At 35.7% G+C, this 72,089-nt stretch overlaps 1 protein-coding gene across 1 annotated transcript; it reads left to right on the forward strand.

The window, feature by feature from the left end:
• Positions 1-26,838: 26,838 nt before the first annotated feature.
• On the forward strand, positions 26,839-32,684 carry LOC131065040 (nascent polypeptide-associated complex subunit beta). The gene is made up of 6 exons (XM_057999408.2): positions 26,839-27,120; positions 31,277-31,344; positions 31,504-31,652; positions 31,795-31,851; positions 32,044-32,082; positions 32,215-32,684. The coding sequence occupies exons 2-6, from the start codon at positions 31,277-31,279 to the stop codon at positions 32,364-32,366; spliced, it is 465 nt and encodes a 154-aa protein (XP_057855391.1). The 5' UTR covers positions 26,839-27,120; the 3' UTR covers positions 32,367-32,684.
• Positions 32,685-72,089: the final 39,405 nt, after the last annotated feature.

A 72,089-nucleotide genomic window follows, 5' to 3' on the forward strand; every position in this document is an offset into this window, starting at 1 on the left:
TTAACCAAAAGGTTAGCTAAATGGGTGATGATCCTAAGCGAGTTTGACATTGAGTATGTTGATAGAAAGACAATCAAAGGGCAAATAATTGTAGATCAATTAGCAGAGGCTCCAATGCAAAACCATCATCCAATGCTAATAGACTTCCCAGATGAATTTGTCTTCACAATCACAACATCAAGCAATTGGAAACTATACTTTGATGGATCACATACTTTGATGGATCACATACCAGCCATGGAGCAAGAGCGGGAATCCTATTTATCACCCCTCAAGGTGATTATATTCCCAGATCATTTAAAATAAGCTTCCCATGCACTAATAACATAGCTGAATATGAAGCACTAGTAATAGGACTTCAAACTATCGTGCAATGGAAGATCAAAGAATTACAAGTCCATTGGGATTCTCAGCTTATCATCAACCAAGTGAATGATGATTATGACACCAAGGATAATAAACTTGCACCCTACAAACAGTTGGTAGAAGAACTCAAACAACATTTCTCCAACATCTCTTTTGAGAAAATCCCCAGAGTACATAACACAACCGCAAATGTAATGACAATTGTGGGATCTCTCCTTGATATGTCAAATAATGGAACTCAGTTTGAGTTCATGGTAGAGTAGTTGATGGTACCTTCATATGAAATACCTACTTCAAAATATGTTTGTGTCATAGAAAGACCTAAATCCCCCTGGTTTCAAGAAGTCTACTCATATCTACATGATCAGTATATGCCTCCAGATCTTTCATCTAATCAAAGAAAGACCCTCATACAACAGGCATCTAGATACACACTTATTGTAGACACATTGTACAAAAGAATCCTGGATACCACCTTGCTTAGATGTCTCAATTCTGAAGAAGCACAACAAGCCCTAAAGGAAGTTCAAGATGGAATATTTGGCGCCCATGTCAGTGGCCCAACTTTAGCCAAGAAACTATTGACAACAGGTTACTCCTGGCCAACAATGGAGAAGGATGGCTACAAATATGTACATAAATGCAAACAATGCCAGATTCATGGAGATCTGATTCACACTCCTGCATAAGACCTTCAACCCATCACATCACCATGGTCGTTCTCACAGTGGGGATTTGATTTAGTAGGGAAAATCAACCCTACCTCATCTAATGGACATAAGTTCATTATTATTGCCATGAAATATTTCACAAAGTGGGTCAAGGCAATCCCTATGACTTACACTATGGGAAAACAAATAGCAAAGTTCATTCTGAATTACATTATCTGTAGATATGGAGTCCCAATGTGCATTGTGACAAATAATGGAAGACCATTCAAGAACTAAGAATTAAGTGAACTTTGTGAGCAGTTTCACATCCAACGATGATTTGCAACACCATATAATCCACAAAGTAATGGACAAGCAGAGGCAACAAACAAAACAATCTTGAAAATTCTGAAGAAAGTTGTCACTGAAACAGGACGTGATTGGCACATTCATCTCAATCCTGCTCTTTGGGCCTACAGAACTAGTGTACGAACTACAACAAGAGCTACACCATACTCATTGGTATATGGTGCAAAATCTATTTTACCTATTGAGGTAGAGTTGACATCACTAAGAGTATCTCTAAAAAACATCATATCCGAGGAAGATTATAGAGTGTCAAGATTGCAAGAGTTGGAATTATTGGATGAAAAGAGATAAACTTCTCTAAATCACCTACATGGTTACCTAAATCAAATGAGAAGAAGCTACAACAAAAGAGTGAGACCACACTATTTTGAAGTGGGAGATCTTGTCCTTAAAGAAAAATCAAAGAAACTTAGCAGAGTGAGAACGACCAGGTAAGTTCAAACCTAACTAGTTGGGACCGTTCATCATCACAAGAGTTGTTGGAAATGGCGCCTATGATTTATCCACCATGGAAGGAGATCCACTCCCTAATCCTATGAATGGTATGCACCTAACAAGGTATTGCATCTAAGGGATGGGTTCATTTTTAATTCAACATTGCATTTTGCATGTTTCTTTACTACATTGCATCGCATATCAATTATTGCACAACATGTAGCTACATATTATTACTGCTTTTTCATGTATTTGCATATCATTGCTACTTGTTCATGTAGTTGCATTAATAAAAAAAGGCAACTGTCCAAATTTATCACCCGTTTGCATTCAAGAGAAACAAAGGTTGTCTCCTTTCTTAGATATTCAGACATGAAGTTTTTGAGATCCTGAAATCATTCATTTTTAACATCACCCTATGGCGATGCTTTACCTTTGGTTGGGTAGAGATTTCACTATTTGTGCCTTGTTAACCCAAAATCTATCAATTGTTATATATCACACATTAACAAAATCTATAATTCATTCTAGACACCTAGTTGATCATATGACTAGTGAAAAATCTAATATTCCGCTTCAATGTCATTGTAATAGTCATACCCAAGTAGGTTTCATTACTTACAAGTCAAGGCAAGAGAATAAAAAGAAAAAATTACTATGCCAATATCCATCTCAAGGCAAAAGAGAAATTATATATAACTGAAATATCATGCATACAAGTGTGACAAAAAAACTTGACTATGGGAACATGCGAATAACTCCATCAGGGCTATGGACGCCTACTGGCAATGGAGCAATATTCGAGAGATTACAGTGTATAACCTCGTCGGAGCCCTTAAAGCTTGCTAGAGGCAAGGCTCTATCCATGATTCTTTTGAAGTTAGAATAATCCATGTAGCTAGTCATATAGGATGTCAAGGATCTTTAGTGAACACAAGAGCTGGAATTAACTCACTTGCACACACATGGGCAAAAGAAGATCAAAGTTTCAAGAATCAATGGGGAATTTTTCCGCGTCTCCATTTGCAAATCCTTGTCACTAAGTGTTTTAATTTGTATGTTCCAAGGGATCTTGAGGATCGATTGACCACTTATCTATGAAATGTTTTGCACCTCCAATTCAATTGGTGTATTACAAAATGCTAAACAAACACAGTCATCCCTGTTCAAATAGGAACTGCATCTTCATCTTGCATATTACATTAGCATAATTTCATTCTTAAATATCATTGTCTCCATGTACATGTTGCAGATCATCGTGTCATATAGGTCTGCATACTGGGGGCATAACTGAAAAAATCCTAAAAATTAAGATAAAGTCTTGAGAAAAATCATAAAAATCGTAAAAAGTCCTGAAAAAATCCTAAAAATCAAATAAAGTCATTAAAAAACCATAAAAAGCAAAATCACAACAAAAACATTTGAAAAAAAATCTTGAAAAAAGCACAAAAACATCAGAAATTGAAAATCAACCAAAAACATTCGAAAATGATCCACAAAATCCAAAAACATCAAAAAATCAATCAATCAGAAAAATTGCAATAAAATGTCCCGCGAGAAACAAATACCCTAGCAGATATCCATCAAACAATTCGCACAAAGTTCAACAAAGGATATAACTATCTTATAAAAAATCTGCAACCAAACTGATCAAATTGTCTTATCAATCGTATTAATATCTATATCAACGTGATCATTATCTTGTCTTAAACAGAAGAGGATAAACTCAAAATCAGACAAATTAGTCTTAAATAGGGTTCACAACCTTATGAGATCAGACATTATCAACCATCACATCAAACAAATCAAAGCAAAGGCACAGTCAGTATAGCAGCTGAGTTTTGTGTAATTTGGTTTTTATCTTTTATCAATTAGCGAAGATCATGTTTCTATGCTAATCAAGGATGTCCAAAAGTGACTAGAGGAGCTATGATGAGCATGATTTTTTTCTTTGTTTGTTGTTTGTGGTCTGAACCAATGAAGTTCTAGGGAAATGGTGTTATGGGTGTCTGTGATAAGAGCGTTCAATATTTGAACGCCACACATACCTTGACTCCTAGCATCATTCCCAGAATGGAGGGTTCACTCCTTGTTTGCTACGTGTTTGTTTCTTGCAATGAGATATCTTTACATCTCAGTTCTTTATATCCTGATGTACGCAGCTTCATTGTTACATAATAAGGCTTAGTGATGAATATGTTTTGCACTATGAATAAAGACACAAAGGATCATTAATCATCAATCACATCATTTCATTTTTCTAATCTCATAATGTTGATTGTATCAATCAAGATCATTCCTTTTCAGGGATTGACCTAATTTTTATTTCTCATCATTTCATCATTTTAGCATCATCTCTCTCTCATCAATTTTTCATCCTACTAACATTTCTTCTAATTTAATCAAGTCAAAAGGATAAAATAATATTCTGGCACATTTGAAACAAAAAGAATTGGTTGCATTCATTTAATACCACTCATTTAAGTTCATTCATTAGTTGCATTACATTAGTTGCATCATCATCTAGATTCATTTTAGTTGCATTACCACTTAAAATCATTTAGTTGCATTATCCTTGCATAACAATATCAATTCATTTTAAGTGCGTTATCATTTAAATCATCTTCATATAGCAGCATTCATTCATTAAAGTCAGTCACATAAACTTTAATTGCATTGAATTTAATCACATAACATTGCATTCATTTTAAATCATACATCATATAAACATCATATAAGATCATCAAATAAGAATTGCATCACATAGAATCATGGACCACATAGAATCATAAGTAAAATCATATAGGTTGCATAATAGAAAAATGCATCATCAATAAAACACAAGCATATAAACCGCCGCCAAAACTGCATATCATATATAACTCAAAAAGGATAATGTGTCAGAGTATACAACACGTGCCAAATGACTCAAATGATATCAAATGTGTGTCTCAACCGACACTGCCCATATCACTAGGGAGGATCCTACCCTAGTATGTCTTGATGGTGCCTGAGGTGGACCCATGACACCCGCAATGCTAGTATCTCAACTAGTGGATCTGCCCGATATCCTCCCTGCAATGTATGTCCTGTAACTCGATATGTGATGTCCCTCAGGAACAACTTGCTCATACTCACAACGCCAATACCCACACTCTTGAACCAAATGAATAAGACAATCATCTCTAGATCCTGTGGCTGGATCAAGATACTGCTCCTATGTGTCCTGAATCAATCTCACTCTATGCACAACCTCATCATGCTCTCTCTGGAGATGATCCCTCTCCTGTATCCATGCCTGCTACTCTTTCACAACTGCAACTCGATCATCTTGTCTCCCCAGCCTCTCTCTCACCAAGGAATCCTCAAGGCTAGAGATCTATGCTCTCAAGACCTGCAGATCATCATCATCATCATCCCCTCCCTATGCACTTACCTCTGCAACAAGAACATCCTTCAGCTCTGACATATCACTGTCATGTGAGCTCTCCCCCTCATCTCCCTCACTATCAAATGATCTAGAAGATAAACCATCATCCTCGCTGCCAAACATGGTATCTCCACCAATGTCTACATCCTCCTCCTCTATCTCCTCCTCTTATATCTCCTCCTCCTCACTCGTTGCAATAATGGCTACAACCCATCCACCTCCTCCATCCCATCCTCCTCTCCTCCTCCCTCCCCATGACCTTTAGTGTTGAATCTGTTGTGGCAAGATAGGAATGGTAGGATCTGTCAAAGGAACAGGTTTGCACGACAACCACCAACCAACATACTGAGGCATAGTCCCTGGATCCATTGGCCTAGCTCCCCAGCCCCACTGCATAGGAAGAAGAGAATCAACCTCAATAATCACAACATGTGGCTTAACACACGCCCCCCAATCCCCAACCTTTTGACATACCCGAGCAAAATAGGTTATCACATCAGGTATGCCCTGTATCTCTCCAAACTGACGAAGTACATGGCCTGAAAGATGAATATCAATGATCATAAACCAACCCACATCGTGACCAATCAAATACCTCTATTATCTGCAATAAGGCAAGTGTTGCACATTACCAGCCCAACCGGGACAACCAAGGTAAGGCTTCCATGTAAAATAATGCAACATATCAAACTGATGCCTCCAATATAGGGTGTTCCCTACACCCCTATGCCTAATCCCTATTGTATATTTGTACGCATGTGGATGCTCATCCCGAAGATCTACATGAACAACCAGTCGAGCAATGGCTATATGCTCCCATACCCAAACTCGGAGTAGTGTAACCCCTCATCCGATAGATCCCTGTCTGAGATACATATTGTCGTGTACCTGATGGTACAAAGTGGCAAGAAGATAAGGACCCCATGCGAACACCTATCTATGCACAATCATGTCATGTATAACTCTGCCCCAACCAACTAGGAACCCATGTGCCCTCCTATCAGGGATCAATAGACCTACTACTATACTACATAATACGATGGTGAGGTCATCATAATCCATCGCCTCCCAAGGTATCTCATATCAGCCTCTGATATGGAGCTCCTCCTTTGTACACTCACGCAACTCACACATACCGTCTATCCCAACCCTACGATCATATACCACCTTGACACCATGAATGGGAATGTGCAAGATGCACCATACATCCTCTAAAATGATCGATGCCTCTCCAATAGGTATATGGAATGAACATGTATTTGAATGCCAACGCTCAACTAACGCTATGATCATGGTCTTGTTGGTCGTAACCTCGGGTAAGTACAATACATGATATAAACCAACATGTTGAACCAAAGCAACATCCTCGACACTCAACTCAGATCAAAGATCGAGACCATCAGGCCTTGTCTATCTACATACCAGTACACTCAGATTCTCTTGCAAGTGAAAAAATGAAAAAGTCAGACAGAGTATTCACATGACAAATTTCTATCATACATGTTGAAAAATCAACAATATCAACAAATGCTAATCATTTAAGTCAAATGCGTATCATTTGGAGAAAATGCTCAACAATAATAACAAATGTGAATTATTTAGCACAAATGCGAATTAATAAATACATATGTGCATTACAACAACAATTGCGAATCATTTGAAACAATTGCAAACTCTTAAGGAAAAATGTGAATAGATTGATATACAATTGCACATCAGATAAAATTTGGAGCTTTGAACAAAATTTAGAAAATTTAGCACAAACAGGCAAAAACAAGTAAGTTTTTCGAAATACATACCATGCCTCCAGTCTTGGGTGGTCTCTGGTATGATTGAACTCGTTCGGATAAGTGCAATCGTGCTCAGAAGCTGGCCATGATGCTCGCAAAGTCACAGGAAAGCTCAAAAATCAGAAGATACTCCAAGAACTCAAATGAATGCAAATGAGAAAATGAAAGGGCAAAATCACTATTTATAGCTCAAAATTAGGGTTTTTACCACTCCGACGATCGTGGTCCCCCTGAACTTCAACACACTTGTAGGCAAATCAAACGAAATCGAAATCGCATGAAACTTGAAACAATTGCTCACTAGCACTGTATCGAAAAAATGGTCTCAATTTCATAATTTTTTGACCACTTTTCCCGAGGGGGCATATTTACACCTAAAGCATCATCGGGGCATACTGGGGCATAATTTTTTCATTTTCTTTGAAACAACATCGTTTCAACATTGTATCAAAGAGGGGCAAATGTAGACACCTAAAAATGTCTCGTCAATCATGTACTAATTTATCGTCTTATTAGTTAAATAATTCTTTAATTATTTAATTAAGCTTGTTCTTCTAAACTAATTCAATCATACGTTTCAATCATTACTAATCATTCAATTTCTATCCTTTAATCAATTCATCATTTATCCCCTTCTCAAATATTAATTATTTAATTAATTATAATTTATTCTTTAATTAAATAATCTTTATTATTTAATTAATCCTATTTCTAATGATTAAATAATTTCATATTAATTATTTAATTATTTAGCTTATTCCTCCAAATCCCCATATTCAAATTTCAACTCATTCCATCTAATTTCATTTTCCCAAATTCACATTTCACCAAATCTGAATTTCAATAAATTTCAGTTAATCTCATGTACATTTCAACATTTAAAAATCCAAATTCAAATTCAAATCAAAATGAAAATGAATTTCAATTCAATCTCCTACAACACATGTTGAAAATCAAAACTGATTGATCAAATCAGTTAACTTAGTTAACTCTCCAATTTCACTCCAAATCACCTTTTTTGACTAATCAATCAATTCAGTCTTCTCTTCAATCAATCTAGTCAACTGGCTAATCAATTCAATCATCTCCCTAATCAATTCAGTCTACTAATCAACCAAATGAGTTAACAAATCAATCTATCATGTTAACATATCAATCAATCCACTTAACTGATCAATCAAAATCAATTATTTGTCAATCAACACTTCAGTTCAATTTCTCCCCCCATCTCACCTAAAAATATATAAAAGCAAGACTTATTTCTCAATTTCAATCTAAAATCACTATCTTTAAAATAATGTTTATCTTATGTAGGAAATCCTAGTGCAACAACTGAGAGCCACCTACATACACAATTTAAAGAAGAGCAATGGAAGCTTTAATGAATCAATTATGGGAGTTTAATTAGAGTTTTGTTATTTAATTGATTTAAGCATTATTTCATTATCATTTAGGAGTATTTCTAATTAGATTAGAGTTGTGATTCACTCTTATAATCTAATTGATTTTATAATTGAATTTACCCCTAGAAACATATTGCATGCTACAACAAACATATTTTTTTAGCATTTTGGTTGTCTTCTTCCAATGCAATTATATTTCCAACCATCCAAAACATATTTCTTCAAAAAGCTTAAAACATATTAATGATTTACCTACAAGAGTACTTCATTATACCATACTACAAAACCACATTTAACAATTTTGTATAAGACAAAACTACAATTTCACTGTGTAAATAATTTTTTTTTTGCTTCCTTGCTCTTCAATGCCTCTACCCCACTTTCTCAAGATCTGTCTTTATTTTTATAGACTTCAATGGTGGTTTGGGGGAGTGATGAAAGATGGCGATGGGATAAATATAGATGAAATCAAATTTACTCTTAATTTGGCTTGGTAATAATAAGCCATGTACAAAATTCTATCCAATTGCTTTGAAAAGGTGTGACCACGTACAAATGTTTTAACTATTCAAAAAAAATTCAACAAGCTTCTCAACATGAGAATGTTGGATTTTGGTGGGTGATGCCCACCATACATTGTCTATTGGCTAAATAGATGTCAATGCTCAAAGCTTCTCATCAAAAATATATAGAGTTGGAAGGGTCTCCAAATCTTGATCTCGCATTTGTTGCTCACCTTTTCATGAAAGGAATAGATCATCTATGGATTCAAACAAAGTACCCTTTGCAAATGATGAATGACTATGTGCATTTTTTTAGAGAAGAGAGAGATTTCCCTTTATGAATTTATCTATTATGTCATATGTTGTTCATATATAGAGATGACATGGAATATCATTGTGAGAATGAAAGTATATCATTATAGGTCCATAGAAAGAAATAATGTTGGCAAATGAAAACATAGTGCATGTACTTAAGGTCAAATTGTTGATGAACACACAACTCATGAGTTGTGAGACAACATAGCGCTTGTTACAATTAAATCAATAACTTAGCCTTTTCTTTTCAGTTTATGGGTTTTGTAGACACTTAAAAATAATTATTTTAATTATTTTTAATTCCTCGCATTATTAATTAATTAATTATGCTAATTCAAATTCCTCTCAATATTAATTAAATATAATTAATATTGTCACTATAGCATGTGATTGATTTATATAAATCAATCCCTTTCTTTATTCTTCTAAAAAATCAAATCCTCACAAATCTTCCTCTTAGCTAACTAATTTCAATTAATTAGTTAACCTACATGATTCCTACAAATCATCTTCTTAATTCATCATTAACCTAATAAATTCTTCTAGAAACTCCCTAAACTCACTTAACATTATTCTTCTAATTTTTTATTCCCTCCACTCATTCTCTCTCCTAGTCAAATTCTCCTACAAATATTAATCCCACCTAACATTTCCTCTAATCCCTCTCCTAATGAGTCATTAATGGTTAATCATCATGATTAGCCACAAAGTCAACTCTTTGTCTTTTTCATCCAGCCACGAGCTTTTAAATACTCTTTTCCTAGGTGAATGTAAGATTTTCGAAATCTCACATTCCTCCAGGCATTCCCTCTCCCAAGGAATTTTTAATTCTTTTTTTTAATTCCTCCAATCCCCATAATATCCTTTTTTGGAGAATTTTTAATTCCTCCAATGCACCTTGTGGAGTGTGGAGATACAAAATGTCTTTAAGGCATATTTCTTGGTCTCCACACCCTCTCTTGGAGCTTGTGTGAGCTCACAAGTAAATCTTAGCCCTTCATCTCGAATTCATCCTAGCCATCCGTTTTCCTCTCCTCTTCCTATAAAATAGGGCTCCATCCCTTCATTCTAAACATCTTGAAATCCAGTAAGTTTATGCTGCCCTTTTGAGCCCAAGAAATCATCTTGGCAACTTGATCATCTCTTCCTTATCATTTTTCAAATCCATTCCATTTGTACACAACATTGGAGAGCCACCCACATCCAGCAATCAAAGGAGCACATCAAGTGGAGCATTATCAAGGGGCGCCTTCACTTCATCAAGCTCAATCCGAAGGAGAAGGTAAAATAGCAAGGTGAAATGGTCTTTTAATGGTATTTTAGCATTCTGCATGTTTATTTCGTTATGTTTTGATCATTTGACCTTCGAATCTATTTTCCCCTCTTCATTTTGGCACGCTTGGTGGGATCCACGTCCCTAAGAACTAATGTTTTTTTTGTTTTTTTAAGGTTTTTGTGAGTTGTGAGACGCAAGTTCCAGAATAGCGCGACTACAAAAAAAAAAAAAAATCTTTTTTTTGCAGGTTCCAAAATAGCAACTTCGTATTTCTGTGCAACAGCTTCTTTTCTGTTTCTGTTGCATTTTTGTTTCTGTTCTTTTTCTGTTTCAGTTTCAGTTTCAGCACGATAGCTCTACGATTAGCGTGAGCATTTTTGTGGGAATTTAAATTCCTGTTATTTGATCTGTTATTTGCTCTGTTATTTGTTCTGTTTAATTATAATCTGTGTGAAAGTAGGAGAGTATGCTCTTGTCTATATAGACAATTAGAAATTCAAACCTTTCACTTTTCTATTCTGCTTAGCGCGACTGTATGCTCTGACCGCAGGAAAGTGTGAAAATAGGAGAGTATGCTCTTGTCTATCTAGACAATCAGAAATCTAGACCTTTGACACTTTTCTATCGGTTTAGTGCTACTGTCTGCTCTTTTAATTTGTCTCAAATTTTTAGGCGCTAACTGTAGTCTGCATTTTTTTTTTTTCATTTCCTGTTATCTGCTCTGTTTAAAGATAATCTGTCTGACCGCAGGAAAGTGTGAAAATAGGAGAGTATGCTCTTGTCTATCTAGACAATTAGAAATCCAGACCTTTGACACTTTTCTATCTGTTTAGTGTTACCGTCTGCTCTGTTAATCTGTCTGAAATTTTTAGGCGCTAACTGTAGTCTGCATTTTTTTTTTTTTCATTTCCTGTTATTTGCTCTGTTTAAATATAAACTGTCTGACCATAGGAAAGTGTGAAAGTAGAAGATTATGCTCTTGTCTATCTAGACAATCAGAAATCTAGACCTTTGACTTCTTTTTTTATTCTGTTAAATTTAGGGTTTCTGCTCTGCTAAATCTAGAGTTTTTGTCTATTCTGTTAAATCTAAGGTTTAAAAAAAAGGTAAAATTTTTTCTATTTTTTCACCATATCTTCTTTATCTCGACTCCATTTTCCTCCAAACTTCACCAGATTCTCCGCATTTCCATTTTCCACATTTTCTTCCTTGGGTGCCTTATCCCAAAAATCCACTTTTTGAAGCCTAAATCCCATATTTCTCTATTTTTAGGGTTTGTCATAACTCCTTCCCCTTTTATCCAATCACCTCCAAATTTTTCTCAAATTATCAATCTCCAACTTTTGCTTCTTTGTCCCTCTTTGACAAATTTTCCCATTCCTTCATCTCTCCTCCAAAATCCCCATTTTTCGCTTGCCTATCCCTTAGAAAGTGGCAAAAACCTAGTCAAACCCCATTTACCCATCAAAGCTTTCTTCAAATCCACATTTGTCATTAGTAAAAAAAAATTTATTCATGTTTTTCTATTCATTTCCAAAAAATCAAAAAAATAAATATTTTTGTCATTTTGTTGTTTTTTGCAGGACGCTTGTTGAAGACTCTATTTTTCCAAACTAATCAAATTGTTTTGCAAGATGCTTGTTGAAGACTATTTTTTTCAAACTACTAATCAAGTTGTTTTGCAGGACACTTGTTGAAGTCTCCATTTTTCAAAACTACTAATCAAGTGGTTTTGCAGGTTGCCTAGCTGATTCAACCAAATATTGTGCATTTATTTAAACTAGGCACCTAGATATTAATTCAAATGGAATGAACCATTGTCTTATGTGTCTTTAAGAAAAGCGTAAAGGTAGGAAAGTATGCTCTCGTCTTACTAGACGATCAAAAATCCATACCCTCCAACCTTTTCTTGTTTGATTGTGTGTTTACCTCTAGCAGGCTTGCCCTCTCAACTTGCTCTTTGAGAAGGTAAGAGGGGAACGACCCAAGTGAGTACACCCGGACCTTGGGTTCCCAACTCACTACAATAAATAGGCCATTGACTACGAAAGGGTTAATGGTTGGGGCTATATGAGAGTTCACTCTCACATTGGGTGCTTAGTAGGATCCTAGAGATCTCAATCACGATTGCGTGACTACTAAGTTCTTGGTGCTTCGTTGGACTATAGGCCTCAATTGTGCTTGTGCAACTTCGAAGGGTAGCTCATAACGGGAAGACTTACTAAACACCCTGTTCATAGTGGCTAAAAACCTTCTAGTCATTGGTGCAAGAGGTCGGACCTCTGAAGCGGCCCATATTCTTATGGCCCTTAGTAGAGACACAAAGTTCGCCATGAGAAGTTTTCATGGGAATTGATGCTTGGTTGCCCAAGAAGTGAGTGTCGTGGAGGGGAGCCAGTGGGGTCAAGCATCTAAGTGTCTTCTCTGGGTAAGCATAGATGGGAAACCAATTGGGATTCAATGACTATTGTCCTTGCCAGCCTTAAGAATGTTGTATATGAGCATGAGTGTCTTTGATATAATATGCATTTGATCACTATGTTTTCTTTGTTTGATACATACTTGCCAAGAGTAGACTAAAAACACATCACTATCCCCAAACACTTTGCAAAAACATTTATCAAGACACAAACAATTGTCCAAGTCATTACCCACACAAAGTCCAAAATTGCGTCAAAACTCCGTTCGTTCCATTTTTCATAAGCCCAAGAGAGAAGCTAAGAGTTTATCCTCTACGTCAACATTCAACTTTGTCCTTTGAAACACCTATTATCGTCCAAATCAGGGTGGTCATATCCCTTCATACAACTTGCCATTCAAATCGATCCTCCATTAAGTCATATTCATGTCAAAGACAACCTAGTTATCAAGTTTCTTCTAAACCATCACTACCATACCTTCTTCATCAATCATCCTCAAATTTCTTAAATCCTTTCATTCTCAATTTTCTTAAATCCGTTCATCACAAATTTCTCAAGTTGTTTCATCCTAAAATTTCTCAAATCCTTTCATCACAAATTTCTCAAGTCTTTTCATCCTCAAATTTCTTAAATCCTTTCATCACAAATTTCTCAAATCTTTTCATCCTCAAATTTCTTAAATCCTTTCATCACAATTTTCTTAAATCCTTTCATCACAAATTTCTCAAGTACTTTCATCACAAATTTTTTAAATCCTTTCATCACAAATTTCTCAAATCTTTTCATCCTAAAATTTCTCAAATCCTTTCATCACAAATTTCTCAAGTCTTTTCATCCTCAAAATTTCTTAAATCCTTTCATCACAAATTTCTCAAATCTTTTCATCCTCAAATTTCTTAAATCCTTTCATCACAAATTTCTTAAATCCTTTCATCACAAATTTCTTAAGTCCTTTCATCACATTTTTTCTAAGTCTTGTCATCACAAATATCGTGTATGGTCGCAACTCAATCCCAAAAGAAAAAGATGGTTGAACAACAATATGACATGCCGGACATTGATGTCCTATATGAAGATCTCATGCAAGATCATACACAAAGTGGACAACCTAACAATCAAGATCAAAGTCAAAATCTTGACATGGTTAACCAAGATGAACTTTGTCCGGAAGTGCAAACTTTCCTAGCGGATTCTTATAACCAAGAGATGATATAAAAGTTTATTAAACACAATCCTACTGCACTTTTGAAAACTCTCCTTGAACATGGAGCTCAACTTCCGCCTGAATTTAATAGATCCGCTCTCACCCAACAACCACAAGGAGACCTCGCTTCTACACAAAGTGCTGCACCTACTATTCAAACTCAATCAATTGCAGCCCCATCAATCATCCAGGCTCAATCAATGCCACCCGCGGTACCTCCCACCGTGGTCTCCATCCCACCTTCTTCCTCCTTACCATCCATACCACTATCAAATCCAATCTCATCCATTCTCCAACAAACTTCTATACCACCTCCTTATATTCAACCACAAATTTCTATTCCACAAACTTCCCTTCCTCCCAACAATGTTGCAAATTTTATCTGGGTTGTATTCAATCCCGTCACAACAGTTGGCAGACCACAATCAACTGTCCCTCAAACCCTAGCGACACCATTCATCACATCCCACGTCCCCACCTCCTCATCCTATCAATATATTGGTGGTGGTGCACCTTCTTTGGCTCATCCAATTCTTGGGGCAAATACACTTCATCATTATCAAAGCCCACAACAAGACCTCATCAAGGAAATTCAAGACATGAAGAATATCATCAAGGACATGAAACAAAGGACTAATAAAAGGAAAACTTACTCATTTGAAGAGTTTTACCCTTGTCCTTACGATCCGTCTATATCAGTTGCACCATATCCCCCGGGATTTGAGATTCCTAAATTCACCAAGTATGAAGGCAAAGGAGACCCCTGCGATCATGTTCGAGAATTCCACATCTTATGCCAAGAAGTCTCCTATAGTGACCTTTATCTTCGCAGACTCTTTCCCAAGAGTCTCACGGGAGACGCCCTGGCATGGTTCTCATCTTTACCACGAGGTTCCATTGTCTCTTTTCCAGACTTGGCAGAAAAAATTATGGCCCACTATGCATACAACATGGGTAATGATGTTTCTATGATGGATTTATGTAATACAAAAAAAGGCCCAGAGAAACTTTCGCCAATTTCCTACAAAGATGGCGACATCTTATCAAGAAATTTCAGTGGTACATGCTAGAACAACATCAAATTGAGCTATTCCAAAAGAACTTGGTACCTGAACTTTCAAGACCTTTAATATCCCAATGCATCAAATCCTTCCAAAAATTGACTGATAAGGGCCTTGCCCTTGAACGTGTCTTGTTGGAAGAAGGAACCTTGAAACATTACCAGAAATCAACACAAAGTTCTTCCTCTTATTATAACGACAAGCCAAAATTCTGGTCCAAAAACAAAAATGTGGTCAATGATGGTATAACTGATGCAAAGCGGGTCCAAACTGTGGCTGCTCACCCAAAATCCACCGCCAACAATCATCAATTCAACAACCAAAATCAATCCCAAAAACCTCACAACAATGTCTCAATCCAGGGACGACCACCCCGATCGAATAACAGGACTCCAAGAGATTTCACTCCTCTGGCTGAGCCTATTGAAGTGGTGTTTCAAAAACTTGTCCAAGCAGGTATAGTGGTTTTTCCAATCACTCGCCCATTTGACCCCAATCAACCTAAACCAAGATGGTATAATGAAAATGAGTATTGTGAATACCATCATATCAAGGGACATGATACACAAAAGTGTATGAAACTGAAGATCTACATACAAGATCTCATTGATAGAGGTGAGATTGAAGTAGCAAATGCAAAACCTGGTAATAATAATGACAAACTCAAAATGTACCAAGAACCCTTCCCGAAGCATGATAAAGGAAAAGGCTCATCATCTAACGCAATGGGTTATGACTACACTAATCACATAACCGGTTTTGATTTTTTAGTAGGTCGCATTGAACCTACAGACAATCATGTCAATGTCATAACCATCCAAGGAGTCAATTCTCCTTCTTCCCAAAGTAGACCAAATCCTGCTAGGATAGTCATTCAAGGCGCCACGCCTTCCACCTCCCATTTCCAGAATGACTGCAATGCAACTACACATCGAGGAAGAGTCACCATCCAAGGAGTTCCTCCCCCACCAAACCCCCCACCCATGTCTTCCACCCGCCGATATGACCTCCTTGATCAACTTGGGAAGACACCCGCGCATATCTCCATTTTGGAACTTCTCAAGACCTCCCCGGTCCATAAAGAAATTTTGGAACAAGCCCTTCTCCAATCACGCGTTCCAGATAACATCAACGCCACCCAATTCCAAGCCCTCATTGGAAACCTTGCTGCCCAGCAACACATTGTATTTAACTCCAAAGATGCTCCCGCAGATGAAGACCATAACAAACCTTTGCACATTGAAGCTCTCATCCACAAGCACAAGGTCAAATGTATCCCAATAGATGGTGGATCCGGGCTTAATCTGTGTACATACAAATTAATAAAACAATTGGGACTTTCTGAGGATTTGATAGACACATCAAGAAGGATCACAATAAAGGCATATGATGATGCAGAAAGAATTTCAAAGGGCGTGGTCACCTTACCTCTTCAAGTGGGCCCCATTACAATTGAAACCCCTTGCCAAGTACTAGATCTTGACCTCCCCTACAACATTCTCCTCGGGAGGCCATGGATTCATTCCTTGCAGGTCGTACCCTCCACCTATCACCAATGCATCAAATTCCCCTATAACGGAAGAGAGGTCACTATCAAAGGTGATCCCCAACCTTTTCAATATTGCAAACTATTAGAGAGGAAGCATCCGTATCATTGCCCACTAAATAGACCCTCACCAACGCCTCCATCTAACACATCAAACGTTGCCTCCACATCATCCCAACCAGATAATCAAATCAAGATCTTGGACAATGGCTGTGGAGAATACAAATTGGAGGATATATTATTAATAGGCAACCTCCCTCTCTCTCCTAAGTCATTTGGCAAACCAAAAGAGATAAAAAAGGACCCAAAACCAGTCATGCAATGCCAAAACACCACCTTCCAGCAATGGGGCCCACTTGATAACGAGAGCATCAAAGCAGATATCTCTTCATGGCTGTACCGGGAAGAAGATGAAGATCCAACAAGAATATCCAAAGAAATGTACCCAAAAGCATCTGCCATAGTTGAAAAAATGGGTTACAAAGGACACGCCCTGGGACTAGAGGAGAAAGGAAGAAAAACACCCATAAATCCTATCTCCTATAGATACAACAAAGGCTTGGGGTACACCTCGGTGCCTAACATTATTGTCGCTGGTGCCCCTTCTAGTCATTCTTTGGATATCGAAAGCGCTGAGGAAGAGGAATTCCACGAAATGCCTTATGAATATGAGAAAGATATCTTCTTGGACGCTTACATCAATACCATCACCCCCGTAACCCCTCCCACTTCACATGAGCTACATCTTGTCCATCCTGAACTCATTGACTGGGGCCAGCAAGACAAACCCACCAGCAAGACAAACCCACTTTAGATATATGCGCCGACGATATGCTCTCATTGCTCTCCTAACAGTGCAAAATATGGAAGATTGTAGCAGAATCGAGGGTATTCAACTACACGAAAAGGGATACTTTGGTAGTCAAGTCAATGCCCATAGCCACAAAAAAGATAATAAAAGAAAAAGATATAATTCCCTAGGTGAAAACCTCCCTGAGGCGCCTTTGGATGAACAAGAAATAAAAACAAAGGGCGTATCTAAAAGTGAAAACCTGGAAAAGGCACTTGACGATGAGGGATTTGACCTCCCTACCATTGGTTACCTTCCACAGGACAAATCAAATTTGTTGATAGAAGAAACAGACAACATCAACATGGGCACCAAGGTCATTCCGAAAAATGTGCTCATTGCTAAATCCCTCACAGAAATCGAGAAACAAGACTTCATCAACTTCCTTACAGAGGTAAAAAACAATTTTGCATGGTCCTATTCCGATATGCCAAGGTTGGACCCTGCCTTGGTGGTTCACAATCTCGTCGTCCGCCCAAATGCAAAACCTGTAAAACAGAAATTGCGCAAAATGCACCCACATATTGCACTCCTGGTCAAGGCGGAACTCCAAAAGTTGTTAGACGCAGAATTTATCAAACCAATAGATTATGCTGAATGGGTCTCCAACATTGTACCTGTCAGCAAACCTGCTGGGGGCATCCGCATCTGCACAGATTTCCAAGATCTAAATATAGCTTGTCTTAAAGATGATTTCCCGCTCCCCAATATAGACATGATTGTGGAACTTATAGCAGGACATGAAATGTTATCGCTAATGGATGGGTTTTCTGGATACAACCAAATCAGGATAGCATATGAGGATCAGCATAAAACTTCATTCACAACACCATGGGGTACCTTCTATTACCGGGTCATGCCTTTTGGCCTTAAAAATGCTGGAGCTACGTATCAACGGGCAATGACAACAATTTTTCATGACCTCTTGCACAAAATTATGGAGGACTACGTGGATGATCTGCTAGGAAAATCCAAGACAAGACAAGAACACATCCCCATTCTAAAACAGATCTTCAAAAGATTGGAAAAATACAAGCTGCGCCTAAATCCCAAAAAGTGTGTGTTTGGCGTCACATCGGGAAAACTACTGGGATTCATTGTTTCCTGCAGAGGCATCGAAGTTGATCCCGCAAAGGTAAAAGCTATTATGGAAATGCCTCCGCCAAAAACTCTCAGACAACTGCGCAGTCTCCAAGGAAAACTCCAGTCTGTCAGGCATTTCATTTCACAGCTAGCAGACAAGTGTCATCCATTTGCACACCTGTTGCGTAAAGACACAAAATTTAAATGGGATTTCCTATGTCAAAAGGTCTTTGAGAAATTAAAAGAATATCTAGCATCACCTCCCGTATTGATGCCTCCTGCTTCTGGAAAACCCCTTATTTTGTATATATGTGCTACTGCAGTGGCATTGGGGGCATTATTGGCGCAAACAAATGATCAAGGGAAGGAACACGCCATTTACTACATCAGTCGAACGTTGGTAGGATATGAGCTCAATTACACCCCCATTAAAAGAGCATGTTTGGCATTAGTGTTCAGCACATAGAAACTACGACACTATATGCTAAATAATAAGACAAAATTAATTGCTAAAATTGATCCACTTAAATATCTCTTGTCCAAAGCTGCTCTCACTGGCAGAACCGCCAAATGGGTCATGCTCTCTTAAGTGAGTTTGACATTGAATATGTGGACAGAAAGGCAATCAAGGGACAAGTCATTGCAGATCAGTTGGTTGAAGCTCCACTTCCAGGCGACCATCCTCTTCTCACATAATTACCAGATGAGTTCATTATGACTGTTACCACATCCTCCACATGGAAATTGTATTGTGATGGCTCCTACACTCAAAATGGATCGGGGGCAGGAATATTATTGGTCACACCTCAAGGAGATGGCATCCCCAAATCATACAAGATAGCCTTTGCATGTACCAATAACATAGCAGAATACGAAGCCCTCATCATAGGTTTACGCTTGGCTATCCACTGGAAAATAAAGGAATTACAAGTCTATGGCGATTCCCAACTCATCATAAAACAAGTCAATGATGAATACCGGACAAAAGATGATAAACTCCTTCCCTACCATACCATGGTTGAAGATCTTAAGCAACATTTCACGACAATCAAGTTTGACCAAATCCCATGAACAAACAACAAGGTTGCAGATGCAATGGCCACCATTGGCTCCCTCCTTCAAATGCCAACACACAATCAGAAGTGTCAGTTCTTGGTTGAGTAATTGTTTATACTGGCATATGACCTACCAGAGTCTGAAATGGTGTGTGTTCTTGTTGGTCCCGAGTCCCCTTGGTACCAAGAAACCTTCGCTTTCCTCAAAGATAACACCATTCCCCCACACCTCTCCAAAACTCAACAACAAACCTTCATCCGCCAATGTGCCCGTTACACCATCCTTGCAGACACCTTGTTTAGAAGGCATTTTGATGGTTCCCTCCTAAGGTGTTTAGATAAACAAGAAGAAGAATGGGCATTACGCAAAGTACACGAGGGTATTTGTGGGGCACACTCAAGTGGACTCACATTGGCTAAAAAACTTTTGAGAACATGATACTTTTGGCCTAAAATGGAAGAAGATGCATACAATTATGTGAAAAAATGCATCCCTTGCTAGCAGCATGGCAACGAGATTCATGCACCGTCATAAGAATTGCAGCCATTCATTACACCATGGCCCTTCTCGCAGTGGGGGCTCGATCTCATTGGGAAAATCCACCCTTCATCTTCCAACGGACATAAATTCATTATCATCGCCACCGAATACTTCACCAAGTGGGTAGAGGCTATCCCTCTTACTTTCACCACCGGCAAGCAAATATCCAAATTCATCCCGAACTACCTAATCTGCCGATATGGCATCCCAAAAGTTATCATCATAGATAATGGTAAACAATTTAAGAACCAGGATGTCAAAGAACTCTGCCAAAAATTCAACATCCCACACCGCTTCTCCACTCCATATTACCCCCAAGGCAATGGCCAAGCTGAGGCTTCTAATAAAACCCTAATAAAAATCCTCAAAAAGACAGTCAATGATGCAGGTTGTGATTGGCACCTCCAAATCCATCCTGCATTGTGGGCCTACCGCACCTCCATCCGCACCCCCATAGGTGCCACTCCTTATTCCCTAGTATTTGGTTCCGAAGCCATCCTTCCCCTTGAGATCAAGATCCCCTCTCTAAGGGTATCGCTGCAAAACATCCTACCAGAGGAAGAATATAGAATTGCCCGCTTACAAGAGCTAGAATTGTTAGATGAAAGGCGCCTCAAGGCCTTGAATCGTCTCTGGGTATATCAAAACCGCCTACGCATGAGTTATCATAAAAAAGTCAGAACCCAAGAATTCCAAGTTGGTGATCTTGTCCTCATGGAAAATCAGAAAAATCTACAAGAAAGAGAAAAGAAAGGCAAGTTTGAGCCTAATTGGCTTGGACCATATGTAATCACAATGAAATATGGATCAAGGGCTTATCAATTGGCTACTCCTGAAAGTGATCCTTTGGATGATCCAATGAATATCATGCACCTCAAAAGATTTTATGCTTAGTCCTCAGAAAGTCTTAAATTGTCAAAAAAAAAAAATCAAGAAAAATTAAAAAAAAAATGAGAAAAAGATCCTGAAAAAATCGTCACTTTGGTGAAAACCTCTGTGCAGACGCCAAGGTAAATAACCGGATCCACTGTCTATCATGTTGATACTACAAATCATCTGCCATCCAGCCCACCCATGCGCAACATTCCTTCTTTTCCACCTCCCAATAAAACATGCGTATGATGATGAAGTCTTCGCCTGAGTCATGAACAAGGAATGTCCCATTGAAACTGAGATTTTATGCCTCTGTGTGTAAGCTTCAAGAAGTCTTGAGAAACAATCCCAAGTCCATCCTAGTTCTACTCTTGGCAAGAGGTATCACGTGGTCGCAAGGAAGAGACTTGTTAGATTTTGTTAGATCTTTTTATATAGGCTTGCATCTTTTGCCCTACAACTGCCACTATTTACGACTGCCTGGGTTCTTCCATATCCAGGTACGTTATGATAGGTGCATACTAGGGCATATTTCATAGTATGACATGTTTTGGATCCTTCTTGTATAAATCGGTGACCTGGTACTAGTGTTTATCAACACTTACCTTCTCGTGTACAAGAGGTATCGGTGTGTTTGAGGGTTTCCTTGCATGAACCCACAACTCTACATTAGTGTTTCTTAATACTTGCATTGTTGTGTGCAAGAAATTCCCGTTTCTCTACAGAGTCAATCCACGCCCTACGTTTCTCATGGCATCCTGATTTCTATAATCAATTGTGCAAGTCACTCAGGGCAACATCAAACTAGGTTGGCTCTCCACATTTGTTGTGCACAAAATCTCACCATCATTCCATCAAATCCTAAACTCAATAATCCCATGGAGTTCTCAATTGCCCCCATTTTCCTCCATGGTCTCGCATCTCGTATTCTTCTTTCCAAATACCTCACGACTACTTCATATTTGTTCCTCATCTATCCCTTCCACCTTAATTTTTCTTCCTCGTTTTTTTCTTTTCTTTTCCTCACATAATCAATTATGATCCTGATTCATGTCGTATACAGATGTATCCTTCCTGAAACTAGACGCTTTGATCATGTCTTATACAGGATGAATCCTTCTTGAAACCAGACGTTGTGATCTGATCATGTCTTATACAGGATGAATCCTTCCTGAAACCAGACGTTGTGATCAGTCATGTCTTATACAGGATGTATCCTTCCTGAAACCAGACACTCCGATCATGTCTTATACAGGATGAATCCTTCCTGAAACCAGATGTTGTGATCAATCATGTCTTATATAGGATGAATCCTTCCTGAAACCAGACATTGTGATCTGATCATGTCTTATACAGGATGAATCCTTCTTGCAACTAGACGTTGTGATCAGTCATGTCTTATACAGGATGTATCCTTCCTGAAACCAGACACTTCGATCATGTCTTATACAGGATGAATCCTTCCTGAAACCAGACGTTGTGATCAGTCATGTCTTATACAGGATATATCCTTCCTAAAACCAAACACTCCGATCATGTCTTATACATGATGAATCCTTCTTGAAACCAGACATTGTGATCAGTCATGTCTTATACAGGATGTATCCTTCCTAAAACCAGACACTCCGATCATGTCTTATATAGGATGAATCCTTCCTGAAACTAGACGTTGTGATCAGTCATGTCTTATACAGGATGTATCCTTCCTGAAACAAGACACTCCGATCATGTCTTATATAGGATGAATCCTTCCTAAAACCAGATATTGTGATCAATCATGTCTTATACAGGATGAATCCTTCCTGAAACCAGACACTTTGATCATCTTTGTCTTATACAGGATGAATTCTTCTTGAAACCAGACTGAATCTAGATCTTATCAATCGAATCAAATCAAATCTATCGGGATATCAATTTTGCAAAAACTCCAAAGATCAAATACCTCAATTGATCTCCTGAGGGGGCATCACCATACCATAATCTATCAATCAAGAGCCGGGGCATCCTATCAAACCAATATCAACATCAAAACAAGATTATTCTTTGAATCAATGTGTCATCACACCTCGCTTCAAAGAGAGGCAAAATGTAGACACTTAAAAATAATTAGTTTAATTATTTTTAATTCCTCGCATTATTAATTAATTAATTATGCTAATTCAAATTCCTCTCAATATTAATTAAATATAATTAATATTGTCACTATAGCATGTGATTGATTTATATAAATCAATCTCTTTCTTTCTTCTTCTAAAAAATCAAATCCTCACAAATCTTCCTCTTAGCTAACTAATTTCAATTAATTAGTTAACCTACATGATTCCTACAAATCATCTTCTTAATTTATCATTAACCTAATAAATTCTTCTAGAAACTCCCTAAACTCACTTAACATTATTCTTCTAATTTTTTATTCCCTCCACTCATTCTCTCTCCTAGTCAAATTCTCCTACAACTATTAATCCCACCTAACATTTCCTCTAATCCCTCTCCTAATGAGTCGTTAATGGTTAATCATCATGATTAGCCACAAAGTCAACTCTTTGTCTTTTTCATCCAGCCACTAGCTTTTAAATACTCTTTTCCTAGGTGAATATAAGATTTTCGAAATCTCACATTCCTCCAGGCATTCTCTCTCCCAAGGAATTTTTAATTCTTTTTTTTATTCCTCCAATCCCCATAATATCCTTTTTTGGAGAATTTTTAATTCCTCCAATGCACCTTGTGGAGTGTGGAGATACAAAATGTCTTTAAGGCATATTTCTTGGTCTCCACACCCTCTCTTGGAGCTTGTGTGAGCTCACAAGTAAATCTTAGCCCTTCATCTCGAATTCATCCTAGCCATCCGTTTTCCTCTCCTCTTCCTATAAAATATGGCTCCATCCCTTCATTCTAAACATCTTGAAATCCAATAAGTTTATGCTGCCCTTTTGAGCCTAGGAAATCATCTTGGCAACTTGATCATCTCTTCCTTATCATTTTTCAAATCCATTCCATTTGTACACAACATTGGAGAGCCACCCACATCCAACAATCAAAGGAGCACATCAAGTGGAGCATTATCAAGGGGCGCCTTCACTTCATCAAGCTCAATCCAAAGGAGAAGGTAAAATAGCAAGGTGAAATGGTCTTTTAATGGTATTTTAGCATTCTGCATGTTTATTTCGTTATGTTTTGATCATTTGACCTTCAAATCTGTAGAAGTGAATTATGTCACTTAATGTAAGTTGTAGTTAGAAAATGAGTCTTATTTTGAGAAAAAAGTGATGTAAAATTTAACTAGATAAGGTTTGTTATTTTTAAAACCATTATGTTTTAAAATGTAGTTATAGAGTGGTTATGATTTGGCTATCAAAGGAATCCTATAAATACAAGGTTGTTGACTATTGTAGGGAAGACATTTAAAGAGGGGAGGTTTTTGAGAAGAACATTTTGAAGAGACCTTTTTAAAAAATTTCGCATGACACTTTGTATAGAAGGGTTTTTGACTTGACTTTCTTTATAAATATAATAAATATTAATTTTGTTTCATATATTCTAAATGTATTTGTATTTTTTTTTGAGTGATCATTACTGATTTTTTATATTTTAAATTGGAAATCCCTCCGTGTAATTATGAAAACCATTGGTCATCTGTTGAACCACTTATAAATCAATGCAATTAATGTAGTGAAACGTGATCATATCTTGGTTCGAATGTGTTGAAGTGACTTGTATCTTCATATGTTGAGATTTATTATCCTTCTTTCATATATATCAAAATATATTTTATGGTGAAACCCAATTATAATTTATAATAGGTTATGAAATCCTAGTTGGTATTGATGTGCCTACCATTGGGTTTTTTGTGATTCATTTTATTTTAGTTTTTCATTATTGGGTTTAAAAGTACACAAAACTATAAAAATGAGCCCATCATATGAGGGAGTTGCACCTGTCAAATGTAGAAGAAAGTTGTTATTTCAGTATCAACTTATCCAACTATTGGAACAATTGTCACTACTCATTGGATGAGTCACAATAAAATCAACATTGACAAATCTATTTACCAACAATACAATGAATAGTAACAACATAAAAGAGGAGTTCGTGAACAAGGAGATAATAAATTATATATTTAAGGAAGAATAATTCAAAATTATTTTGGAAGGAACTTCAATAAAGAAAAAAGAAAACCAAGAATGGTATTATAGAAACCCAATGGACAAAATATACAAAGTAAATGTACAAACATGAGTTAGATGAAGAGGCTCCTCCCATAGTTAACTCGACAACAAAATTGTTCACCTTACATGAGGATAATGAATGCATTAGGAAGATGGGTACAGGTAAAGCTTTCAATATGGATGAACTTCAAGTAAAATACTTAAATAGGGATTGGAAAAGTTCACCCTTGATAGTAAGAAAAAATCAACACCATTCCACATGGGTTTTTGAGAGTTTGGATAACTAGTCTAACAACACTTCTCTCCAAAGATGGAGATGTAAACAATCCTCCTAACTACTAGACCATAATGTTCAATCCTTCATTCCCAAAACTATTTGGAAGCATAGTCAAGCATAGAACCAACAAGTTGATATCTAAGACAAAAATAAGAAGGCAAAAGGGAAACCAAGTTTCAGACCTTGGAACACTCAATAACAGATCACATTACATTACTTTTAGACATATCATTGGCAAAGTATGGATTAGAAAAGAAGCCTTATGTTGTTTTGTGAACTTCAAGAAAACCTTTGGCATGGTTCTTATATGTTATGGAGTGAAATGAAGGATACACACATCCCCTTGGAGTAGTATAGAGTGACATTCCATGTAGTTTATGCAAAGGTTGGAGTAAAATTATAACTCAAGAATGTCTCCTAGAAACCTTTTGAAATGATATTGGAGTTAAGCATGGATGCCCACTACCCCTACCCTATTTGGCTCATATATTGACAAACTAGAAGAATGGATAAATTTGCAAGGAGGTGATAATATTCTTTAAAAAAAAAAAGTTTCATGATGCTTCTTTTGTATGTTTTTGACCTCATTTTAATTGCAAGCTCCACTTAAGGGCTATAGGAACATTATTGTATGGAGGTGAGCATACAAGTTAACACTAGCAATACCAAAATCATGGTCTTTTTTGATCGAAGGAAAAAAATAGCTTAACATTTTATTCAAAGAGGGTATCTCATATGAAGCAATAAAGTACAAAAATGTCAGGAAAGATTTCAACAACAAGCTTAGTTGGGAAAATCGTAGAAGGTAGAGAACTTTGAGATGTAGGAAGACACTTTTTGGATTACAAAACATAAGCAAAGAGGCTAAGCTATGAAATGACAAAACTATCTAGATTCTTATTGGGCTACTGATAATTTTGGTGATGCTTTATGAGTGTGAATTATGAGCTAAAATGATAGAAAATCAAAAAATAGAAAGCTAAAATGACTCAATCAACTATTTCTTGAACTATCTTAACCTCATAAATATATTTTTTTTTACAAAAAGAAACAACAAATTAGCCTAAGATCAGAGCTTAGCTCTTGAGAGGACAAACCTCCCTATAACATCTTGAAGCTGCACACATAACCTCAGTTTTGTTAAGAGCCTTCTATTCTATTTTAATAAATATACTATTTTTAACCATACAAATGTAAAGAAAGTTTTAAGTATCCTTCTTAGAACCATAGCCTTAGTGGGGGGCACTATCATGGTTGCTACGTCAAACCCTTTTAAGCAAGACTAAAATCTAAACGTTAAGAATATTTTAGGACACAAAAACAAATTTATTTGGTGAAGTGTATGGCAAACCTAGGGTTATACTAGTGAACGAGGGTAAGGTTTACGTAGGGTTTTAAAGAACAGAATCGGAATGAAAAGATTGCTAAGAGCTTGAGCTCGATTTCTTTCCAACTGGCTCGTCTTTGTAGCACAAGCTGAACAAGTAGCAGATCATCACATTACAAAGTAAGTTTAAGATATTTTCTCTGCTTGGTGTTTTTATTTTCCATGTCTGAAAAAATCTTTTTCAGAGTCTAGGGTAAATGCTGTTGTTTTTTAAGAACCTTTTTCTTTTCACGGATCTACGAAATCGATGTGGCTAAAGGCAATTCTTTTACTGCATATACATGAAAATCTCGATTTTATTTAAATTTGTATTCGTGGGTATGAATAATTATATCCAGAAGAAACTGTATCTCAAATACTTCCATAGAAGGAAAATGAAACCCAATTGAATGTACATGGAAGATGCTATGCAGGTTGCTATTGCGTTTGACGTTGTAATACGTTTTGTGGGTTTGACGCTCTTAAATTTATTATGGAAGATTGGCGTTTGGCTGCCTGCCCCTGTCAATAAAACTAGGATTTTTTTTCTGGGTTTCTTTCGTCGTGGGCAAAGTTTTTGTTGATGGGTTGTGTAGCCATGATTTGGGGTTTCCTATACAGTTATTATTGGCATTTTCTCTGTCCTGCTTGCTGCATGCTGTTGTTGTTTTAGGGTTTGGATGCCATCAATTGGGCGTCATGATTATAAGTCTCTCGGAATAATTTCAATTGTATTCATTGCAATATGAATACGCCCATAATGTAATATTAGATATACACAGCACCAGTGCAGCATTATTGTACCAATGTCGAAATTTTTTGCTTTGTTTTACATTTATGGGAAAGTGGTTAGGCGTCACTGCATAGCAAATCTGCATTCAGTCAAAACACACAATAGCTAGCTTGTATGAATACTAGTACTTTTATCATCCATCTGTTTACATATGGGAGAAATTCTATGCAAGTTATGAGGTATAATGGCCTAGTTTTACTCTAAATATTTTTCTTTAGAAGCTTCAATAAATTGCTTGCATAAGATTTCTGTATCAGATATTCTCCAGTAAGGAAAAATGAAACTAACAATTGTGTGGTTGTTGCAACTTTGTGATGATGGCGTTTTGTAAAATGCAATTTTTCTTCATGTTGGGGTTTTTCATGACTGCAAAGATGTAGTAAGAATTTTGTATATTTGCACTTGTAGTAATCTGTTAAATTTTATATCAAACAAACACTCGGAAGTTTTTTTTGTCTTGAATTGTTGTCCAGGTTTCTTTTTAGTTGATTTTCTTTTTTTGTGAAGGTTTACATGCGTACTTATTTTTTCTCTCAGATTGATGTGCGGTTACACATTCTATTTTTCTATAATCAAATTTAAAATGTTTTTTTTTAAGCTTTGTATGCTGTGCAATATTGTGAATGTATAAATTATGTGAGAAATTATCTACTTCTTTCACAAGTATGGTCTCTATTTATGTAAAAGGTATAAGTATGTTTAAATATTCAATGTCACAAAGAGTTCAGCCTTTTGAAATTAAACGTTAACAGGGGTGTGTTCCACCTCAAATTTGAAATAACATTGCTGTATGCAGTAAACAAGTCCACTATATTTTCTTTCAGTCTTAAAACATCTAATACAGGAGTCCCTAACTTGCCTTTACAATGAGATTGCTGGCATTGAAAATTTTAACGCTGTATCAGGAAAGTAAGGTATTCTAAACTCGTGTCATCACCATGTTATACAATGCTATCGATCACATAACAAAGAACAACTACTTTAATGACTGGATGTATGTAGGTTTTACTCTAAGTTGAACTGAATAGGGTTATCTGCAGCAATGTAAATGGTTTACCTTTTTGCGCATCTGAGTGGAAAAATTTACTTATAAGTTACATAGAATCTTGTAGTAAAGTTCAAACGGTTTGGCTTGCAATTTTTGCCAAGAATAAACCAATTGGTATTTTGCTTTGAAGAAATATCGAATTTCATTATTTTTATATGCACCAGTGTTCTGTCACAAAATGTAATTGTTATCTACTTGATGAGAAAGATATGTTTATATGTGAATAAAAAAAAGGAAGGAAAAGGAAGACAAACTACAAAGAGGTCACGACCTTCAAAATTATTACTCTATCTAGTTTTCATGGAAAGCATTTCTTTGGTTTGATGATGTTTATTTCCAACTTTTCTAGTCTTAATAACAGTCAATCCCTGTGGAATCCACAAGCTTATGAAGATCTTGGTGATTCCATTTACAATAGGATTAATTTAAAAAATTATAGATTCAAATCATAAGAAATTTTTTGGTGGGTCAGATGGTCATTTTTGATCTTTGGAGAATGATAAAAGTAAAAGGTCACTGTCATCTTGACCACAATAAAAAATTCCTTACTTCAAGGTTTGTTCTTGATAATTGGAATCTATATGATAGGAGTTCAGTGTTTAAAATAATTAAATAATATATTTTGAGAAGCAATGCATATAGATTAGTATGAGAAATTAAAAACAGGACATGACAAAAAAAATTGAAAATATGCATCAGCACAGGAGCTTGTATTTTGTAACATTAGGAATACATATGATATACAGACGTCTCTTGATTGTCTCTTACCTACGATCTTTTGATCTTTGAACTTTAGACTAAGTTGCTTGACCTTTCATATATATATATGAAAAACACATTTGAGTAATAATGAATCCACCATCCATCTGGATGATGGATTAGTATACCGTTCCTAATTAACAACTCCATAGAAGTATTGATCCTTACTCTATTCTTATTGTCACCACCACTAAAGTCACATTGACAGCTAGAAAAACATATCTGCAGCTTGTACTTTCTCATATTCACAAAACTGTCTATACCTGGATTGCACTCCTTGTGGAGCTACGCTTGCTACATTTCAATTCCTGTTACATTACATTCGGCCAATATATCTATATTTCAATGAGCCACCAAATTTCACCTTTGGTTAAAACAATTCCTTCTTAAATGTCTAGGGTTCCACAATCTAACCTGTTCTTGTTTATAATTATCTTCTAATGTTCTGCTTACCTTTCCCTACCATTTTGTTGACACATGAGACTAGAAATTGTTTCTTTGTATCCTTTGCCTTTTACATAAAGTCTGCTCTTATTTTGGGGACAATTATACAGGTGTTACAATTTTCATGCTTTTTACCTTTGCAGTTGTAAGGTTATGAATGCTCTGAAGGATTATGTGAACACCATATCTCAATCCTTGATCTTTAAGCCCCTTACTTTCAACTGATGTTATCTTTCAGCTTTATGATGTGTGTGGAAACTCTCTTTTCATCTTCAGATTCAATTGGTAATTCTTCAGGCACTCTTGCTGTGTTGACTGTTTTTTAAGATGTTGTCAATATTGTCTGCCCTTCTCTAGCATCATTTTTATTCTGTGCTTGCACAACAATGATGTGGCATACTGTTAAGCTGATAATGATTATAAATGTTTCCAAATTACTCTTTATATTTTCTACCAGTTGTGTTTTCTTTGTTTTTTGTTCCTGTTTTATCTTTTGGTGGTCATGGCTGGAAGTTTTTACTAATGCACACAAAACTTTTAAAAATATGGAGAAGACTAACAAATAATTATGGCACTCCTCTTCGATACACGATAGGAACATGAATACTCAAATTATATCTGAGATACATTGCCTGTTAAATAAAATGATCATCTAACATGATTTTGCCTCTGATTCAAGCAAGCCTATTTCTTCAAAAGCTTAGATGGAAAATATCCTCATTATTGCTGAGGAATTTTATAATCCTAAATCTCCTTTCACCTGTTATAATCCTAAATATCCATATGTCTCCAATGTTTCACAAAGCTTCAAATAATACTTTTAGCATGGCAAGAAGATGAAGAATCTCATAATCTCATCTTTACACTATCCAGATTCCATATGACTGAACTTGACACATGGAGAGGTAGACTAGAGGCTGAACATAAATGGTAATTAAATCCATAAATTATTTAATATTTGCAATTGTAGGTTACACACAGTTGCAGGGTCAGTGAGTCAAATGAGCAGTAGCCAAACTACCTATATTTGAATTTGGGCCATAAAGGTGGTTAACAGCCCAGAATTCAGAATGTATGACTGATTATTTACTTGTTAGTTTCTCATGCTAATTTGGAATGGTATTCTACAGTCATGGGTTTTGTTTGGTTTATATTATACTCAACACAAGAAATTTACGGTTTTTCTTATTTCTTATAAATCTGTAAAACTATGGGCACACCTAATCAGAACATATTGACCTATAATATCTTAGATGGATCGAGAAAAGCTTATGAAGATGGCTGGTGCGGTTCGAACTGGTGGAAAGGGTACAGTGCGAAGGTGCCTAATCTAAATAATTTCCTTTTCTAGTCCTTTATCATGTAGCTACAATAGCTAAAGTAAATTTGAAATTTGAACCTCTCACCTTAGATGTCATTTGGAAGAGTCACTTGAAGCAATGCTTATTCTTCTAAGATATCTGCTTTTTGTAATATACAGAAAGAAGAAGGCAGTTCACAAGACCACTACAACTGATGACAAAAGACTTCAAAGTACCTTGAAGAGGTTAGGAGTGAGTTCAATTCCTGCCATTGAAGAAGTAAACATCTTCAAAGATGAGATGGTTATTCATTTTGTAAACCCTAAAGGTAAAAACTTCCAGTCTGGTCTTGCTAGTTCTTAAGCTTGCATGCTATTGGATCCGGTGTTCAGTATGTTGTGAGCGACACACAAAAGTAGAAAAAAATGTTTCTTTCATTAATGTGACTATTGTTTTGACTTTTTTTCCAGTTCAAGCTTCTATTGGTGCTAATACATGGGTTGTCAGTGGATCTCCCCAGACAAAAAGTGAGTCATTGAGCATTATTGTTTTTTATGTGCTGTTATTATCATTGATACAAGAATACATCTGATGTCTTCATTTAGTAGGAAAGGAATTAGAAGAGTACATACCAGAGACGTGCCATCCAGACTTAGTAGTTACTTTTATTTTGTCATTTTGGAAAGTAACTAAATTTGACTCTTGTTGACTATGTCCAGAACTTCAAGATCTCCTTCCTGGTATCATCAATCAGCTTGGTATGCAGTAACTTTCTATTATTTTTGGTCAAGACACTATTGTCTGTAGCACTATGGTTTAGTGTTTAAAATTTAGGACCACTATGGTGTATGTATGCTGATTATCTCTTTCCTTGTTGTTTATGATTGAAGGACCTGATAATTTGATCAATTTGAAGAAGATTGCTCAACAGTTCCAAAAGCAAGAATCTGGTGCTGCTGAGGAAGAAGATGATGATGATGTCCCAGACCTTGTTGAAGGAGAAACTTTTGAAGAAGCAGCCAAAGATGAGATTTCTAAATAGAATGTCGTAGCCTTAATTGGAGCTGGGGAAAGGAAACCCATTCTTGGCCTGAGCTCTTAGTTCAATATTTAATTCATCAGTAAGATAAATGCTTTGTAAGAAAGAATATACAAAATGATGCTTTTCAGTTGGCTTAATAATTGCTTTTTTTGATATTTATTTTGATGAGGTCAACTAGTTCCACCATCTGGTAGGAGTGTTTTGAGGATTTTTTTTTGGTAGGCATATAATTTTCCATATGAATTGTGCTAAGTACATTTGCAAGCCCCTCATTATCAAGGGAGTAAGAAGCAGAGGAATGTGTTTTTTATAACGTAATTCTATGTCTGAATGGAGTAATTTGTTGTTTTTGGTGGCTGTTATTTATCCTGTTCATCTGAACATTTATTAGTGGTAACTTGATTAATTTGGTATGTGTCAATCTTGTTATTATGCTAATTCTCTTATATATCTAGTTTCCTTTAAAAAAATGAGAGCCAGGATAGGGCACTGGTGTATTTATTCATTCATCTGTTTATAATTTGTAACTGAAGTAAATTAGCATGTCAAGTGCATAAGTTTCATTGGCATGTTTTCGTGAGATAGTACTTGGCATGCAAAGTTCTTTTATAATTTGTTGGGAAAGCTCTTAAAGGAATATCTATTGTAAAGATAATTTTATATCAGACAAGAAGTGTTCTTGCATATGCATGAGATTGTTGTTGTGTTTATTAAACTACACAGTTCATTTATCTGAAGTAATTGACCTGTTTAGATTATGGTTCATCCATTATTTACAATAAAAAACTATCATATCAGATAATGATTTTCTTGCATACGCCTATGAATGTTTTATGCCCCTTCATTTATCTGAGCGTATTGGGCTTGACAGATCATGGTTTGTTTTAGGTAGAGGTGCCCAATTATACATTGGATTCCAAGAGCTCATGACTCCTTTATCAGTTATGTAATGTGATCGTCCATGAACACAGGATTTCAAATTAGCTATGGTATGTGATCGTCCAAAGGCACAGCATTTTTTCAGTTATGCAACATGGTTGCCTATAGATATAATTTGAAAAAAAAAATAGTTAATGCAATGTGATTGTCCTTATTTTGCAACCTCCCCCGTTTCTTCCAACAGAAACGTCTTTTTGCCCTATAGTAGTCGTGATGTAAATGTGTTGTATGATCTGTTGTGTTAATTTTATGCAAAGTTGCTTTAGGAATTGGAAAGAAGCTTGTACAGCAGTGGAGTAAAACTTGTCATAGGTTTATTGTTGAGTTCATTGGATTATGTTGGTGGATTGCATCAAGGTTGTTGTCAGGTGCCTAATCTAAATCTACTCGTTGACTTTTTGAAAGTGAAACAATAGAAAACTACAGTTTTGGTGATACCCATAAGTGTGTAACTTGCACTAGTTATATTTGGCTATATATAATCACTTCGATCTTTCTAGGTTTTACGGTTGACATTAGAAAATTTATCAGGCTTTGATTAGATATTAATTGCATGTCAATTTGTATTTACGATTATGTTTGGGGTAAATTTCAAAAGTCCAGATCTCTATATGGTCGCAAATCTATACTTCCACACATTAATCACATTAACCTGTTTCTATATGCTGGTTTATCGTAATTTTCCTTTTCGCCCTACTAAGATGCTATATGGCTGGCATGGCATTTATAGGATTTTTTCCAATTTACAGGATGTTGAGGGCAGGCAATATATAATTTGTTTGGTTTGGGGATTATGCTTTCAGTTATGTTTTTGATTAGGATAAATTGGTTCTCAAGGGATGAAAAACTTTGTACATCAGATAAGATCAGCTTGAAGCCAAGATCTCAAATGGGACAAACACTCTGCAATTGCAGTCAAGCTGCTGGGGAAGATATAACACAACTGCAACCAAGATGTCAATCACTAAAGAGAACCCCAAGGATCAACCTACACAATGCCAGACCCTTCCCTATTTAACTTCACAGTCTTGACTCTGGTGTGCAATTGAGACAGATTTGGTAAGACCTTTCTTTCAGTTATGTTATATTCATATCAAACAAACTTTCCCTAAATTTTCCATTTAAAATTTCTGTTACTGTTCGGTCTAGAAAAAATGTGAATGTTCAGAAACATACAAGGGTAGGTCTAAAATATGAAAAACTTATGTTGTTGTATGCTATTGGCCCATTTATCTTTTTGAAGTTTTACTCTCAATTTTTTCGATTCTCTGGTCTTTGTAATGCATCTGTGCGTCGGTCTTTTTTTTCTCGTTCACCTAAGTTGTGCATTCGAGGTGTCATTTTTGCCAAAAGCCAAGCAAAGTTGTATTTGCTCTTAGGTTTGTAACTTGTCATTGTACTTTTTGGACAAATGAATTGAAAAAAATGAAGACCTTTTGCCTGTCTTGAAAATGTATACAAGGTATAAGGGCACTTATTGTGCTAATTTTCGATATTTATTTGCATTTATAGAAAAGTTTTGCTACAAATGCTCAAAGAAAGAGGTGCAGCGTGGCGAGGCAATTATAGTGAGAACTTAGAATGTCAATCTGTTGAAAGTTTCTTTTCCCTTTTCCTTAAAACTGGATTAAAGCATTGAGGAAATGGAAAAACAATAAAATGGGACAACTCGTAATTTTGGGGTTCACTGGATCCAGAAAGATTATATTTATATTTTATTATAAAACCTCTTCTTGATAGAATTGAATTACATCGTCTTTTTTATATATGATTCCACTGTCCATTTCTAGATAGATTTGAACCCGATCATTCATTCAAAACCAGCTGCAAGCCTAATAATATTTTTTCCCCTACGATAATAAACGAAACTATTATTTGAATTTTTGATAGTTGACCAAAAAACACAGCATTATAATAGTCCATTTAGTTTATGCGAACAACCATGAGTCCTTAAAGAAAGGCTATGTCCTTGTTACACTCTTCATAGCATGTCTACCATATTGTTCGTACTAATATTTAGTCTACAAGAGTGTTAAGACAAATTACATATCCCTTCCTCTACACCATTGTATACTTAATTTCTTACAACTACGTTTCATTGCAACAACAAATTGGGACATTAAACTTAGCTTCAATAGAAATTCTAACGTCACGCCTTTTGCCATTCAGTAGTCACCTTGTGTAGAACTGATGGAAATGGTCAAGATGTTAGTTGAAGAAAGCTTCAACTTGGATTTCAGTATCCTTGATGTCATTATGAAGCACGGGCCTATGGCCAAAGGTATTTGGGTGGTGCAATGTAGGGATTGAGTTGAACCAAACAATGTAGGGATTGAGTTGCATCAAACATGTTCACTACCTAATGATTGATTAGAATCCAAGATAAATCATACCATTGCAGCCCTAATACCAACACTAGGAGTACCATCTATCTTTTGCAAGTCCAATTCTCATAATAAATTTGGGTTAGCAATCCTCCTTTTTAGGTTTTCTACAAAACCTTCCGATGTCTCTTCTACAATCACCCTTGGCATTTGCTTCCCATCATTTGGGTCAGCCCATCCAACTTTATTGACGTTCCTCTCTTATCTTTCTTGATTTGAAGTAGAGTTTGAAGTAGAGGCCATTCTCGTATATCAAATTAACACAAAAATTATCATCAAAATCACTTTGAATCAAAACAAAATGTATAATACCATCTCCCTTATTGTATCATTAAAGACCAAACTTCTAATGTCTATATGACATTCACTAACATATTTAGAGCATATCATTTTGTAATTACAACTTGTAGCTTTTGGGATCTACTCTATCCTTTTCACACTTTAACACTCCTTTAACTTTCATTGCCTTGAACCCCTTGGTAGGCTTCATTGTCCTTTGATATCTTGTATTAACCTAACTCTTGCTTCTCTAGGAAAATCACTCTCACATCCTCTACTCTCTTCTCCTTGATTGACTCCTAGGTTTGTAGCCTAATCTGTGACTTAATCCTTCAGACGTAACATGCATATAGGAAATTCAATCTAATCCTTTAGGCAATTATCATTCCTTCCAAAATAATGGTATCTAATAATCTTCCTTTGCACTTTCCCTAAGCTTTCAATTATGATTTCAGAGTACCCTTCAAACTCTAAACTTTTTCGATCATTGGACTTTGCAATACCCAAACCTTCAACCAAAGCTCTAGCTTCTACCTCAGTCCTTGTGTCTTTGCCAAATCTCATGTTGTAATTAGTAAAGGTTGGCCTTTATCATCTTTAAAGCCAACCCAATCCTAGCAAACCCAAAGTTTCCTTTAGCAACCTTGTGAAAAAAATCATCTTAACTCCTTTGGAGGGGTGTTTCAAAGAACTACCTTCTCCTTCTTGTAATTATAGTCTTAATCCTTACCATTTAATCCTAGGCTAAGCCTTCACCCACGCCAACTCTTCCTCAATATGCTCCTTTACAATACACTCTTCTCCCAACTCCCTAAACCTACTTTCCTTACCCTAGAAAATACTTTTGTTCCTTTCTAACCATAAATTCCAAGTGGTTATAGTAGGGAAAAACTCCCACGTTAGTTTTACTTTATTTGATTTGATTGAGTGTCTACCCTTTGGTAGGGGTCTCCACACTCATAGGAAGAGGGCATCTCCCACCCAAAACAACTAATTCCAATTTTGCTCATGAATTTCTTCATCTTCTTTGTATAGATTGTATCTTGAAGGATCCTATTTTCCCATCTTAAGCCCATCCCATGTAAGAGCTCTTTCTTTTACTCCCAACCATAGGAATGTGTAGACACCTATTTTAGTCCACCTAATTAAATGAATTTCATATTTGTTTAATCCTCAATCATTCAACTATTAATTAAATTAACACTTAATTAATTCATTCTAACTATGTTCTTCTATTAATTAAATTTAATTAATTCATCCTAACTATGTTCTTCTATTAATTAAATAAATTATTCAATTTATTTGATTTAATTCACTAAACCATATTTTGACAATTAATTAAATTAATAAAGCATATTTGTTTAATTAACCCCCCTCTCACATTTAAATAAATTAGCATTTATTTAAATCCCATCTTTCACATTTAAATAAATAAATATTTATTTAAATTTTTAAATCTCTCACCCATTTGCACTTTCTAGAAAATGCAAGTTGCAAGTTAATCTCCTTCTAATATGACAATTAATTAAATAAATAAAACATATTTGTTTAATTAACCCCCCTTTCACATTTAAATTTGTTTAAATCCCCTTTCACATTTAAATAAATAAATATTTATTTAAATTCTTAAATCCCTCACTCACTTGCACTTTTCTCAGAAAATGCAAGTTGCAAGTTAATCTCTTTCTAATCATGTCTAAACCTCTATTATTAGCCTAATCACCCTTCAATGGTTTCCTTCTAGAGTCTTCAAGCCTTTAATGACTTCCTTTAAAGTCCTTAAGCCTTTAATGGTTTCCTTCTAAAGCCTTCTTAGGAAAGTCTTCTTAAGCATTTAATGACTCCATTTAAAGTATTCAAACCTTTAATGATTTCCTTCAAATTCTTTAAGCCTTTAAATGGTTTCTTTCTAAAGTCTTCTTAAGCCTTTAATGGCTTCCTTTAAACTCTTTAAGCCTTTAATGGTTTCCTTCTAGAGTCCTCTCAAGCCTTTAATGGCTTCCTTCAAGTCTTCAAGCATTTAATGCTTTGACCCCCTCTCCTCTCAAGCCTTCCCTTGTTGACACTTGTCAACATGTGATTGACTTGAAGGAGAGCACATGGATTGAAGATCAACACTTCCTCAAGCAATCTTAACCTTTCCTCAAACAATTCAATCTCAAGCCTTTTGCCCATTTTCCCTATAAATAGAGCTCATTCCTTCATTGTTAAGGGTCACACACACAATAGTTATCCATGCATTGTTACTTTGCTTAGAATTTGAATGTTTTGTAGGAAGTCCTTGTATTATGCTTTAGCTCTTCCACTAGTTGGAATTGCTATTTAACATTAATACTCCATTCACATCTTCAAGCATTCAACACTTCACATAATCAACTATCTCTCATCCTCCATTTGTGCTAGTGCTCAAGCTGAGGGCATACTTCACATAGCAGCAAGATCTTGGAGAGGAGGACGACAAGGAAGAGCCATGACATAGGGAGCATCATGGGGAAGTGATTTTGTTTTATTTGTTTCCTAACTAACCCCTTGTGTTAATCTTCTTTGATAGTGCTTTTGATGGTTTTGTCTTCATGTTTTGCTTATGGTTGAAAGCTCTTATTAACATGATTTCATATTGATTATACTAACCTCCATTTTCTACACCGTTGCAGAATGTATTCACCTTTGATAACCCTATTTTCTTCCAAGTCTTATAATCAACAAAGTTCATACCCTTGTTTCTATTTTAGCCTTTTTAAGCACGAGCCTCTTTCATTTGCCTCCCTTGAGCCTCATTTATCCCATATGAATAGGTTTTCCTTAATCCTAGAGGGGAGTGGCCTTTTCTTGACCATTCTTCTCTATCTTCCTACTCTATTCCCTTAGTTACAATAAAGGGGGCCACTACTCTTCTCCAAGAATTGTTTTCTTCATTATTTATCAAATAATCCTCACTCTTGATTCCATAGGCTTCCTCGTATTGAGAAACCAAGGGTTTAAACTATAAGTCCACACCAAGGCATGCTTGTCCACTTGCACATTTCTCAAGAATCCAACCATGTCACCATTATTAACTCTCCACCAAAGGTTCTTAGTGATCTAACTTTTATAATTCCTTAAAAAATCTAGACTTTTAAGCCCCTTGGAACAAATCGTGAAGAAAAAAATTCTTCCACTGGATCTTCTCTCAATAATTTACTTTGCAACACCACACTCCATAATATATTTTTTCCACATACATTATTCGAATCAACTTCATCCAAGTGATTTATTAATTAATCTCCCATCCCTAAATCCTAATTTGCCTTCCTCTTTGTGGACCCATGGCTTTGTCCAACTTACAAGACTGTATTTCCTGCATTCCCTCATCCACTCAACAAAAAGGTGTGGTGTAGTTCTTGTTAGACAATTCAGATAACCGAAAGACAATTGAGAGGGGGGGGGGGGGGGGGGGGGGTGAATTAGTTGTCATAGATTACCAGAAGCTTTAGCAATTTAAACTTTAATACTGAAACCCAAAACAATAATACTAGAATAGTAGTTAATCCAATTAAGCATAAACAATAATCACAAAATAAAAGCCATCCACACAACACCAAGATTTGTACGTGGAGAACCCCGTAAAGGGAAAAACCACAAAGGAAAGCCTACCCACAGTTAGATAATACCTTTGCAGTAAGTATGTGAATTACAATGAAGGGGCCTGGACTTGCAGGAAGGCCAACAACCTAGATCACACTGCTCATCACAAAAGGAGCCTCACTGACTACATATAAATCCAGACTACAATTCGGAGAAGTGTTGAACTGCAAAAGATAGCATCTCCTATGCCCGAGTACAGTTTCGGTTAAGTTCAATACTGGAGGACTAAATCCTCTTATACAAACCCAATTCGACCTCCAATGATTGACCAACTCCTCTGCCTGGATGATATTACATTAATCGCACTTTACATTCCTTGACCATGACCTCTTACATTAACCATGATGATCTACAATGAGATCTTACATCTATTTATACAAACCCTCGACCATAAACAATCAGGTCGGCCACTAGACAATTAAACCGATTACATAATTACAAACCATGTCGGCCTTAAACCAAACAAATAATAGCAACACATAAGACATCCCAAAAGTACAACAATAGGTCCTATCCACACGTTACATTAATGCCGGTCCATAACCTAGATCAACCGGGACCGAGTATAGGTCCATATGCTTCAACAATTATCTCCATCCGCTAAGTCTTGAAAATAATTACCAACAACATCCTGAAACTCCACCAGAAGCTGAACCAACACCACTTATGCAATTCATCAAAGATCTCCACCAAAAGCTTTTCTGGTGAAACCCTCGCCAGAACCAAAAACCAATCTTCTAAGCAGGCAGGATAGCATCCAATCACTAGACCAAAACCAACTAATCAAGTATGAGTATAAGCATTATGAACAAACCAATTCCATCACCAGATTATACCGGAGCCTGCCGGATCCAAATCAACTAGAAACCACTCAACCTACCGGGACTAGAAGGGTGCCGGTAAAGCATCCAAACAGATAGTGTTGACATCAATGACAAAACATCAATGAAACACATAATCAATTCCATCAAATGGCCAACAGTTCTAAGGTTGCCTTCACAACTTTCCTAGGAATATGGGAAATCAACATAACATAAATTAGAATAGCAAATAATGTAGCCTTAATAAGTGTTATCATCCCTATGAAGGATAACCATCTTCCCTTCAATTGAGATAATTTACTTTGAACCTTGTCTACTATGACCTTCCATTCTTCAAATGAAATCTTTTTGTTAGCTAATGCCATCATAAGAGAAGAGCTTGGAGTAATTCTCTTTCAAAACCTAGTAAATCCTAAATGTCCAAGGACTTTTTACAATGATCTTTTAGGAAGATTTTGGATTTGCTAGCATTACTTTTTTGTTTGACCACCCTTTCTACATGTTGAATATTCTCTTGAAGGTTTTGGCTTTCCTTTCCATCACTACCTTGAACAATAATGTTTATCTACAAATTGAAAACAAGCTAGGTTCTGCACTCTTGAGGAGACCTATAACCCTTTAAGGTCCTACATCTTGCTTTCTCTAAATTTCTCTCAAATAATTCACAATAAAAACAAGATTAAAAGAATGAACAAATAACATTCTAGATATGAAATAATTTTTTTTGTTTGTTTTAAAGTAAATGAAATAGAAATGATTAATTTTTCTACAAGATAGCAGTATTAACAGTATGATTCAAGGGTGAGTAAAAGAGCATATATCATAAAATATCTATTCTAACTTATGAGTTCATAATGTAAAAGATCAATGAGTTTAGATTTTATTGCAATTGGTAGTCCATCAGGTTTCTTTCTTCTTGTGAACTGTCTAACAAGAGGGAAACTATCATTAGAGCGATTTACCACCCAACCATAGACTAGGCGATCACTTGCACAACTTTCAATTGAAAGTGACCCTGCTCTTCACAAGGGTTTAAGCAGGTTAATTGGTCTAATGCCATCTCACACTGATGTTTTGACCCTACACAACTCTAGTGGATCACACACCATAGGATCCTCCTTACTAGCATGATCTCTGACTAGGTGGTGTATTTAGACCATGTGAACTGATTGATGTTTGCTTAGTGCAACATCACCTTGGCCAAAGGTTTTGTTTTACAAACACAAATGAACGTGTAGTCTATGTTCACCACACTACTCGGTTAGAACCAACATAGGGGTTTAGTCTTATTGACCAATAAGGAAGTCTCTTATGCTAGCTACATATTGACGTGATCTAGAGGCACTTTGACACTAAGTTTGATTACCATTCTATGTGTACACCAAGATTTACAGACTTCTACCTTATATTTTTAGGCCACATTAATTACATTCCTTTTTTGTTACTTATACATTATTGGTTCCATACTTGTAATCATGAGTAACATGCTACTTGCCTCCTCATGAATACGAGAATGAATCTTCAGTTAATAAGTCATTGCTAATATCTCTGCTTGTGATATTGTATCATGTTTTCAACGTGTGAGAAGAATCATATACATATTTATATTTGTTATGATTCTTTGCATTTATTCTTTCATGGGTCTTTCAAATCACTTTATGATATTTGTTATATTTAATCAATATTTACTTTTTAATGGATAGAATAAGATAAATATAAGTTTGATTCTAACATTGTTTCTACTTTCAGGTGAGTGTCTATTTAAGTTTCTTAGGATGCGATGAGGCATGACTACTCACTTAGCATATAGAGGGTTTTCCATTTAATAATTGTGATAACTTTCCTCTTAAGAGGAATTTAGAATACATACATAATGTAGTATTTGAAACATAAAATTTAGAGTCATTTTATATTACTTCCATTCTTTACTTTATGCTATTTCACATAAGGTTCCACAAGGTATGTTCTGCTACCATGACCTTATAAAATAATAGCATACCATGATTTTCACAATTAAGCTTTAACAATTCATGACAAAAGATGAATATCATGCTTAATGAAGTTATTGCCTCTCCTAATTATAGCTCTTTATTTTGAACAATTAATTCCAAAATATATAAATTTTTTAATTTTTAAACAAAGGAAGAAACACAATGCGTAACCTGGATAGAGCTTATTCCTAGGCCAAGCTTGTGTTGTGAGATTTCCAACCTTCCTCTCTGCTTGTCATTGAATTCCTTGCAAAGTATATCCTTCGCTTAGCTCTTTATGACAATGCAAAGCTAGTTTGTATTTTTCCTTCCATTCAGAATGAGATAAAGAAAGGTTTGCTTTCTCATTTATTGCATGAACTTGTAAACTCCATCTTTTACTACTTATTTAAGTAGTTATGCAAATTACACATAATTTGGTAGAATTTCATTTCATCGCCACGAATTTCACATCAAATGATGTAGACTATTTCACTCACATTGGTGAGTTCAATGATTTCCTTATTAATATCTTAATAGCGACAACCTTGATTGCTATATGCGATAAGAAAATAAAATCTTAACTTATATGTTTTGATAATGGACAACTACCAAGAGTATAGGCGCTACCTTATCATTTTTATTAATAAACTGCAGATCATGTTTCCTTCACTGCCTTGGATTTATAATCCTTGTGGCTTAGCTTACAATGCTTTTTAATATACATTGTGACTGTTCATTTTAGTATATCTCCACTTAAAAAAGAATATGAACAATATTGAGTTTACTTTTCAAAAGATATATGTTCAAAATGATGAAGTTGCTCCTACAAGTGAGTATGACCTTTAGCCATTATGTTCATGAATTAATTCATTAATAATTTCTCTAGTATCAATAATGATACTATATGATCATAATGTATACAACATGGGGTACATATTATACGTAAGTATATGTGTATGTATATTTCTGCCACATTAGTATGTCACACATGTACATACAAACACATCAGGACTGAGAGGGGGGTGAATTAGTCCAAATAGAATTTAATGCATCACATGAACAAGTAATCAACAACACATCCAACAAATGAACACCAATATTTTCTACGTGGAAAATCCAAACAGGAAAAAACCATGGTGAGCACTTGCCCACAAAAATATATCCACTATGTATATCAAATTACAGTAAAAAGAGCTCATTGCTCCAGACTTGCAAACCAAGATTAAATGCTCTTGGGGAAAGATACAAAAAGGGACTTGCAAAATCTGAAGCTAACTGCAACATGACAAGATACAAAAATGATCTGAATAGAAGGATCTCCTGATCATGAATCTATCCTTGAATTCTGCATAAAGTGACCAACATCAACACACACAACTCATACCTCAACTGTCAATACTCTGTCTAATATCTTTGCCACAGTCTCAACACAACTTGCATATCATTCAAACATAACTCTTCTTCCCTGCTCTTCACTAAATTTTACACTTCCTTTCACATTCTCTATAATATTTTTCCCACTCTCATAGTTCTACTTAATTTCCACACACAACTCAATCATGTACACATTCCTTATATACAAGATAGATCATAAAAGCTTGAACCAAGTCGACTTGAAACAAAATTTTGGACCAAAAACACACATGCTGATCCACTCTAGGAGAAAGAGGGGACCAAAACACATCTTCCAAAGATCAAATTACAATACACAATCATCAAAACATAACTAACAACACACCAACACGCTACACATACATATAAGAAATGAATGATCAAAACATATCCTTCAATGCAAATAAATCAAATCCAGATCTCCACATGTTACAGTGAGACCCATAACACATCAAATTACCTTCCACAAATCATATCTGGATCCAAAGATATGTCTAGCATAGAGTATCACAACCAACTATGAACAATGCCACAACATTAGGAGAGCACACCAATATTTTTGGACCACAAAACTATCATATCCATGATACCAAAACTATATCCAAAGAAAACAACAATAACAAACAACATCAACAACACTTTTTGGACCTGAACATTTTCGAAGCAACCAATAGAACATTTGCAACACCAACACAACAATATATCTCTGCACCACAAACTTTTCAGACCAACAACTATTTAGAACAAGAAGTTTGACATCAACGACAACCACAACACATACTTCCAACAATATCCCCCCTTGTCATTGATGGCAACACTTGATAACACTAAATTCAACCTGCAACCAAGCCTTGATCAATCTGCAAAACAATACTTCTCAATATCTCTCCAGAGTTGAATCTCTCCACTGCTCACACTCTCTTTCTATTATAAATATATCAAAATTTCTCAATCTTTCCCTCAAAATTGCTCAAACTCTCCCTCAGAACTGCTCAATCTCTCCCCCTTTGCCATAAAGGACAAAGGCCACAACAAAACTACACACACCATTAATCCCCTTGAGAGAAGCCACAACATCAATCCGGTAAAATAAATAGGCATGAAAGCTCCCCCTAGAAAGATGCATCTCCATAATGCACCTAACTAGAAGGAGGGACAAAAAACCCAAGATTCTCTCAAAGAAATTCAAATGTACAATTGCCAATGCCTTAATGAAAATATCTGCAACCTTCTCTTTTGTAGAAATGTACTCTAATCTAACTTCTTTCTTAGCAACTTTATCCCTTAATTAGTGATATCTTATTGAAATATTCTTTGTTATTAAATGCATAAATAGATTCTTTGAAATGTTTATTGCACTTGTATTGTCACACATAATAGGAATTGCTTCATCATATGTTACCTTGATATCTTTAAGTGTCTGTCTCATCCACATCACCTGACTACAACAAGATGCCGCTGCAATATACTCTGCTTCAACAATAGATAGGAAAACTTAATCTTATTTCTTATTGAACCAAGAGACCAATCTGTCTCCTAAAAAGAAATCACCACCACTAGTACTCTTTCGACCATCAATACTTCTAGCCTAATCTGCATTAGTATAAGCTTTCAATATGAAATCTCCACCTTTTTTGTACCAAAGTTCAAAATCCACAACACCTTTCAAATAGCTAAAAATTCTTTTCATAGCTTTCTCATGTGTCCACCTTCGGATTTGTCTGAAATCTAGCCACCAAACACACATCCTACATGATATTTGGTCTAGACACAGTCAACACAACAATCCACCAATCATGGACTTGTACTTCTTTTGTTCAAGCTCCAGAGACTCACTAATACATTTGGGGTCAAATTTCGACGGAGGTTTCCGACGGACAAGGAGCATTGTGTAAAAATTTGATTTTTTTTTAAAAAAATGCCCGTGTTCGTCAAAATTCCGACGATCTCGAGCATTATATTAAAAAAAAAAACACAAAGCATTTTCATCGTGTAAAGCAATCCGAAGCCGCTGCCCCCCCCGCCGGAGCGACCTCTGCACTGTAAGCAAGGTAAGGTTTTTGGCGGCATTTAGAAGGACCTTTTCAAGATTTGATTTGATCGGCCATTTAAACTTGCTTTGCAATCCTTAACATGATCAACCATATTAGGTTCCTTTGCAATTTTTCACTTGGGCAGATTTTGAATGTTTCTTTTGTGCAAGCAATTCGGTGTTCCCTCGTTCTTTTGTGTAAACAAATCTGTATTTTGATCTTCTTTGTTTGATGAGTTCACTATTATGAACTTGTTTAAGACAATCGGACCTCCTTGTTTTTTCTTCCTTCACTAATATTGGCATTGATGATAAATGCGTAGCCTCCCTCATCTACTTATCTATTTCTATATCTATATATCTAGATATAACCAGGCAGCTTCTTCTTACTCCTAGTTAACCAGGGGGCACCTAGGAACAACTACACTCACAGTCGGCTTCCAAACCACAGTCAGATACACGGATTTACAGTCGGCTTTCGAACCACAGGCGAAGCAGAGCTTGTTCCCTCAGTGTTTGCAATTTTAATTGCATCTGGATTTTGACTTTGTGGTATTCCTCAATTCAATCGATCATTTCCCTTTCATTGGTATCACAAGATCTTGATGCTTTTTCTTATTCATTTGTATAAACAAATCTGCCCCTCATCATTCATTCGCATTGCATCAAGTCGGTCTTAGGTTCTCCATTTGTATTACCTCATCCTTGTGTGAACAAAACCTTCACTCCCAAATCGATGATTAAAGTTCCATTTGCATAAGGTGATTTGGAAGATCAAGTTTTACTTGTCTTCACTTGTACAAACAAATGAACTTGATCAGATTTTGATCACTCATTTGTTTTGCTCTGATCTTTAATCTTGATTTCTGGAGTTATCTCTCAATCTGCACATGCACTGAATTAGACTGTTTGATGTTTGAAAAGAATGACCTATCCTCCCCTTCCTATCTTTTCATCCTTACTTCAATTCAGAACTTGGTAATTCTCATTAATGCCCAATCTTTCCTAAACTTGGTGTTGTTGTTGTTACATGTCTGATAATGTAATAGAATTCCTTCAAAATCTGCCTCTTTGCTTTTACCTACAAGACAAACAAGAAGATATCAAACATCATAAAGCACATATTATCTTTACCTATCCTTCATCTCTTATGTGCTCTGATCTTATATGATCAAATGATGTTTTTAGTTCTGATAGGTCATTCTCTGGGTCTATTTCACTGTGCCTTGATGCATTGATCAAAACATTAATTGCTTGGATGATGTTTTGAAAATGAACTGGAATGCCTTCTTTATATGGGCATTGGATGTTAGGGGCCTTTTTCACTCTATCCTCATTTAAGTGGCATGTCTTTATTCAAAGGCCAACTCCCTATCTTTCTTGGTGTCACACCTTGCATTATGCCTCATCGTGGCTTATACTGGGGATATTAGGGGTCAAGGGAATGGTGAGGTGGTTGTTTCTTTTTTTTAAAACTAAATAAATAATATGCCTAAAAATTCTTTTACCTTCTTTCAAAGATTAAGTTTTGACCAAACTAATTCTTAAATATACAAATGAAGAGTGTGGTTGGTTGGTGACTAATTACTCTTTTTAACACCATTTACAAGATCATATCTAAATCAAGTGTCTCAAGAATTAAGCTACTACTAAGAAGATAGTTTGCCTAAAGCAAATGGGTTTCTTGGGTGGCTATTTATTGTAGATAACTTAGTTCCTTCATGAGAATCAATCAATTTGGAACATGTATAACTCACATTTGTGACATGTCACTAATGCAATTCCTTAGTACTTGTTTGAGTACTATCTCCTCTATTGTTTTCTATCCACTTTTGTGTCCTTCTTAGAACAAATAATAGATTAATGAGAAGGTGGAAAAGGTGGATTCATCTAAGAGGGAGTGGATTTTCCCAATAATATGTTAGATTCTCCCAAGGATGGATGGACTATACACTTGAAAGGTAGATGATTAAGGATGATGACAAGGTGAATTTTCCTTAGAATGATAGGGTTGATTTTCCTTAGAATGATAGGGTTGATTTTCCTAAGAACAAGTAGATTCATGTAAACTAGAGGATACAAATTTGGACAAAATAATGGAAGGAGACTAAAAATAGATAGATTCACCTAAATGGGAGTGTAGTCATCTAAGGATAGGAAAAATTCACCATTTGCGTAAGAAAGATGGATAAGATAAATGATTTATGTGAAATAGATTCACCTAAGAGAAAGTAGATTCACATAAGGATAGGTGGATTTTCCTAAAGATGAAGAGATAAGACTTAACAAAAAGAGGACTTAGGATGATGACAAGGAGGATTCATTTAAAGATATGGCATATTCACCTAAGGGATAGTGTATTCTCCCAAGAATATGGAAAAATTATTGATTGGTGGAATGACATACTAGATCAAGGAATGATACAAGGGTAGATTCACCTAAATATAGGGTAAATTCAGCTAAAAGGGTACCCATGAGATTGTGGTACTGAGTACCTATCTATGGATGGTATATTTGGATACAAGTATGATGAAACCATGCTTGTGTATGATGAAACAAAGTCCAGATCTCTATTATAGGTCCAACATAATCTCTATTATTTGAGACACCATTTTATTAGCATATCCAATTAGGGTAATTTATGGGTTTAATTATGGATCATGTTGTCTATTTCCATGCACCATTGAACTTATTTGGATGTATTGTGATTATTTTAATTTTGAAGTTATAAATAAATTATGTTTGTACCTTAGAAAGGGTAACTCCAATTGATGTTTGGGCAGTTTATTTGAAAACTCATGGTGATTATTACCCCATGTTATGTAATGGAGTTATTTTTACACTAAGTAATTAACTAGAAAAATGAATTTGTATTGTTGTACAAGTATGATACAATACAAGTATGATGAAACCATGCTTGTGTGTTTACATGTTTGTGCATCCTATTGAGAACCAACCTCACTGTTGAGGAACTCAATAAATGTGGTGTTAAGTAGAAGAATGGAAAACTCAAGAAGCTATGGTGACATATTGTGGCATTAGTAGGGATTATCTCTATTGACCACACCTTTCAAAGATAGTATCCCCTAGTTCTCCTCATAGAATGGACCATTGGATGGCTCATAGTGGTATCCTATCCTACATTTATCTTGATGGTATTGCCGATAGTTGGTATGTGGTTCTTGGTACAAGTTTCCTCTTACCCTATTATCTTATTTATATCTTTGTTCCAACATGTGGAGATTTATTTTTGTCATGCTATGATGATTTTCATGTTTGCATGTGTTTTGACATTACGCAAATAGATATGATGTCACACCATACTTATGTTTTGATATAGTGTAGGTGATGGTTACATGTTGTTGATGGTAGCGATTTGGGTTCAAAGACACAATTCCGCACACACACACAAATATTTGAAGATGCATTTTATATTATTCCTTCTTAGTGGTGATTAGTGTTGGAAGATTTGCACACATGTAGAGAGGAACTCATGTTAGATACAATAGGTTGTGTTTGATAACATTTGAATGTGCCTCATGATGTATACATGTAGCTTTGGTGTGTGACATGCATGCACATTTTTCCATAAGACACATTACTATGTGGCATGTGCCCTATGCATGTCTTCTTTGTGAGGCATGTTGCTATGTGCAATGTGGCCCTAGATGTGTCTTCTCTATGAGGTGTATTGCCATGATATGTTAGGATTTGTAGTGTGCAGGCCACAAATGCATGCATGAGGGACTATTATTATAGTCATGTTTTTTGGGCATGTAGCCTAGGCATGTCTTCTCCATTAGGTACATGTCCATGCCATGTGGGAGTTTTTGTGTTCATGCCACAAATGCACACATGAGGGACTATTATTGGAGTCATGATGAATCTTCACTCTATTTAGCCACAATTTCTAGTCGTATAGTTATGTAATGTGCACTTTTAAGGATTGTGAAGTTTCCTTCAATTATTGATGATCTCTCATCTTTGTTGCATTGGCCAACAATTTTATTTTATCTTGTTTGAATTAGTTTAATCACTATTGTGAGTTTTCTCTATTGTGTAGTTATTGTGGCTATGTTTGATTTGCTATTGGAATTGAACACATTTATTTGACTTATTATTGTTACTATTTTTTCTTTCTTTCAATATTTATGATCTTTGGTAGTTTAGTGAAACTCTTGCTATTTTTATATGTTGCCTTCTTTGTTGTGATGTGATTCCTCACCAAGATCGACATAGATAACCTTGGATGAGTGTATATAAGGAATCAAACATTGGGAAAAATTGAGGATAGGGGTAAGTGTTTGTTGTATGGGTAGCTACGATCCACTTGTACATTCTTAGTGATTATTGACGGCTATGTCTTGGAGCTGGCTAATCCCATTAAACAAACAAGGGGGAAGTCATACATAATCGTATGGATCCTCCCTAGTTGTGTGTGGATTCAAGATGACAATCATTTCATATGGTTCTTGGTTACTTTGTGAGACTATGGCATCCTCTTAGACCAATATGTGAGCCTTGTATTGTTATCCCTGCAATGTGGATGAATAAGTGTATGTTTAAATAAATGCTTTGCTTAGAATACTCAAAAATGTCTCTCAGAAAGTTTGCAACAAACAAACTTTTAGTAAGAATTTGCAGACACAATGCTCAGAAATTCACACAATCAGCTACATTAAATACGTTCTCTATTAAGTTCAATGGTTTTGGTTCGATTTGCAATTTTTGTGAAGTTTTTGCACTGAAGTTTCCATAGCCTGATTTTTTTGCCTGTGAAGAAAGACCATGTCAGATAATATCAGCGAAGAACAAAATAAGGAGACAATTGCTAGATTATGGTCTAACTTGAAAAGGAAAGGTGATGGGAAATGTTATTGTCCCTGCAAAATTTGTAAGGGCTTAAAGACTAGAAGACTTCTAATCAAAACAACTAAGAAACATTGTAGGCAGCATGGTCACATTGAAGGGGGACATGATTATCATCCACTGGTAAGTTGTTCATTATATCGTTTTAACAATTTATATACACAAGAAATCACTTGATAATGAGATCATGATCACGGTTTATTTATGTATATCAATTTTATATAGGTGGAGCACCCTAGAGCACATGGTATGGATCAACAAAACCCTGAGAATATGGTTTTGGAAGTGGAGGAACATGGAGGTGTGAATATCGAAGCTGAAGATAATGATCCCATGGAAGATGACGATCATGCACCAGAAAACACAATTGAAGATGATGGTACAAATACATTGATCCATGACACATTTAGTATTGGCACAGCTGATCATGATGATCAGGATGACCTTGATGTTCATGATTTACCTCTTCTTGAGAAGGCATATGAGCCCCTTTACAAAGGCTCCCAAACAACTCTTCTCTCTGCTGTATTGTTGTTGGTGAACTTGAAGGTTATGAATGGTTTATCCAACATAACAATCTCTTGTATGTTAAGGTGTGTCATACATGTCATTACAGTTAATAAATGGTGAATCATGTACCATTAATATTGTTTATATTAACACCTCAAACTTTTTTTTTTCCTGTAGATTGATAGGTGAGTTTTTCTTACCACCATCAAATATTCTACCTTGCTCATATCAAGAATTATCTGCCAATATGAAAGATATTGGAATGGAGTATCAAACAATAGATGCTTGTCCCAATGATCATATTATATATCATAAACAACATGAATTTGGAACAGAATGCCCTGAATGTCATATCAGTAGATATCGAACAGATCAAATAACAAAAAAGGTTCCTCGCAAGGTTCTTCGTTATATTCCCATTATTCCATGTATGCAACGATTATTCAGGTGCACTAGCTTGGCACAATTTATGGATTACCATGCACACAATAGAAGTCAAGATGACATTATTCGAATGCCTGCAGATGGTTCAACATTTATGGACATAGAGGAAAAGTGGCCACACTTTAAAGAAGAACCTCGTAATCTCAGGCTTTCATTGGCAACGAACGGTGTCAATCCATTTGGAGAGTTGAGATTTGTTTACTCGGTGTGGCCTATTTTTGTTATCAACAATAATATTCCTCCATGGATGTCAATAAAGAGGGAGCACATAATGTTGGCAATGATTGTTCCAGGTATTTTATCATTTAATAGTCATCTACATTTAATTATAAATATTGCAGTAAAATGGTCATAATAATTATGTAATGTTTTTGTTCATTCCACTAGGCAAGTACCAAGTTAAAGATATGAATGTATATATTGAGCCTCTTATCGACGAGTTGCTGGAGTTATGGAATGGTGTGACCATGTATGACATCTCTAGACCAATAGGACAAAGACAATTTCAATTCCATGCAATGCTTGTATGGACAATACATGATGCCCCAAGGCTAACACATTTTTGTGGTATGTTATAGTGTTCAAGTTGCGCATGATAATTATAATTATAAAAATTAATAGATTTAATAGAATTATGCATTATCTTGTAGGTCTTCAAACAAAGGGAAAATTTGCATGTCCAGTTTGTGGTCCAAAGATGAAATCTCGTCATTCAAAAAGTTTAGGAAAGCAGATGTTTGATGAGTATAGGCACTTCCTTCACAAAAATCATAAGTACCAGAATACTGAAAAACATCTTTTCAATGGGAAAGAAGAGACTACATCAAAGCCATGAAGAATGACTCCTCATTTATGGAAGTTAGAATATAATAGAATTAACCGTCAAGGTAATGTCATTCCATCTAATGGTTTATGTTTGGAATTTGAATTTTTCTATCGTGTTTTGTTTACTGATGATGTAATTGATGATACTGAAGGTCGTTAAGGCATGGATGGCCACCTTCCAAAGGGACTAAAAAGTTATCCCAGACAATTCAGTAGGCTGCCTTACTACAAGCAGCTACAAATTGTGCATTTGTTTGATACAATGCATATTGGAAAGAATATAACAAAGACATTATGGAAAATATTGGATGGAAGGCGTGACAAAGACAAACTTGTCAAAATTTATAGTGACATTGTGGAATCCAATCATGTAATGAAAAATGTCATTCAATCAAATAGCAATGGAGATCAGATTAATATAAGTGCCCTTCCTTGGTTATTAACAGAGCAACAAAGCAATTCTATAAAAGAAGTCATACGAAAAATTCGATTTCCCACAGGATTTGCTGCGAACATAAACAATCTCATATCAAAGAAGAGTGAATTTGGGCCAGGGATGAAAACACATGATTGACATACCTTGATTAAGGTAATTCATGTTCTTGTGTATTTACTATATATTTGTATACTGCGCATGTACTTTTCATTGTATTATGTTAGAAAACAATGAAAAGATCATTTTATAATTGTTGCAGTACGTTCTACCTCTATCTCTCCTAGACCACTTTGACAATAATATCAAGCAAGTCATATATGATCTTGGAAAATACATGAGGTAAGTAGTGATGTTTGTTCAATTTGTTGTATAGATATTATATTTGCCATTTGTTTTACTTGTTATGCAATATATTTGTATATTATTTTGTAAAGTCTCGTCTATATATTTTTGTGTCTTCAATCTCTTTAATTAGGTGGTTGTCATCTAAAGAAATCCACAAGGAAGATATAAAATATTGGAAGAGAAAAATCCCTCATCTAATGTGTGAAATGCAAAAGTGTCTACCTTCAACTTTTTTCAATGCACAAGAACACTACCTCATACACCAAGTTGAGGAGATCGAATTGTGTGGACTTGTACACACTAGGTCAATGTGGATGGTTGAGAGGCACTTGAAACTTTTGAAGGCTTTGGTTCGACAAAGAGCACATCCTGAGGGTTCTATGGTGGAGGGATATATGGTATACCAAACTATGGTGTACATTACTGAATATCTTCCTAAGTTTGCAGCAAAAATCCATGTAGATCGCATTTGGGATCCCAACCCCATTAATAAATTTGAAGGGGAGCACTTGATGGGGAAAGGTAGATTGAAGAAAGTGAGAGGTAATTATAAGATGTTATTGTAGTAAATTAATTCTTCATCTTCTAAATAAATCAATTGTAAGTGGTCTATTAATTATTTATACAGTTGGTCGGGAGTGGGATGCGCTACATTTGTATATTGCAAACAATCTTGATTGGATGATGGTGTGGATTGAACAATGTCAACATTCTGGTCGCACATTAACATGGGATGGTGTCACTTCATTGGTTAAAGAAGCTCATCGTAATGGAGATTCCAATGTTACACAAAGGGAAATTGATTTAGCATATGGCTTAAGAGATCAAAAGGTATGTATAATTTTATTAATCACCCGTATGTTTATCAACTCATGATGCAATAATTTTAATATGTTAGACATATTGCAGGTCAAACACCACAAGGCTATGTGCTGCAATGGTCATAAATTTTGCATCAAATAGTTGGATGACATGAAGAAAACTTGTGATTCTGGGATAACTGCAGTCTTTGAGGTGACCAATATTTCATCTAGAAATGACATACATCCTCAAGTGTCTCAAAATCGATACTATGGCATTTTGGATGATATACTTGAGTGTGACTTTAATTCCTTCAAATTAGTTCTGTTCGTCGTCAAATGGTATAGGCTACGACTGAATATAAATGATCCTGATAGAACTGTTATCAAACATGATAATGGATTTACAATGGTTAATACAAGGTCGTTTGAATGAGTTGGGGATGAGCCCTATGTTCTTCCAAGTCAATGTGAGCAGGTATTTTACTCGGAGGTTCCACATAAACCGGGTTGGTCATTTGTTGTTAGACATGATCCAAGAGGAAGGCCGATAATGTATAATGTGATGGAAGATGTAGAAGATGATATAGATGATCACAATCGACAGTTACTTGATGATGTTCCTGACGGAAATGTACACGAAGAAGAAGTTGATGATGATGATGGTGCTGATGCTGATGATGATGGTGATGGTGATGGTGATGGTGTCGGTGATGGTGATGATGATGACGATGATGAACACAATGACGATGATGATGATAACGATGAGGAGGATGATGATGATGATGATGATGATGATGATGGTCATGATGATGAGTTGGATGAAGAAGAAGATCAATGACATGAATGAAATGTATGAGATGCGATTATTATATTATCTATTTAATATTGATATCTTGATAGAAATTGATTTGACTTATATGGTTACATAAAAAATTCATATGTTTTGAATTCTAATGCCATTACTTAATTAATTCATGATGCACCTCTAGCTATGTGATAGATGGTGATTTAAAATACATATGTGATGGATTACATGCTTATGATGATACATGTGACATTTTTTGAACTTTGTGTTTATTTATGGAATGTGGACTACTTATTAGCTATGTGATGGATTACATGTTTATGATGATACATATGTGATTCTTATGATGCTCAATTACATATATGATGATACATATGTGATGCTTATGATGCTTATGATACTACAGTATTTATTGTTTATCAAATTACAAATGTAATGCTTATGATGCTCAATTGTTGGTGCAGGAACCTAAACCCCTTTGATGAGGATCCTACACAGTCTCATGGATCGACAGGTATAAGTCAATACACCTTATAGAAATAATATATTTTTTAAAAATTACAAGAAAAACAAACTTCCTCAGTTTTTCAAACATCAACATTAGCAGCAAATCTAATACAGTTATCAACACTTGAGGCCCCAGTTGGACTTACTCAAATTTTAATCTCAACATCAACTTTATGGCTGACTTCTTCATCAATATTACCCTCATTTGCAAAATATCTCTCTCATTACCAACTAACTCTCTCATTTGATGGTGCACAAGTATCACCAAATAGGTATATGTCAGATGTGTCTTCCTTGAGTGAGGGAAATGCAGGAATAGAAGAGGAAAGTGAGACATGTAGTAGATCTCAAATAGGGAGATCAACTAGAGGTCAAAAGATTAGAAGAAAATTCAATAAATGCATGGAATTTTTTCTTGCTCAAGGGGGGTCATGTTCTTATGATGATGAGACTAAAGGTGACATTGAGGTGCCCTTGAGGTACAAACATCTACTGAAACAATGTGTACCCAAGGAACTTCCTCCAATAAACTGATTTTTGTGTTAATGAGAGGATATATCGCATAGCACCTTCGTCGTTACATGGTTTGGGCCTATTTTCCATGGACAACATAAAGGTCTGTTACAACAAAGTTGCTGAATTGATGGAGTTTGTTGGACCTTGTTACAATTATAATGATTGGATGCAGATTGTTCGATATAAAAAAAGTATGTGTAGGTATGCACTGTCAGCCAATTATATACAACAAAAAGATAATGATCAAAGTAAACGAGTGGCTATATACATTGATGGAAGGCCAAAAGCAACAGGGAATATTGCAGGTTTTATGAATAGTACACGACCTGGGTCAACTAATAAGAAACCTAATTGCATATTTGAGGCATGTGAGGGAAATTGTGTGTTTGTATGTGCGATAAAATCAATAAGTGTAGGGGAAGAGCTGCTAATCGATTACAATTTTAATCATATAGATACAAACAAAGTTACTATCATGGGGGTGGTACGTACTATATATACACCATTTAAGCCAACTTCCAATTAATGAATCCAATAAACCATTATATTATTAAGTTTTTTTGCTAAGTCTATTGGTTTCATTTCGCTAACGTTTTTATATTTTTTCTTTGTCACAGGGCCACATGGATCCACCACATAGCACAGATAGGGGTGTAGGTACCGACACTTCTACAGAGCAGGTAAACCTCATTGTAATTGTACAAATTAGATAGAATCAAACTGTTACATTATGATCTTTTCTTGAGTGTTTTGAAGTAATTTTGATCATGTTAATTATATTCTTGTCACAGACGGATGTTCGGGATAAGGGAAAGGAACCTGTAGTACCTCAACACCTCCATAGGGATGTGGGGCACTTGACAGTGTTATGCATTGATGACATCACACTTACCGCAAACCCTATGCAATTTGTACATAAGAATATTAGAAAAATTAGGCAAGAGATTCTTGATTTGGCAACCATAAGTGCTCAGACTGATGAGATAACAAAGAGGGTGCAACTGTTGTTGACAACAATGGAAAACTTGCAAGTAAGCAGTAATGAAAGCTTTAATCATAACAAAAGTTCAATAATGGTTTATATTGTTATCTCTTTTATGTCATTAACTAAAATATGTATGTGTTGTTTTTATAGAAATTTATAGGGCCTCATCATCCTGGTGGTGATGATCAGGGTATTGCGAGTAGTTTAGGTGATGACCATGTTCTATATATTAAAATGACTCCTTTGGACTTGTGAACTTGCTTTTTTAATGTTTTACATATTTAATGTATTACTCTTCAGGTGCTGACATGGGTCCGAGGTCGAGCCCAACTGTATTGCCGACTGCAATGTCGGCAACACGTAGCATGCAGACATTGTCTATTGCACCGGCTCGTGTTGACCTGCCCACTGGTGGTAGATTCCTCTTTTTCTCTCTCTTTTGTTATGTGTTTATTACCCTTGAAGTGTTCTTTCTTGGAGGCATTTCATAGTGGATTCATTTACTGTGGCAGGAGATGCACATGAGGATACGCCAGAGGCGAGTACTGTTGATAACATATCATCATTTCCTGGATCTTCCCGTATTGCTAGTACGGGAACGTTGCAGGCCACATTGGTGGTGAGCGATGAAGAATTGATTCCCTTGAAGATACAGAAGGTTCTAGGTACTTTAAAAATATTATTATATATAGTCTAATTATAATTTACTTACTGATCACTCATTTTGGACTAATGATCCCATGTTTTTTTTGCAGGAAATGATATTTTTTATAAAAATCTTAATGACATTTCATTGCAGATATTTGGGCCCACCATACGTAAAAGGTGGAACATCATACGTGAACTAACCCTTATCCACTATTTTGATTTCATATCATTGCTAGAATAGTTTTCCTTTTATCCATTTCTTGAACTATATCAAAGGTAGCTTCAGTTTCTTTCTAAATCTAACAGGTTTGTTTTTTCTTTAAAGGTGGAATGACCAAGAAAAAAAGTTAAAAGATGAACTCACAAACCATATGGTAGGGTTGTTTGGAAATGACACATTCGACAAGACTAAGCTCCTGGAAAAAGCTGGCACATATCTGAAGTATGTGAGGGACCAATACAGGACACATTTAGAGAAGAACGTAAAGTATGAGCGTCCCCCCATGATTCCAGAGAGGGAGTGGAAGGACCTGATTTTGGATGCAAAGGAGAGAATTGAAAGGAAAAAAGGAAATACACCACCAGACACCAGAAGAAGGTATGTGATACTATTAAGAATGTGAATATGTACTAATTATTCATTATATTTATATAATCTAACATATTTCAAACTTTTCATAGATTGAGTGACACATCAAAGGCAACCAAGGCAAGACAAGAAAAGCATGGGCAACACAAACTCGGCTCTGGTGGTTATATGAAACTTACCACACAAATTGTAAGAATCAGTAAATTAAGTATCACATCAAAATATTTATAAATTGTAAGAAATTTTTTTTTGATCAAACAATACAAGCAAAATTCACAATACTAAGCAAAAATGCAGGGCTCTGAATTCAATAGAGCGCCCACGGAAGATGACAAGAGAATTGGCTACCAGCAAGGCTATATAGCCGTGGCTGAACGGCTACTAGAATTGAGTGGACAAACACAAGATTCTGATGCATCTGTCACAACGGTAATTAATCTAAATGAAAATTATTTCAAATTGAATACTTAACCAATAATCTATTTGATGTTAAGTTTCAACATAAAGTGACTATATTTTTTTTAAATAAGCAAGCAATGATAACACTGCACGTGACATTGCAATGCAGCATGATAATCGTGGAACAGAACCTGTACATGAAGGTCCGGATGTGCATCCTAGTAGTGGAGGTATTCATTTGCTATTCAAATTTTTTTATGTAATTATTAATACAATTAAACATCTTAAATTGAAAATTAGTGTAGTAATTAATGTAACCTTTATTGTTAATATTTTAGAGCATGTAGTCGGTGGTGACCAAGTGGAGCATGATCCAGGTAGACAACATCAGAAACGTGATGTTCCCCAATCAGGTAAAGAGGACCATTGTTATTCCTTTAAACAAATTTAATTGCAATTGGTGTATTGATTAATGTAACGTTTTGTATTTCAACTCTAGAGGATCTAGAGGGTGCTCAACATGTCAAGGTTGAGGGTAGAGAAAATGATGTGGAAGATGATGTGGAAGATGATGTGGCCCCATCAGGTAAAGAGTGTAATGGTTATGTTCTTTAAATTAATGAAATACTTGTAACAATAATAAAAAAATGTTTTGAATTTAACCCAATTCTTTGTTATTGCAGAGGACCCCCCTTTGGTTCAGCATCCTTGTCCTTTGTATAGGACTAGGCATACATCAAGAGCACAAGAAGAGGGCATAACATCCACAGATGGGGGAAATGATGAAGAAACTGATGTTCCACTTAGTCTTTTCATAGCTTCAAAAAAAAAACAAAGAAAGAAATGATTGTAATCTACCTTATTTGATAATGACTGATTTTTATGTGTAATGAATGTAATTATGTGCTAATGAATGTTCATGAATGATATGTGTTGATGATTATTGATGAATGTTGCATTTTAATGAAAGTTAATGAATTTTATGTGTTAATGAACGTTATGTGATAATGAATGAATGTTATATTTTAATAATGGATGAAAGAATGAATGAAAGAATGAATGAAAAAATGAATGAATGTTAGATGTTAACGGGGAATTTAGAGTGATGTTAGGGGGGGGGGGGGGGAGGGGCCAAATGAGCTTCCACCTTCATGTGGTTGGCCCTGTTAAGTAGAGAATATTAAACTATTCTCGAAACAAAGCGAAGCTCAATTATAAGATGTGAAATGTTTGAAAGGTGAGAGTCCACAAACAGATGTGAAATGTTTAAGTAGGCCTCCCAATGAAGTGGATCTCATAGACATGAAGAATCCTATATAGAGAATCATTGAGAGCCCTTGAAGAAGAAAATTTGAACTTCGATGAAGCAATACATGATGGAGGAATATCTTGCAAGAGGAAATCAAAGTCATTATGGTGTCATCTAGATCTGAAATGTGGTCTACTTTTCAAAAAAGTAAAGATGCTTGATATGAACGTGTCATTGATTTGACAATTTCTAATGTCTGGTAGATGACTTTGATGCTCTCAAATTGTTCTTGAAGCTTATATGGCTTGGTTTTGATCCTTATAAGCTTTTAGACTGATTTAGGCACTATGATCTCACTGCAAATTTATCATTTATTGGTTATTCTTTTGTTGATAGTGACATTTATCACTACTTTCATCTAAGGCAATCACTTCTTGACAGTCAAAAGGTTGCCCGAGGTCAAGTTATATCATGGAAAAATGAACATGGAGAAGAACTTCTATTTTTAAGTAACAAGGTATAGATCTACATTCTGCATGACACTTTTGTAAATCCATGCATATACTGCTCTTATATATAATTTACTTTGTTAAAGAAATGCTTGTTATTATTATTCCAAAGAGGTTTACCTCGGCTGGGCATGATTTGAAGGAAAATCTCTCCCCACATAGGTAAGGAAAGAAAGCATCTAGATCCTACGTGTAAAACTTATATCCTTTCATAATCATGCAAGCATAACTTTCACAATCAAAGCCAAGTCTTGTCCAAAAAGCTGCAACTTCCCCATCAAATGGGGAGGTAACTCCCCAAAAAAAATCTTGGCATCATGCCCTCTGAGGGAATTTCATTGCTACAAACTAAATTGTATGCCTTCCATGGCCATTCAAGAATCCCTTAATAGTGGCCCACACTAAGAGTGGCAATATATAACTATCTAGGTACTCTAATATTCCTTCCTCCCATCCCAGTGCAACATACCAATGCACAAATGACCATAGATTTGTGGATATAGACAGTCCACATTCAAGTCATCTCACTATAGCCAATTGATGTAGGGGAATATTCAAATTCAAATCATGGGATTCTTGAAGAATCAAACTCCTCTTGATAGGTTTTCAGGTTTTGAAACACTTAAGGATAGTTTTGGTTTATTTTCATGTTGATGTAATAAGTCACCCCACCTTGTAAGCCTATGCCCTAGGTAGGTGTGTTATAAACCACCTTGGGTATATGGCAATTGGGGTTATTCATGAATTGAAGGAATTTTTAGTGCATTTGAAGAGTTTTAGTGTCTTAGGGGTCAATTAGTGTCTAGGTGTGTTTAGGAGGACAAAATGTCAAAAGTTGTCAAAAGTTGTCAAGCAACTATGACAACTTTTAACCCAAAATTGCAACTTCCTCCAAACTGCCATGTTGGTTTCAAAAATCAGTTGATAACTATTGGAAGGGTCATTAAAGGTTGAATTCCAACCTTTGGCAAGGTTGTTGAAGGAAAATGAAAGTTTTGTGAACAAAGAAACCAATAAAAATCTATCTTTTTCTTGCATTTTGCTGCTATTTCCCATATTCCGTATAGTACGGCTTTCTCCAAGGCATAAAACCTCTTTAATATGAAATTAATGTGTCTTACCTTTCCAATGCAACAAGTCTGAGCCTCTAACTCTTCTGGAGCCATGAGAAAAGTGGTTTTTTGTGAAGGTACCCCGGATTTGACATGCTACCTAGGGTTTGACAGCAAATATGAGTTTTTCTTGCTGATACCTCGTGGGATTTGTATGGCCTTTTGGGTGAAGAAAGTGGTGACAATGTACTTTAATATTTCCAAGACCTTTTTCAAGGAAGTGATAGGTAAAGGTGAGGGTTTGAAGTTTTAGAGGTGGGCATCTCTATGTGACCACCTTGGCTGGGTATGCATCCGACCCCACAAATGATGATAGCGGTGGAACCAAGGGCTATAACTTGGTAATTTATGTTGTATCCATGTCCCCCACATGTATCAGGTCTTACTTTTCCCAGGCAACAGGTTTTGAGTATACTTCCTTTGTTAAGGTGGCCTAATTAGGGCTATTAGGCCTAGGAGTGAAGTTGGGGTTATAACCCTTAGACATTGGATCTGCCCAAACCCTTTTGGAATAATTTTTCCCTCACTTTAATGAAGCAAAATAAACTCTCAGTTGTAGAGGTCTTTTGAGAAATTAACAAGAAACCTTAAGTTTTTCAGACTGGCAGGGCTACTAGGTGTGACAGGCCTAATTGTAGCAGTAGTACTAATTTTTCTCAATACATCATGTTTGATGATTGGGATAGATCTATTAACCTTATAGGATAGTAAATCAAGGTATTGGAGGTCCCCATTACCTTAGGAAGTGTGTTTCCACCTTTGGTTGGGTGTAGTGGCCTTTGAGTCCTGAGAGACTTTTGTGAGACACTGTGGGATTGACATTGTCCAGATGGCTTAGTATGGGGAGTGGTATGAAAACAATCAAATTGAAACCAATCCAACCCTTGATGTCTTTGTAGAAGTTGTAGGGTCCTTGTTTGGGGTTCTTGAGTGAAGGATCCCGTCTCAGCAACAAGGGCTCTGCATCATCAATGGGTGGATTAAATCCATACAACTGCATAAATTGTAGATCTAAAACAATGACGCATGTAAAAATAATCATCACATCAATAACTTGAAAACTGAGATACAAAGAAATACCATATGGATCTCAAGACAAAGACACCAAATCAACTCCAAATTCGATTTGCCAAACAATTCCACTAGTAAAGGAATCCATCAAGAAAATACTGTAGAGATGATGAGGGACTAATGATTGCATACCAACATATCCTCAATGAGAAAGTTGCAAACAACCTCCTTGAATCATGCACTAAACATGCATGCAAACCCACAACTATCTTTCATCTAGAACCACCTATTGATGTTTTTTTATGCACCGTGAACACAATAAAATACCAAGGTATTCTATCATCTCTTGAACAAAGAAACTTTGAATGCTAAACAAAGTGATCAATCAAAGCAACTCCAAGGTTTACAATACAAACTATGCAACTTAATTGCATGGGATAGACTTAGTGAATATGGTGTGATTTTGCTGGAATCGCAAGGGGGCTTACATTTTTCTTGAACTCTACCGGAACTTGGACTCTACACTAACTTGCTTGGAAAATAAAAGACAAAAGAGATAAAAGGTTTAGAGATCTAATTTAATCCTAAGAACAGTGACAATAAAGGATGATGATTTGATAGATGAATTCCATAATCAAGCTTTGCTTTGCCATGCAGAAACAAGTACACAAAACTAATGCAATCTTCTAAGGAATAACAAAGGGTTTTCATATCATGAACATTCATTCAAATACCCAAAACTAGCACAATTTAAGTGAACATTCACAATTGAACTTATGCTTAATGAAGTTCAGACTAACCGTACATTGCAACTTACAACCAGCAAATTACAAATAGTATGAACAGGAATTCCATCAAGAAATCATCACATTTCTCCATTGCAATATATGAAATTTATCTAAAATTGAGAAGTAACAAGAAGCCATGCAACATGTAGAAATTACACGTAGAAATCCACCATGCTTCAATGAAGATCATGTATTAAAATCAACAAGTCTTGGCAACAATTCCTTCTTTCCTCCTACTCTACTATACTTGCTATCTAACTGCTATCTATGAACTATTAATTGTTGACTAGCAACTATTAACCTTTATAAATGAAAAGGCTAGGCCTTTTATAGACCCCCATTATAATGAATGACCTAGATTGACTATCAAATCAACAATTGAGATAATATAGTGAAACCCTAATTAGGGCTTGTTATAACAAACTCCATTCTAGCCAATTAAATAATTACATTGAATAGGACACATGTCCACCTTGAATTCTAACCAATGAGGAAATAGGTTAGGTATGCTTGAACAAACTTTGATGCATTGCAATGTGTCACTAGCTCATTCATTAGATGAATCAAGTATGATGAACTTGGACATGTCAATGTGGCTTCACTTGATTAGGTTGATGATGATTGGATGCCAACTCAACTTGCCAAGTCGATCATCACAAAGCTTATGTGATTGAGAAATATCTCTTGATAGTCAACGTTATCTAGTTTTCTCAACATGATGAAGGTGGTGGGACATATTCCCAAATTGTATCATCTAGATGATCAAGTCCTTAGCTTTTGATTAATTCTTTTGAAACTATCTACTTGATCATGTTTGTGTCCTTCCATCTTCCTGATAGTTCTTGATCCTTTTATGTGACAGTGTGCTTAATGAAGTATATGTTTGATGATGCTTGATCCTCCTTTTGTTGCATCTCCATACCGATGATGCTTGCTTCAACTTCATGGTGCATATACTTGACTTGAATGGCTTGCTTTGATGAAATCCTCTTTGAGATTCAAAAATCTACCTCTTTGTGGGGTAATTCACCTTGGTGAATATGTTTGATATAGACTTTGTAATGCCTAGGCTTGATGTAGAACCCACTTATTCTTGATCTATCCAACCTTGATCACCTTTGTAACTCTGACTTGAATACCTTGATCATTGGTGATTGATGTCTTACATATGGCCTATCGTGTTGTAGATCCCTTCATTTTAAAGCAATCCTTATTGATTTCTCCTTATTCTACTGATTGCTATTCTTGGATTTTCGAAGGGAATGCAAGATAGTCTTCTATTTCTTCCTTGTTGAATCCTCATAATATCTTGATCATCATTTGACATTGTCCTTGCGCCTTGAGATGCTCCTTCCATTGTATTGCATTGTTGAAAGCTTTGAATAGGTTTATCTCCTCATGTTGCCATCCTAAACTCGTGAATCTTGGTGTTGATATTGATGTGAAAACCCTCCACGATGCCAATGTCCTCTTTCATGCCTTGAAGCCTCCTTTCATCAAGTGTCTTCATCCTTGCATTGAAGCATGATGTTGGCATGCTCTACGTACTAGGTAAGGTGTTCTTTTTCTTGTAATGAAGTCCTCACATCCTGAAAGCAAGAAAGAACATATCATGAATGAAATGAAAAACAAATAATGCATCACAAATAAATTTAATCTGATTTTATACCCTAATTCACAGACCCGCTCCCTAATTCTTCTCCTCTTAATTGGTTGCAAATTGAATTTGATGAGCATTTGATCTTTGTTTTATATGCTTCCTTTTTACCTTTGCCTTCATTTCACCTCCATAGGTTGGCCAGCCAAATAATTTTTTATTAAATTCATGAATTTACCTTCCTTCTAGCTGACTTAAGGTGCTCTTCTCTTGCTGAGTGGGGTTGGACTCCTCTCATGCATAGATTTAGGCGCAAATAACAAGAAGGTTTGCATAGATTGGGGTCGGCAATGTAGAAAATTACTGATTTTATCCTTTAAATGTTTGCATTTTTCCTCAAAATAAGGCCAACTTAGGGCTATTTTACCCCCAAGTGGGTTTGAAAGGCTCATATGCACAGACTAGAGGTGAGAGAGAGAGAGAGGGTGAGAGGAAGAGATAATGACCTGGAGAGGGTAGAGAAAGAGAAGTAGAGAGGGAGAGAAGAAGAGAGGGATGGAGAAAGAGAACTAGAGAGGGGAGAGAGAAGAGAGATAGTAGAGAGGGATAGAGAAGAGAGATAGAAGAGAGATACCAATGCCAATCTTTTTCTATAAATTTTTTTTTTCTGAAAAATCAGCCTACCATCGGAATTTCGACATCAAAGCATTAAAATTCCGATAGAGGAGTGTCATTGGATGCACAACATCCTCGTCAGAACTCTCCTAGAGGCCGTCGTAATTCCGACACCAAAGGGTTAAAATTATGACAGCCTCTAGGAGAGTTCCGACGAGGATGCTGTGCATCCGATGACACTCCTCTATCAGAATTTTTACGCTTTGATGTCGGAATTCCGACGGTAGCCCCAGATCGAGATGGTGTTCTTTCTGGGTATGAGTATCAATGGTGGCCGTCGGAAAGGATGGGGCTAATGTCAGAATTGCGATGACCACAAGGATAGTCAGAACTTCCAACAAAAAGTTTTCGACAACTTTTTTTGTTGGTAGTGCGACAAAAATCTGTCGGAATTCCGATGATTTGCCATTGAAATTTTGACCCGAATGTACTAGTGACTCATCATCTTTGCTCAACTTACACCCAACAATTGAAGGAGTTGTAACTAGTTTACAATCATCAAAACCAAATTTCTTCAACATCTATTCACATACTTTCTCTAAGAGAAAAAAATTCCATCTTTAGATTTAATAACTTGCAACCCAAGAAAGAAAGACAACTCACCAATCATTGACATCTCAAATTCTTTCTGCATCTCTTTAGCAAACTCTTTACATAGACTATCATTTCCTCCAAATATGATATCATCATCATAAAATATAACAATTAATAACTTATCTCCATCAATCTTGAAATAAAGATTATTGTTTGCTATACCTTTCTTAAAATTATGTTGAAACATATACCTGTCTAATCTTGCATACCATGCTCTAGGTGCTTGTTTGAGTCCATACAATTCTTTCTTCAGTGTGCACACCATATGCGGTTCTTCTGTAAGTTTGAATCTATCCAATTGCTCAATGTAAAATTATTCTTCTAGATCTTCATTAAAAAATGCTGATTTGACATCCATATGATAAAATTTAAAGTTCTTGTAAGCACAATATGCAAGAAACATACGAATAGTTTCCATCCTTAACACTAGAGAAAAAGTTTCTTCAAAGTCTATGCCTTCCACCTGAGAATATCCTTTACATTCTAGTCTTTCTTTGTTCCTTGTAACTTGTCCTTGCTCATTTAGCTTATTCCTGAATACCCATTTAGTTCCTATCACATTTTTGACTAACAGTCTAGGTAACAACTCCCATGTCTCGTTCTTCTGGATTTGATTTAGTTCTTCTTCCACTACTTTTACCCAAATTTCATCTTTATTTTCTTCCTCACAAGTCTTCAGCTTAGTCATTGATAGAAAACAATAACTGTCTTGTTCTTGAGCTTCTGCAATATTCCTTCTTATCTAAAAACCTTTTGTCTTGTCTCTAATTATCTGATTTTTTGAATGATGCTTCTGAACATATTTAGAAAGAACTTTTGCTGTGTCATCATCATCATCGTCATCATCATCATCATCATCATCATCATCATCATCATCGTCATCGTCATCATTTGTTTCCTTCTCTTTGTTCTCTTTCAGGTCACTTGCCTTCTCTATAATTGCTGGAACAATCTCAACCTTATGTTCTAGCAAACATTTTACTCTCCTTTCTATCCTTGATGTAATACACATTTCCACCTATTCTAACTCCTTCAACAAATATTTTACTAGTCTTCTCTTTTCTGATCACATATCCATTGCAATTGAACAAAACTTCATAACCTTTTCTACACATTTGACTAACACTTAACAAACTATGTCTCAATCCTTCAACATAATAAACATCATCAGTTTTATGTTTACCATCAATAGAAACACTTCCAATACCTCTAATAGTTGCTCCATATTCTCCAACAAATTTCACTAAAACTCCATCATATTTTTTGAGATTAATAAACCTGACGTTATCACCGATTATATGGCTTGAACATCCAGAGTCTATAATCCATGTATTTGGTTCAATCTTAACATGCAATGCAGTCTTGAGTTCTCTCCAATTCTCGTTTCTCCAAGGCATTCTCCTTTTCTTCAATTGCCAGAAACAAGGATTCTTCATTTGAGTCATCATCAACTTCATCTTCAAAAGTGTGTTCCTCAATAGAACATAAGTCTTTCTCTCTTTTGTTAAAGTTTCATCTTCTAAATTTATTTTTCTTTTCATCATCATCTAGTCTCTTATAGTCTTCTTTGTAAGTGCAATTATAAGCATAATATCCAATTCTACCACAAGAAGAACATTTAAGAAGTAACTTACCTTTGTAATTTCTAGTTCCTCATTGCAATATTCTCACAACGTTTTCTTTAGCTTCATCTACATCTCCACTACATTCTAGATCATCATATCTTGACACATTAAATGCTGCTTCTTTCTTTTCTCTTTTCTCTTTTCCCTTCCTCTGTTTCTAAAATTTCAAAGGCTACTAAAGTACCAATAAACTGATCAATGGTATACTTACTCAAATCATTGCTTTCTTGTATGACACACCTCGTTGGTTTGTAGGATTTAGGCATACTCATCAAGGTCTTATGAACAACATTACATTCATCCAAATGTCCACCAACAACTCTAATGCCATCAACGAGATCAATCACTCTATGAATATAGTTCTCAACACCTTCATCTTTAAGAATTCTCACATACTTATAATTTTGTTTTAGATTCATCAGCCTAGCCTGCTTTATCTTTAGATCTCCTTCATAAGCCAAACACAATTTTTTCCATACAGTTTTTGCTTCTTTCAATCTTTTTACTCTTCAAAACACTGAATCAATTATACAATTGAAGATCATAGCTCTAGCCTTCACATTATTCTCCTTTATCTTTATCCTATCTAGAGTCTAAGGACCACTTGACGAGGGTGTATATCCAATAAAAAAGATTCTCCAAATTCCATTATGCAATATTTCCAAATGCGAATCGATTCTCTCTTTCTAGTATGAAAAGTTTGTACCATCAAAGATCAAAACTTTGTAATGCATGTCCTACGTCATATTAGATCTACCTCAAGTGGTTAAGCTTACTAAAAAGGAACCCTATTCTGATACCAATTGTTGAACCCAAGGTAGGATTGAGATGAGGGGTAAATCAATCCAAACATAATTTAATGTAGCACATGAACAAGTAATCAACAACACATCCAACAAATGAACACCATGAGTTTCTACATGGAAAACCCAAACAAGGAAAAACCACAATGAGCACGTGCCCATAAAAATATATCCACTATGCATATTAGGTTACAATAAAAAGAGCTCATTGCTCTAGACTTGGAAACCAAGGCTATCTGCTCTTGGGGCAAGACACAAAAAGGGAGTTGTAAAACCTGAAGCTAACTTTAATAGGACAAGACACAAAAATGATCTAAAAAAAAGGATTTGTTGATCATGAAGTTGTCCTTGAACTTTGCATCATGTGACCAACATCAACACACACAACTCAGACCTCAACTATCATCATTCTCTCTCATATCTCTACCACAATCTCAACACAACTTGCATATGATTCAAACACAACTCTTCTTCTCCGCTCTTCATTGAATTTTGCACACTTCATTTCACATTCTCTACATTGCTTTTCCCACTCTCACAGTTCTACTCACTTTCCACACACAACTCAATCACATACATAATCCTTAAATACAAGATAGATCATCAAAGCTTGAACCAAGTCGGCCTGAAACAAAATATACCTTCCGAACCAAAAATACACACGTTGATCCACTCCAAGAGAAAGAGGGGACCAAAACACATCTTCCAAAGGTTAAATCATGATCCAGAATCACCAGAACATAACTAACAACACACCAACACTGTACACATCCATATAAGAAATTAATGATCAAAACATATCCTCCAATGCAAATAAGTCTAATCTGGATCTCCACATGCTACGATGAGACCAATAACACATCAAATTACCTTCCAAAGATCATATCTATACCCAAAGATGGGTCTAGCATAGAGTATCACAACTAGATATGAACAATGCCACAACATCTGGAGAATACAAAAATACTTTCGAACCACAAACTGTTATATCTATGATACCAAAACTATATCCAAACAAGATAACAATAACAAACAACATCAACAACTCTTTCTGGACCTAAACACTTCCAAAACAACCAATAGAACAACTGCAACACCAACACAACCAAATATCTCTACAACACATACTTTCTGGACCAACAACTATCTGGAACAAGTTTGACATTAATAGCAACCACAACAACACATCCAACATATATATATCAAATACACTTTAAATAAGAAATAAGGTTAACATCGACAATGATTATCAAAACCATTATAAAATGAGCAAATGATCTGATGGCTAAAGTCAACATCAAAAGGTCAAGATAGGAAGGTATCCTAACAACTCAATTGACAAATTTGAATGAACTTAATCAAGTATCTAGGACACAACTCCTAATCTCTAGGCTCTATCAACAAAACTTTACTTGACTAACACTTACATGATATGGAGTCTCAAATGACAACTTGACCGATCACCTCCTTACCTCTCATTACCAATGATGCTTTCCCTCCCTTCTCGGAGGATGGTGAATTCCTTGTTTCACTAGGTCAAAACAATGTAGTTAGTTTGGAATCTCATCATTAGTTCTAACATATACAAACATGATTAAATAACTCATTTAAATTAATGATGTTTCAAATAAAATCATTCACATATGCATTTTGAACCACTATTCAACGATATAAAACAAAATCATATATCAATGCATTTAAATATAACAAAGTATCAGAGAACAAGAGGGTTGTAACATATCCTTCCCCTTGTGAATCATATATTTGGTGATTTTAAGTATCAAAATTAACATCAAAATTAGATATTGTTTATCCAAAAATTTGAGAAATAGTTAAGCTATCATAAACATTAAACAAGTGAGGGAATCTCTGGTGGATTTCATTGTAATCCTCCTAGGTTACACTGTCATCAGAGTATTGGTTCCACTAGACTTGACACTGCTTGACTTCTCTATTATGTAAGTGAAGCTTATGTACCTTGAGCACCCTAACTGACTCGATCATGATTACCTCTGGGTCTTGTACTTGCAAAGAATTCCAATCAATGATAAGTGCAAAATCTGATATATACTTTTTAAGGTATGAAACATGAACTACACCATGCAATCAAGAAGAGATAGTGGTAGAGAAATTCTATATGTGACCAGGTTGATGATTTTTAGAACCTCAAATAGGAACATATCAGGGTGCAAGTTTTGATGAATTCCCAAATTTGATGGCACTTTTTTGGGGTTTAACCCATAAGAGGTCTTTCTCTCCCACTTCAACTTACCTGGGTATTCGCTTTGCATCTGCATAGCTTTTCTGCTAACCTTTTTTTTTAAAATCTTGACTTGCTCTTCCATTTATGAGAGCATTTTAGGTTTGAGGGTTATCCTATCTTCTAGCTTGTCCTAGTTGATAGAAGTTCTACACATCCTTCCATATAGTGCCTTGAATGGTGCCATCTTTATGGATGACTAGTAGGAATTTTTATAATCAAAATCAACCAAGGGAAGTTAATCCTCCAATTTGTATTGTTGGTCCATGCAGTACATTCTCAATAGATCTTATAGAACCCAATTGACCCTTTTTGTTTGGCCATTTGTTTCTAGATTATAGGTTGAACTAATGTTCAGTTGAGTACCTAAGGATGCAAATAGGTTTGCGTTAATCTGGATGTCATTCTTGTTGGCAATTGCCACTCATCCAATTACTTCCAATGCTTGATTTATGGTTTAGGGTTGTCATTGATGACAACTCTTCTTGGAGATTTGACTTGGTAGTCACAATTTCTCTTATCCGGAAGCATGAGTTAACCTATAGACAATTAATAGGTAATTCAGGGCTATCTCAGTAATGTTTTGGTTCGGTAAGATTTTTGATGATTGCGGTGATTTTGGTGATTGATTTTGTGATCTTGGCGAATGGGAAGATCCTTAGGAAGCATGTGATCATACTCTTTTGGTCCAATGCTATGTTTTGTTAAATATTGAAGCTAACTTGAAGCTACACGTTACACTTCTTGAAGCCGACTTGAAGGAGATTATTTTTTGTTAAGACCGGTTATATAAGATTGAATTGGCGATTAGTTTTCAATATAATACAATTGTGGCAATTAGTTTTGGTGCGATTGAGCGTAGTTTGTGCACATTTGGTTCACAGATAATCCGGTAGCTGACTGAGATAGAAACAAAGTATTTGTAGAGCAAGGAAAGTCAAAGATCTAGTGCTTAACCAAAAATCATTCATGCATTGTTAGATGCTACTTCAGAGTTCATTTTATTGCATTTCCTCATTGTAATCAAATTGTAAGTCAATGAGACTTCCCTGAAGGTTGTATCCTTCCGAGTCATTGTAATTGAGCAGTGAGCCTGAATGAAAGTGCATACCTCATTTATGTAATATTTATGTACTCCTGGCTATAGTATATGAATATTATGGGTTCCAGCCCCACCGTGGTTTTTCCCTTTCTGGGTTTCCATGTAAAAATTTTGGTGTTGTGGATCCTTGGTTTATTTATTGCTTGTTTATGTTCTTTTCTATTATGCATTTCCAACTGGTGGATAAAGAATAAGTTTGTGGATTTGATTTCCGACAGATAACTGATTCGCTGCCCCCTCTCAGTGATCCCTGATTCTAACAATTCTAGCATC

The sequence above is a fragment of the Cryptomeria japonica genome, chromosome 11 (assembly GCF_030272615.1).
Source record: "Cryptomeria japonica chromosome 11, Sugi_1.0, whole genome shotgun sequence".
Lineage (NCBI taxonomy): Eukaryota > Viridiplantae > Streptophyta > Pinopsida > Cupressales > Cupressaceae > Cryptomeria > Cryptomeria japonica.

Bases quoted from the DNA above. Each gene is read 5' to 3' on its own strand.
- LOC131065040 (XM_057999408.2), top strand. From the start codon at position 31,277: ATGGATCGAGAAAAGCTTATGAAGATGGCTGGTGCGGTTCGAACTGGT. The intron at 31,345-31,503 runs GTGCCTAATCTA...TGTAATATACAG, and splicing joins GGAAAGGGTACAGTGCGAAG to AAAGAAGAAGGCAGTTCACA. The intron at 31,653-31,794 runs GTAAAAACTTCC...CTTTTTTTCCAG, and splicing joins TCATTTTGTAAACCCTAAAG to TTCAAGCTTCTATTGGTGCT.